Source organism: Miscanthus floridulus, chromosome 1, assembly GCF_019320115.1.
Source record: "Miscanthus floridulus cultivar M001 chromosome 1, ASM1932011v1, whole genome shotgun sequence".
In the NCBI taxonomy this organism is placed as follows: Eukaryota; Viridiplantae; Streptophyta; class Magnoliopsida; order Poales; family Poaceae; genus Miscanthus; species Miscanthus floridulus.
In genome coordinates this window covers 28,641,655-28,707,550 of record NC_089580.1, presented here as the reverse complement: position 1 = coordinate 28,707,550, position 65,896 = coordinate 28,641,655, and the positions used below count along the sequence as shown (strand labels likewise).

The following is a 65,896-nucleotide window of genomic DNA, read 5'->3' as shown; positions in this document are numbered from 1 at the left end:
GCATCTTTTGCCAACATCTTTAACCTGTTTAAAAAATTTTAGAAACTTATTTATTATATGTGATGGATTGCCCTGTAGTATAATAAATTTTACAGATTTTAGAACAAATTAAGAGAACACAAAATACGCAGGTATCCTCACTTTATTTTCAAATCAAAGACTATCATCAACATGATTAGTGGTGATTGGTTGATAAATACTCCTAGAATCCCTATATACTCCTAGAATCCCTAAAATACCTACGGACATTGTTAGTTGCTACATGATTAGTAGCAACTAACAATATAATACCTACCAAATATATCCAACTATTTAATGCTAATTATTTTGTCCCATAGAATCCCTTATATTTGAATTACATGATGGGGGTGGGGGGGGGGATTACGTTACTACTCAAGTACTCTTGCAATCCTGCTAAACTTGAGGATTTGCTGAGGTGAGAACAGTTGAACTAGAGCATGGTTGTTGGCAAGCACGTCACTGACATCGCACGATAACTAGGATAAAAAAAAAGCAGCACGTTTGACGTGCCCCAACGGTCCAACCAATGCGTTTCTACTTGACCAAAATTTGTCATACCCTGTTCAAATTTAAGCACGGCTAGTCTCCTTTCGTAATGTATATACACCTATGGCATGCTTCGCGGCATCGCAAGTCAAAACAACACGATCTTTCATGTCACGGAACACGGGGTTTAAACTTTTGGATTAACGTGAGAAGTGGCCGTTGATTCTCGCGTCCAAGTTTGTAACTCGCTCCCTCCAATTGCCCTTTGTTTCCAGCCAAAGGTAACTTCAGATGGTACTGGTGACAAAATGGTGCCAGCTTGAGTGTTTGCCTTTAGAATAATAGTTCGAACCGAACTTGAAACCTTTTTCATGTCTTTGAACTTTGATCGTTTTCACAGCCAATGACCGTGAGAACGGAATCATTCAGCACACTGATGACCGCCATTGTTCTTTGGATTTGAACTTTCAAAGTTGAAACCCTATGGTTCCCGTCCAACTCGGCTAGCGACTTGGCCTTCGGTTGCCACCATTATTAATTCGCCTTTCCCTTTCGCTTTTCAAAAAGTCAGATCAATTAATTAGGTGCAAAATCAGCTTTTCTTTTGTTAAAGGAGAAAAGAAATTAAAAGCCTGGGGTATAGGTCTGGTGGAAGATTGCTGAAGCATTCTGCCTTTATCTTAGGCCTAAAACCGATTGGAAACAAAAAAAAAGATGGAATATGAAGACAAAAAAAAATTGTTGAGTTGCTTTCTGACATCCCCGTCTCGGTTCCCGCGCGCACAGGAATAGAAAGAGCAGGACTCCAAAACCGACACCGTTCGTGAGTTCATCTGCTTGGGTGAAGATCGGCAATCAGGTTTTTGAGGAGCGTCTTCTATGCGACTGCTCGCTCAATCCACAACTTCCTCTACTTTCCGGCGGCTGTGATTTGTGCGGTGATCGGCACTGCAACTCATGTGCATAACATCAAGCGGGACGACTACATCGACAACCGTTATGTCAACTAGCGTTGGCTCTGGTGCTGCGGGATATGCTGTTGCAACTCGTCCTCTGTTTTTTGTGATTAAAATCATGATTATTAGTATCATATACATATTGTCTGGGCTTAGCTCACCCATGCACATGTCTGATGTTATAAACATGTTATTAATAATATTTTGGATTAAATTGGTACTGAATTTGCCTAAATTTATAACACCGACTACTGAGCACGGCGCCGGTGCGGGCCCGTGCAGGGGGGGGGGGGGCATCATTTCGCGGCGCGCCCGTGCTCCCGCTCTCGATCACTGCCTGCGCTAGCCGGTGCCGTTGCCGCTCCCCCTCGCTCGGGATCTGTGATCGCAGAGCCCGGCACGTAACAAAAGCTAGGCCAGACAGGCACACCGCACACCTTGCCTTTATTGTTTGCGTGCTGCCGACTGCCATGCCGCCCATGCCCATGCGCCGTCTTGTGTTCTTGCGCACTTGGCAGCTTCCGGCTGGTACTGGTTGTGTGTTTTTGTGAACGGTGATGGGCGGGCGTGGATATGGATACGTCCATTTGGAGAGTGTGGCACGCAGCCGATCTAAACTAATCATCCTTGAATCCCGAATCGGGGTGTACTCTATCCACCCTAAAGAATGCGATTCTCGTTTTCTTAGAAATCATATGACTTGAACTTTGACTGAAATTATTTTTAAAAATACCAACATTTATAATACAAAGTAAGTATTATTAAATTAATTATAAAACATGTTTGTATAATAAATTTATTAAAATCCTAGAAAGAATATAATTCTCGCTTTTTAAGGAATCAAATGATTTGAACTTTAACCACAATTATATAAAAGTACTAACATTTATAATACAAAATAAGTATCATTACATTAAGTACATAATATATTTTTTATAATAAATTATAAGATATATTTTGATTTTCGTAGCTACTGCTATGCACATATACACTATGTCTAGATACATAATAAAACTATAAAAGTAATGTATCTCGAAAAAAGCCAAAACGTCTTATAATTTAGAATGAATGAATATAAATTTAGTTAAGTTTGAGCTAGTTTGACTGGCACGAATTCTATAATTACATTATTTTTTAGATGGAGGGAGTAGTTTTTTTCCTGGCGTGCACAGGTAATCAACAGGCATGATTGGGCTAGAGAATGGGAGACAGCAGCGCTGTATTATCTTAGTTAAAACACTAACACAGTTACATTGTCTTCTAGTCCGGTTAGGATAATTGGCTTTCACCCTGGCGACCCGGGTTCAAACCACGGCAATGGAATCCTTTTTACTGCATCTTTTGTTCCCGTTGTCCTTGGTCTGACAGAGGGCCTCGTTCGGCTTACCCTATATTCGGTTTGTTCGGCTTATTTTTTTAGTCGGAACAGTATTTTTCTCTTCCAACAATTCAGCCAGAACAGTATTTTCAGCCAATTTCAGTCAAGATTCAGCGAGCCGAACAGAGCCACAGTGTTCTTTTGTTCACGGCCTTCCGGGCCTAAAGAGCCCACGGCCCAAACTTGTTGTCCTTTTGTCTGATACAGTGTTGTTTTGTTCAGTCTGACTAAAGGACGATTTTTGTGTAGCTTCCATCTCCTTGCTCCTTTTCGCAACGCAAGAAACAGGTGTAGCCACTGGCCACTGGCCTCATAAATGAAGCGAAGGCACTTGTGCCTATTATTTTTTTAGATGTTTCCTACTCCATTCATTCTAAATTATAAGTTTGAACCAATTGCTAGTTTAGAGAATTATCTAGACATAGGTTAAATTTGGAGAGAGAGTTTTGTATTTTTTTTAGATGTATACCTTTTACTATTTATAGAGTATAGACATAGCCCTATATCTAAGTACACAACAAAAGTTATATACATGAAAAACTTAAAACGACTTACGATTTAGAACGGAAGGAGTATTAACAATTGCCCCCAAACTTGTACTAGCGTAGCTTGTGAGCTTACTTCTATTGGTTGTAAGTGCCCCCACATACCGTGCCTTTGTGGGATGGTACGGCCCAGCGTGTAAAGGACCTAGTCACCGATGAGGCGATGACACTATTGGATGCTTCGGTTAATAGAACTCAGTATTCCATTAAAAAAAACACGTGTGGCGCTGCTAACATGCATGGCGATGCGTTTGTGTGCTTAACTATTCTAAATTTTAAATATTTCTACCACAAAAAAGAGAATTACTCATTCCATTCCAAATTTATAAGATATTTTGGCTTTTCTTAGATACTTAGCTTTTGCTATGCACTTAGATATATACTATGTCAAATATATAATAAAAATAATGTATGCAAAAAAAATAAAACATCTTATAATTTGGACGGGAGAAGTATAATGTAATTGAATGTTGTTCTTGTATTGTTAGTCTTTTTCTTGTGGGCAGCGTTGTGGCCTATGGACGCATCTCCGTGACACCGTAGTGTCGTTGGAGGATTGGGATCGCTAGATCTTTACTTGCATTGGCGGAGCTTAGTTAAGGCCATCCTGGGCCATGCCCCCTGAATATTGCAAACTTATATATGGAAGATTAGATATTATGCTAAACTAGACCAAAGAATTGTCATTCTTTCTTATGTAATTGTTGCACAATTAAAGGTTGCCCCTGCTGCAAATTTAGTGAAGCTCCGCCACCGCTTACTTGCTTGCTTAAAAACAGAATCCCCACCAATCATTCAAAGATATTGTCAATGAAATATAAAAATGTTTTGCAGCATTCATGATCTTGGAATTATCTACCAAATATATCCTTAGCCCATTGTTTGCACTCGAGCTAATAAATAGTGGATTAGTGTTTGCATATTGGATTGTAAAAAACCGGATGCTACTAGAGGGGGTAAACGGCTAAGTTTCAACCAGAAAATTGGAAGTCCTAAAATCTAAATCAAGAGATCTCTCGGGTTATGATTAAATCGAGATCTCCTAGTTTTGAAAAATATTTATATTATCAAAATGAATCTAATTCAAAAAAAAGAGAGGGAAAAGAACATAGTTTTTTTAGCAAAGCGTCGCCCTTCTTTATTTATCAGGATAACTAGTACAAACTCCATCAGGAGGATAAACAAATCAAACATATCTTTGTACCAAAAAATTTACAGTGATCAGGTCTTTTAGGAGGGTTTCATGGGCGAGTTACCTGGTGCTGCGGGATTAAAGGAGGTTTTCACATGGTCGCGGTGGTGCTGATGGGAAGTGTCGGCGTCAACTCCTAAACGATCCGCATTGATGGTTGTCGATGGCACTGGCACTGCAGGAGCCAAGTTAGAGACAGTGGTGCAGGGCACAGAGGCTCTAGGCTAGAGTCAAATGTGGCGTTGTGAATCGGACAAGAACTTAAGAGAGGGGATATTGAGGGGAGGAAGGAGATAATGCTGAAGTAGGGCCCACTCGAGGGGTGTTTGCATGCAGCTCTCGTGTTAGTGCCAAATAGAGAATACTCACTATTTAGTTGCTCTTTAAATTAAAAATATATAATTATCAATTATGGAGCATGTAATCAAGTTCCCCTAAAAATATAAGTTTTAGTTCGTCATTATTAAGTGGAGATAGATAAGATATAAAGAAGGCTCGCATAACAAATTAACATTAAATTCTTATTAATATTATTCATCATTCTATTATTGTACATGATCGCCTAAATCACCACTCTAGCTCAATATTTCTATTGCCATTTTTCTAGCAAATAGTGATCATTCTATGGTAGTTTGTGCATTGTTTATGTCCTAAAGCCGCAGGGGTCGCTTTATTACCAACCGTTGTTACTAGAGCTAATGATGTTTTTTTTTTTTTTACAATGGGCTAAGGTTCTTTTTGAAATACGAGATTTTTTTATATTCCCAATGCTTTATAAAAATGAATAGACTATTATGAAGTCCCTATGCGATTACTAAGAATTGAGGTTCATCACGAAGGTTTGGGGAATGTTTGATACTGCTCCTCCCGTGGTGCTTCTTCAGAAGAGCCGGAGCGCTTGAGGGGAGCCACTTTTACAGCTAATCTCGACCCTTGGCTTCTGGTCCAACGGCGGAGACCCGCCGTGTGCTGCCGCCACCTGCAGAGCGGAGCGTTAGCTTATCCCCTTCGACGCGACGCTCCCTATCCACAGCGCCCGCTCGCCCATCAGCGCACGCCGAAGCATGGCGCTCTCCGTCTCCTCCCTCGCCGCCGCCCTCTCCCAACTCTCCCTCCCATCGACCTCCACCTCCAAGCCCCACCCGGCCCCGCTCCTGCGCCTGCGCTCCACCTCCCGCCGCGCCGCCAGCCTCGCGCTCCGCGCCTCCGCGGCCGAGGCCGCCGAGCCGTCCGAGGTGGACCTCCCCGCGGAGGAGGTGGTGGCCGTCGAGGAGGAGGCGGAGGAGGATGCGCTGTCGGGAATCGCGCTGAGGAAGTATGTGAAGCAGCGGCTGCCGGGCGGGTTCGCGGCGCAGCGGATCACCGCCACGGGCCGCCGCAAGACGGCCATCGCCCGCGTCGTGCTCCAGGAGGGCACCGGCAAGGTCTTCATCAACTTCCGCGACGCTAAGGTGCCGGTCAATCCGAGAAATGCACGCACTGATTGCACCAATGTCGCTCCATTGTGTTGTTTGGGCCGCATTGCAATCTGTAGTACTATCCCTGCAAATCTGCAATTGGTTAACACCTTAGAATTTCAGGAGACGAACTAAACCGTCGCGGTCAAAATCGTGCAGCACAAATTATTGTTACTGATATCTGCCAACGTGCTTATTACGTAGTACTTATAGTAATAACAACAAAGACACTGAAGCTTTGCTGCCTGGCGGTAGGACTTCTGAAATAAATGTGGAAGAACTATGAAAACGAAAATGGCGATAACATTAAATGGAAAGCTTTCAGTTAAAAAAAAAGAGAAGTAACTGGCAAGCTGAAGTGAACTTTTTAAAACAAAACTTTTGGTGAGAATCACAAAGTGGTTAGTGTATTTGAAGTTTTACTTCAAATTTTGGATCATTTTACATGGTTAGTGTATTTACCTAGCAAAGTTTAGATAAAAATCTATGTTGGTAGCATCTCTGCGGCTCTTTGCATTATCTTTGTTGGTTTTGTCAACTTCCAAGGGCAGGAAGCACCGAGGCAGCTGTCATTTGGACTGCTGGTCTTTGTGGTTGCTATTTCTAGTTTGCCTGCGAGGTGCAGGCATTGGCCTTTGTTGAAAGTATTTGAATTCAATTTTTCAGTTGCTTGAGTAGGAAAATATTCGAGTCCGTCATGGTCTGAACTGTGGACACGAATTTTGTGCAAATTCAGTGCTGTCTATCTGATCTCTGATCCTTTCCACAAAGGACCGGAGGGATTGGGAGCACCCAGAACAGATCTTTTTCTGTTTCAGAAAGCAGTTGCATTGCAGTCATGATATTATCTGCAATTTGGGTATATAATGCAAACTGTGGTGTCAGTTTATAAACTTCGTAAATGCCTGAAGGATTACATACGACTGACGTAGAGGTTCATTTCCAGCAACTTCCTCATCAGGCTGGTTTGCACAAGTATACAACACAACACACCTATGAATGTGAACTGAAAGTGCAACTTCAATCAAGTCAGCTGATCTAGTTGAAGATGTTTATTTGATCAACTGTGCTTACAGAATTTGTTCGAAACATGCAGGAGTATCTCCAGGGAAATCCAATGTGGATGGAGTACTGCAAGGTACCCTTGATGACTCTAGGGTTTGAGAACAACTATGATGTCTTTGTCAAAGTACATGGGGGTGGTCTCTCAGGCCAGGCCCAGGCAATTTGCCTTGGCGTTGCCCGTGCGTTGGTGAAGATCAGCAATGCCAACAGAGTTCCTCTGAAGTCAGAAGGTTTGCTGACTAGGGACACCCGTATTGTTGAAAGGAAGAAGGCTGGTCTCAAGAAGGCACGCAAGCGGCCCCAGTTCTCAAAGCGTTGAGGATGTTCACTTGTTGCAGTTGTTGCATTGCCACTTCCACAGAGGTCTTTTTTTTTTGTCAACTGCTGTGCAAAATCTGTAATGGACGCGATATCAGCCTGTTCGGCTGGGACTGAAACGATCGTGGATTATTACTGCTGGCTGGTTTGGTGTGAGAGAAAAATATTGTTTCGGCTGGAAATTTATGATCGTTTACGACCAAGTGAACAGACTGTAGTATTCTAGTCTTTTCCTGAAGCAAATTTCTTGAGGCTGCTCACCAACTCTGTTGGTCAAGTATATTCTGCATTGAGCGAACTTGTAATCAGCAGACTAGTAAGAGTAAAGTGTTCTTTAAAGAACGGGTATTAGCTCGATTTGCACAAAACGGCAGGTTAACATTCTCCCATGAAAATGGCATATATTTTCTCAATAGCTGTATAAACTTTCTCCCATGAAAATGGCATATATTTTTTAGATGAAGAATGGAAGCCGGAGCCGGTGAATCATGATCTGCTCGTTTTTAGCACTCCTGGTTTTATACTAAATAAAACACAGGGGAAAAAAACTGCTCATGATGGGCATAGAAGTGCCAACACAGGAAAAACACACAGAAAAACACTTCGTGGGCCAAAGCATATACCATCCGGAACGGCGCAGCCCAACCCAACTCAACCCAAAAGCATACCATCCGGAATGCCGCAGCCCAACCCAAAGCACCTTGGACACCAGTGAAGGCAACCGGCCCTCCCACTCCGTGCCCACTCCCCGCAGCTCCGGGCTCCGGCCATGCCGTCGTCGTCGTCGCTGATCCAAGGCATCTCCATCTCCGTCTCCGACGACGACGAGGCCACCGGTAAGGTGCGCGTCCGCGTCCGCCGAAAGCGCTCCCGCGGCCCCGTCTCCGCTTCGGCGCGCCGCCGCCGCATCCTCTTCCGCGCCGCGCGGCTGGGCGTGCCGCTCCTCCTCGCCGCCCTCGCCGTATCCCTCCTCCTCTACGAGTCCTACCGCCTCACGCCTTCCAGCTCCTCCACACTGCCTCCGCCGTCCTTCGCGGACATCAGTCGCCTCTCCCGCAACGCCCGCGCCGCTGATGGCGCCAGGAAGTGTAAGCCCACACTCGATCCTTAAACCCTTATAATTCCTGTCGATAGGACAATTATTGGTTTGGTACTTTTAATTCGGGAACGCGTAGTGTGACTGTATTTTTTTTTAGAAGGAATAGTGCGACTGTATTATAATGCTGTGCTCAGTTCGTTCAGTTGTCTGTTTACAATAAAGTGTTTTTTTTATTAGGATACAAATGTAGACCTGCTTAGTTCCATTGTTAGTTTTATATATGTTGAGGTATTCTCTTTATTCTTGGTGGTGTGCTTGATACTATCTGATTTATTGTTACTTCTAGTCGTTATCGCGTAATATGCACCTGCGATCTGTAAATGTAATATTGCTACATTGAAGGGTTGGGCACAAACAATCTCAGATTTGTTTCCTCTTCGGGTTATGTATAAAACCTAGAACAGCTGTTAATAATGCCGATTGGCTAAAGTAGTCTGGAGAGGGATTTACAATACTGTACTATTTCGACCTAGACTAGCAAAAACTGAAGCTAAACTGTTCTACTTGTTTAGTGCTTTTAAGCTCACATATTTACTGATCGTTCTGGTTTCTTATGGTTATAGCAAAGTTTCCTTTACTTTTCTCTTGTTTTCCTTCTTTGCACTTATAGAATCTCACGATACAACAACTAAGACATGTATTGTACTCCGCTTATAATTAAAGCATTGTTGCATTTACAGCATGCCTGAAGTTTCTTGATCCTGAGAAGCTTCAAAATCTGGAGCTTCCAGAAATTCCTGAAACAAATTTGTCAATCAAGGAAGTTGTGTACAGATCAAGTCTGCCTCGTATCGACAATGATACACCATCGCATACAGAGAATTCACGGTTTAACTCGTTCACAGGATACCAGACACTCACTGAACGACAAGAAAGCTTCAAGGTTAACTTTTTTAGCATTTAAATTTCAGTGAGTTTTTGGATATCGCCTCAGATGTTCTAGTTACTCAGAAACTTCAAGCTGTTTTAGTTGCAATGAAACCCTGATATGTAATTGGTTCCATTTTACAACCTTTAGATATCAGGTGGTACATCTTCCTCCGTCCCAAATTTATAAGACGTTTTGGCATTTCTAGATTCATAGCTTCTACTATGTATCTAGATACGTAGCAAAAGCTATGAATCTAGAAATGCCAAAACGTCTTATAATTTGGAAAGGATGGAGTATCTCCCTATTCCCATTTGGCAACTACCCACCAAGTAGATATCGCATTGTCTACCACTCACACCAAGTAGATATCGCATTGTCTACAATGGGTTCTGGTGTTCTACTGGGGCTTCAAAGCTCCAGGAGCTCATGCCCAGGTTGCTGGCCATTGGTTTTTAGGCCTGTAGTTGCTGTCGTTTTTTTCTAGTAGCCTGTGGCGCGCCTGTAGCTTATTTTCTGGGGTGTTGGTGTGAGTGGTGTTCTTGTACTCGAGTTTGGGTCCTTCTGGACTCGTGTACATATTTTTCTACCTTAATGAAATGACGCGCAGCTCTCCTGCGTGGTTCGAGAAAAAAAATCTTAATTATAATGGTTTAATACATGCCACTCCTATGGTATTGTGACTGAATGTTACAGATGAAGAAAAGTGTGACAGTGCACTGTGGCTTCTATAATGAAAATGGAGGGTTCAGAGTTTCTGATGTTGACAAAGAATACATGAGATCCTGTGAAGTAGTTGTTGCAACTTGTGCATTTGGTGGAGGTGACGACCTTCACCAGCCTATAGGGATGACCGAAAACTCCATCAGAAAGGTCTCTTGTGAATCTTGTGTTGGAGGTTATTATCTTCAGCTTTTTTCCTGTTTGTTGACAGATGCTTGTGATTTTTTTCTAGGTTTGCTATGTAGCTTTCTGGGATGAAGTCACTCGTGCAGCTCAAGAGGAGGAAGGACACAAGATCGGTGAAGACCTCATGATTGGCCTATGGCGGATCATTCTTGTTAGCGATCTTCCTTTCTCAGATCAACGATTGAATGGGAAAATTCCCAAGGTATTGAAATTTTCATTGGCTTTTGGTGTAGAGAAAAGTAGTGCAGTGTACTAATGTTCTGTTTTTGGTCTTTGCCCTCTGGTATTCCTGAACAAGAGAATATCAGCACACATATTAGTATCATTGTTTCTATACTGCTGCATACTATCGCAGTGTAGATTATCATTTTTTGATAACTGACTCTGTTTTTGGTGAATGTCCCTCTTCAGCTGATAAGCCATCGTCTTTTCCCCATGGCGCGGTACTCAATTTGGGTGGATTCAAAATCTCAGTTCCGGAGAGACCCATTGGGAGTCCTTGAAGCCCTTCTGTGGCGTTCAAACTCTTCTTTAGCGTTATCTGAACATGGAGCTCGGAGTAGTCTGTACGACGAGGCAAAAGCAATTGTTAAGAAACACAAAGCAACTCCAGAAGAAGTTGAAGTGCAGTTGGATCAGTACCGACAAGATGGCATCCCTGATGAGAAAAGATTCAATGGAAAGAAAGGTTCATTTCTAATCTCAATATGCATACAGTTGTTTGCATCTGAAACTTTTTTATGTCTCCTTTTAGTTCGCGCTCTCGCATATTTTGGTATGTGTTATGTCTCTTGATTTGTTTGGCTCGTGGTTTACATGTCGACATTACTTCTTGTCTGTTTTTTGTGAAGCATTACTCAGAACCTGATTTCATCAATTTTTCGATTTATATAAGTAGTCCCTGTAAGAACCATGGTAGCATTAACAGTTTACACCTGTGGGCAGGAACTTGGGATGCTGAATCTCAAAAGCACTTTAGTAATAAATAGAATAACGTCCAATACTGTGGGCGACCATGCTTGGTGTTCATGAAACAAACGTGTAGGACAACTGCTTAGCTGTAGTTGTGCAAAAGGCACAAGTAATAAAGTTGGGCCAGTTGCATGCGTTTAGCATAAAAGCAAAGGTCCTTTTCTGCCCCTGAACCAGTGATACAGAGCAAAGGGCCTCACACGCATTCCAGCCCCATCGCCCATTCGCCCGCCCTAGCCCCACTTGTGGGCTTGGTAGAACGGGAACCACTGCAAAAGTGAAACCAACATAATGCTTGGCTTCAGAATTGAGGATTTCAGATCATGCATATCCTTTTTCCAGTAGTGGCCCTCGACGACTTGTGTTAATAGCAATGAGTGGGGCATTTACATATTTACCATTATTACGGATGACATCTTACACTGTGTCACTGACACATGAGTCACTGACATGGTACTTTTTATACCACTCACATCATAATGATGGTAAATATGTAAATAATCCTAATCCAATTTCTTTTTGCCTTTTATTACAGCTCTGGCAGAAGCTTCAGTGATCGTGAGGGATCACGCCCCGCTGACCAACCTCTTCATGTGCACCTGGTTCAACGAGGTGGTCAGGTTCACGTCCCGGGATCAGCTGAGCTTTCCCTACGTGCTGAGGCGCCTGAGGCCGCCCGGCGTGCACCTGTTCCCGGTCTGCGCGCGCAAGGACCTGGTGAACAGCTTGGGGCACAGGCGCAAGGTGAAGCCGCTCGTCAAGGAGACGACGTGAGCCCATTCTGGAATTTGGGCCCTTTTGGGTCTCGCCTGGGCTTGAGATCAGCCTGCCTGACTTGCAGTAGCGTTCTTCCTTTCTTCCAGTTCATCAGAACCAAACCGTCGTGTAGGAGGATCCTGACGTAGTGAAATTACAGCCAGAGAGTAGTCACCGAAGGAGTGCAACGTACTAGAGGGTAGGGTTAGCCTGGTAGGGAAGGATGTACTAGCTGACAACAAGGTGTTGTCGACGTTGCTGCAGGCGAAGATGGCCTGTGCAGCTGTGGTTACCGTTCGTCCTCGTGAAAATGGAAGAATTCTTCTCCCAGGTTAAGGCCGTTAATCCTGATGCTTGCAGAGGATGAGAGCATAGCATGTTCTTCGCTCAGATAAGATAATTGAGCCGTACTGTAATCATAAAGAACAGATAACTGAGCTGCGGGGAGATTGATCGATTCTCTCGTTCTCAGGGCTCACTTGAATGTGCATTTGGAGTCGGAGCAATAATTTGGCGCGTACAAACACGTACCTACTCGGAGTGCAGAAGGCCTGTCTTGCCCGACACAAGTAAAAGCGAAAAAAAGGGGACTGTACGTGCATGCCATGCCACTGCGCTCGTAGGCTCGTGGCCGTCAGCCCGTGAAACCGAGGGCTGCCTCGCCTCGGCGTGCGCGACGCGGCCGCAGAGCGGAGATGCATGGGCGTGCATTCACTCCGACTCCCACAGGCATTAACCCGCGCTCGGCCTGGAGAGAGGCGCCGAGGACGACGGTAGGTAGCCATGAATGCCCTGTGTGGGAAGGCTGAAACAGTGAAACCAGCTGCCGGCGCGCAGAGAGTGCCGGTAAATGCTGCTCGTCGTCATGCACAGGGAGGAGGAAACTCGGGGAAAGGATGGGGACGTGAGGTGTCGTTAGGGGGGGATCGCTATTGTCGCGAGCTCGGGGGACCAGGACGCACGTGAATGAATATTACTCCATCACAGAACTGATTGCACGACAGCACGAGGACGACTCCGTTCATTGACTTCGCTAGTATCAAGTCTGATTGCGAGCTGCAACAGTGGTTAGTGGGTTTGACATCGTGTGGATCTACTTTCTACTAGTAGCATGACACTAGTATCGCTAGGCAGACGGCTCTAGGGAGGAGCCGCGCAGGCACACGCTCGTAGCCGCCCGTAGTCGTGGACTCGTGGTTGTACCCGTAACCGCAGCCGCCGAATCCAATGCCACTTTTTTTTTTTTGACAACAAATCCAATGCCACTTTGGAAAGTTCTCTCGAACCGTGCCGAATGCCCGAGTGCGGCTACGCTGCGAATCCGAGGCTGCTTCTTCACGATCCGAAGTCCACGCGCACGAGCGAGCGAACACGTAGGAGCACCCAGCGCAAACGTATAGGAATCGCTCTAGATTTTCTCCACGGAACGCCCCGTCTCTCCGGCGCAAAGTCGGCTGGAACCCGGGGGCCGGGGCCGTCGTATCCCCCCTTTCGCTTTGCCCTCACCCATCTGCTAGCTTTAGGCCCCGCCCAAAATCTAAAATTTTTTAACATTCTTCGTCACATTAAATCTTGCGACACATACATAGAGCATTAAATATAGGTAAAAAGAATAACTAATTGTACGGTTTGCCTGTAATTAACGAGACGAATCTTTTAAGCCTAAATAATTCATAATTGAACATTTTTTGCCAAATACAAACGAAAGTGCTACAGTAACCAAAAGCTAAAAATTTTCGCATCTAAACGGGGCCTTAGACGCACTGCAGCAGTACGTGGAGTATATCTCAGTATCAGCAGTAGAATCTTGACGGGGAGGCCTTTCGTTTTATGCTTCCTTTTTGGCCTTTTCTCACCTGGACTTTTTCTTTCTCGCCGCGTTTGTTTGGGCTCGTTTGACTGATAAATCATGACTAAAAGTACTGTTGACTGATTTGATGTGAGAAAAAAATAATATTTATTAAATGATAAACCATATCTTATAAATCAAACACTACCCAGCAAACAGACTGTCTGCCTTCCATCTCTTCCCTCAACGCTTCTCCTACTTTCATGGCTGACACCACCCCCGCGCTAAAGAACACCTAGCCGCACGTAGGTCCGGTTGGTTTCCATGGAACAGGGGCCCGACACTAAATTTTAGTCCCATTTACTATCTTTTAATTAAACAGGAACGGCTAAAATAGTGACTAGAGACTAAAGTACAAAAATCTCTTGGGGGTGAGGCTTATTGAGATTTATAGGGTCAAATTGACACCCCGTACCCCTCTCCTGTCCCCACCCCTTAGTGTGCGGGTATTTTAGTCTTTGTTCAGTAGTTTTAATATCCTTTAGTCTCTTTTAATCCATTCAAACAAACAAAGACTACTATTTAGTTCATGTTTTAGTCTCTACTCCGAATTAGGGGGTGTTTGGATCTAGGGACTAAAATTTAGGAGGTGTGTCGAGATAATGTTGTATGGGGTGTTCGGATACTAATAAAAAAATAAATTATATAATCTGTTAGTACTCCACGAGACGAATTTTTAAGCCTTATTAATCCACCATTAGCATTTGTTTACTGTAGCAAAACATTGTTAAATCATGGACTACTTAGGCTCAAAAGATTCGTCTCGTAAATTAGTCGTAAACTATATAATTAATTTTGTAATTAGTCTATATTTAATACTACATACATGTATCAAACACCCCTTAGATAATCAAACAGGCCCGTAGCAGTAGCACTCGACGGTTACCGGGAGGCGTGACACGTGAACGTGATTCCCGGCCGGTGCGGGAGAGATGCAGCCTGTTCGGGAGGCCGTATCGTATTGTGGATTATTTACTGCTGGCTGGTTTGGTGTGAGAGAAAAACACTGTTCCTGGCTGGAAATTTAAGATCGTTTACGAGCAAGCGAACAGGCTCTGAATTCTCAACAAGAGAACGAGGACTGGCGATTTAGGTGTGTTTGGTTGTTTAGTCGCTCCTAAAATTTATGTCATATCGAATATTTAGATACTAATAAGGAGCATTGAATATAGATTAATTACAAAATCAATTACATAGATGGGGGCTAATTTGCGAGACGATTTTTTAAGTCTAATTAATATATTATTAGCACATATTTACTGTAGCACCACGTTGTCAAATCATGGACTAATTAGGCTTAAAAATTCATCTCGAAAATTAGTCATAAGTTGTGTAATTAGTTTTATGATTAGTCTATATTTAATACTCCATCCATATATCAAACCTTTGATGTGACAAAAATTTAGGAGACACTCATGACCTTAGAAACGAGAAACACTAACCCTGTTCGCTTGTTGGTTTCAGCCAGTCCTAACTAGTTAGCCAACAGTATTTTTCTCTCACAACAAACCAGCACCAATCAGCTTAAAGCAGCCTAGAAACTATCCCGCGAACAGACACAGACTATAAAAATATAGAGAAGTCTAGAGGATAGATTCGCAGGTTGTCACAGCTGAGAGAGGGAACTTTTTGGACTCCGTGCGAGCTAGGCGACTGTGCGAGCCCTAGCGAGTTCGTCTCTCTCCTCAATGATCAATATCCAATAGCATTTCACCGGAGCTGGCGTTTCGAACGCCGTTGGGGACGCCCTTAGACCACCCCGGCCTCATTTAGATTACGAAAAAATTTCAAACCGATGAATAGTAATATTTTCGTCTTATTTGATAAATATTGTCTAATCGTGGACCAACTAGACTTAAAAGATTCATCTCGTGATTTCGAACTAAACTGTGTAATTAGTTATTTTTTTTACCTACATTTAATACTCCATGCAAACGGCTAAAAATTGATGTGATAGAGAGAGAGTGAAAAAACTTGAAATTTGGATGAAATCTAAACAAGGCCCCAGACTGTATCAAATATGGATGCTGAAACAAGTAGAGAGAATATTGAAATGAAAAGAGAGAAGAATTCAGCATCGATGCAACACATTGCAGGGGGCGATGCTAGAGCCAGAAAACTCAGGCATCGAAGCCTGTAAAAGCATCAGTGCTGAAACGAATAAAAAACTATTTCCCGAGCTGTTTCAGTATCGCTCACGTTGTGGACAGTCGGTAGTAGTATTGGTACTATATCGTTGATATGTACAATTAGTTTTATAATTAGTCAATTTTTAATGCTTTATACAACCCCTTACTGAAGAAGTGAAAGCTTTTGGTCGCTTTAAGATTGTTAAAGCAAGCGGTGCTTGTGTTGTGTTGGTAATTGTGACGGGATTGGAGCTTTCCTGTCAACGCTGTGGTTTTCTGCGTCGGATGGATATTCAGCCTATTCGTTTGGCTGTGGTTCATCGTAAACGATCGTAAATTTTCAGTCGGAACAATATTTTTCTCTTACATAAACCAGCCAGCAGTATTTCTTCACGAACCAGCAACAATACGAACCAGCTAACCGAAGAGGCTGATTCTTCTCCTGCCTGGTGGCTGCCATGTCGTTTCTGTAGTTTTACCAGCTTCTCGTAATGTACTACTGGTAGCAGAGTAGGAGTGTAAAGATTGTTAGCTTAGCGTTGAATGTTGAGCACCAAATCCGGCGAACTCCGTGATAGTATGATGGTTTCGTTGACCTGAATCGATCCCTTGTAGCACCTGCAAGGCTGCATGCATCTCAAGTCTGAGTGTCTGACAAGGCAATCATCAAAGAATTCAAGAATATTACAGTGGTAAGCAGGTGGATAATCCAGTAGTCAATACACTACTCCACTGCGCTCACGCTACACTGATGGGTGTGGTGAATGGTGATCAATCATCATCGCTCGTGGACCTGTGGGCTGTGGATGCTTTGCTAGTTTGCTTGCTATGCTACGCAAGCACATCGGATTCGCTTTTCTTTTGACCTCGCAATAAAAAGAACGCGAGCGCGGCAGGGGGCTCGCAGGCCCAGACGACGGGCAGCAAAGCAAAGCCAGAGCGGCCGGGACCTTGGGGTTGGCGACTTGGCGAGACCGGCAACAACATTGACGGATGGATAGATTTGATGCGAAGGATCGGACGGGACGCTGCCTGTCTCGGCGATCTCTGTACCGCACGGCACATGCGTCTTTCCGGGTCTCGAGGGGCGTGTTTGGTAACTGCACCGTGGCTGGCTTGGCCCGCAGGCCTGTCCCAGGCGGCCAAGCCAGCCAGAGGCTGTCCCAAGTGGTACCTCTCGTCTGGAAGGAGGTAATAGATAGATATGGTCACCTCTCGTCTGGAATTGGGTGACGTTACCTCCCCCCTGTCTCTCTTGTTGCCATTTCATCGAGCAGTCGGTACGCGCCACTCGTTCACTCCCCACCCGTCGCGCTGCCTCCGCGCCTCAATCTTCCACGCGCCGCCGTCGCCCTTCCTCTTCTTCCACTGCCCATCTCCGCGCCGGCGACGGCGCCCGCGCTGTCGCAGCCTCCACCTGACCTCGCGCCGCCGAGGCCGCCCACGCCCCACACAGCCCCGCGCCGTTGCTGCTCGCCGGGGCCAGCCTCTGCGCCGCGACCCGAGGCAGCAGTTGCCGTCGACGCTGGCAACAGCAGCGGCCCCCGCGTACACACGGCCGAGGACGACGAGAGCGCGGCTTCGGTGGCTGGCTCTTGCGGCGGCCGGCAATAAGAAACGGAGGCACCGCACGGAGAAGGAGCGGTGGGTGAGAGATTGAGGAATCGGGAGGTAATTCCGTCACGCGCACGGGAGGGGGTTTCGTTTTTCTCGGGCCTGGCCCAGGGTGCTTTAGATCTCGTGCGGGACAGACTGGGCCAGGTACACCAAACACGCGAGTTGCACCTGGCGGGCGCAACCGGGCCGTCGGGCCGGCGTACCAAACGCGCCCGAGAAGATCCATGCAGCGGTAGCGTTGCAGCCAGCGATGCCATGCAAAGGCAGCGTACGTACGCACCGTATAGTCTTCTCCATGTGACGTTTGACATCGGGAATCAAGATTCCTGCCTCTATCACAGACTACCGAGGAGCTACTAGCGCCATAGCAGCATGTCTGTCTCCCAATCTGATTTTTTAGTTCTGTCATAGTTTAATAAAGGGCGATTTATAAAAAGACGTGATTTTTAGTTTTGTCCTAAATTTATAAAAGAAGAGTTCCAATATTTAGGACATAAAATAAGTAGTACACTATAAAAATACATTACATTACACGGTAAATCTTATGGCACCTATGTGCTAGTGTCACAAATATTGACACTCCGTACTTTTTTTAATCTAAATTTGGTCATTTTTAAAAATAGTCTGACTGGTCGTTATGTTAAAATTGGAACGAAGCAAGTAGCATCTTGCATTCTTGCTGTGCAAAACGTCATTTCCTTTTCCTGCCTCATCCTACGCTAATACAACGTCATTATGTTAAAATATGGCTGTAGATGCTTTGCTAATTTGAAAGTACTCCCACTCGTATAGGGGCATCCTCACAAGTCACCGACATGTGGCCCTTGGAGCAGCAGGAACGTGACTAGTTTGGCTGAACTCTGATGGTCAGCTGCCGGAGATGTACATGTACTAGTAGAACAGTAACATGAATGCGCACTCGGACAGAATCGGTGGCGGCAGATTCACTGTCCGGTAGCGCAACATAGTATTTCGTTTTTATTTGGTAATAATTGTCTAATCGTTGACTAATTAGGCTCAAAACGTTCGTCTCGTAAAGTACAACCAAACTGTGTAATTAGTTTTTTATTTCGTCAACATTTAGTACTCCAGACATGTACCACAAATTTGATGTGATGATTTTTTTTTTTTATATAGTGTCAAAGTTTGAATTTCGGTGGAACTGAACACCCGCAGAGTTTTGGTGCGGTGCGACGTGCGCGATCAATCATGTGCAGCGCGGGCCGCCGGGGGTGATCAATCAATGATGGATTGACGTGGGGGAGCCCTGTGGTGGCCTGTGAAAAGATGGGGGGCACAAACCTAGGCCATGTTTAGTTGTTCCAAATTTTAGAATTTGGCATTATGCAAAAAGAAGATTTTCCGTCACATTAAATTTACGGTATATGCATGGAGTACTAAATGTTGACGAAATCAAAAACTAATTGCACAATTTGGTTGTACTTTACGAGACAAACGTTTTGAGCCTAATTAGCCAACGATTGGATAATTATTACTAAATAAAAACAAAATGCTACAGTATAACTACCGTGTAGCAAATTCGGCCGGCGCCGAATCCGGTGGCCAACTAAACGCGGCCCTACTGTCCGCCGTCCGGAGAGGGCACACCGGACACCGCATATTGTCGGCTTTGTTTGGTTCCTCCCAAAGTTCACGACACCCCATCCCATCGAGCCCGTTAACACATGCATAGAATATTAAATATAAATTTAAAAAATAATTAATTATAGAGATTAAGATTACTTTACTAGTTGAATCTTTTAAACATAATTAGTTTATAATATAACAATAAAATGCTAAAGTAACACATGCGTTAATAACGGTTCATTAGACTTAATAAATTCATCTCTTGGTTTATTGATAGATTCTGTAATTTAATTTTTTATTAGTATTTAAACACCGTATGCAACGTCTATATAACATCCGATATAACGATCTAAAATTTTACATCCTCGAACTGCCCGAGCAGGCTGCTGACGTCCGATAAGCAGAAACAGAAGCCATGGAGCCATGGAGGCCAGCAGGCAGCACCGCAGCAGGCCTCCCAACGCCAGTAGCAGTGATAAAAGGGGGAGACAGGCAGTCGGCACTCGGCAGACTGCTGAAATTTATCACGATGTACATTAAGTTTGCTTTGTCTTTATTAGCTGGGAGTAGTACCAGGTTCTTAGTGCAGATACAAAGCGAGCCTGCGCATCCACAAGTATATCGTGACATGTACTCCCTCCGTCCCAGATTAATTGAACCTCTGTGATTTAAAATTTGTCCAATAATACATAGACTGTGTTTAATTGAGTGAAATTTAGGATTTTGGCTACTATAGTATTTTCGTTTTTATTTGATAATTAGTATTCAATCATGGACTAATTAGGCTCAAAACGTTCGTCTTGCGATTTCCAATCAAACTGTGCAATTAGTTTTTTTTCGTCTACATTTAATGCTCCATGCACGTATCGCAAGATTCGATGTGATAGCTACTGTAGCACTTTTTAGGAAAACTTTTTGGAACTAAACAAGGCCATACACGTGTAAGAGCATCTTCAAGAGTTTGTCAAATTTTACTTGGCAAATCTTGTGATTGGCCAACTCCTAAAATTATATGCCAAGTAAAAAAACAATCCATCTCCAAGAGTTTGGTATTTTTGACTGGGTAAAATAAAAAAACCCGTTAACAAAACGAAGAGGCCCGCTAAGCGAACGAAGAGCCCCGCTAAGAGAACGAAGAGCCCCGGATGCCAAGCCGCCCGCGTATATTTGCGCGCGCGGAGGGAAGATTTGCCAAGTTGCTATTGATGCCAAGTTGTTTTGCCAAACTGTTGGAGGGTTTTTTTTTGTTTTACCAAAATTATATGGATGCCAAGTTAAGATAACAAACTTTTGAAGATGCTTTAAGAGTGCCAAGCTTACAGCACTAGGCCTGCCAGCTAACAGCATTAGGCCTGCCAACGGCCAGCAGTAGAGTGTCAGCCACACAACTTCGTCCCTTCACTGTCCGCTGCACAAGCGTCAGACCATTTTTATAGGGTAAAATCATAATTTCTCACCTACACTAATGCCGTAGCAGAGGACCTAGGTGTGCGGTTATTGTTGGACAGAGGGAGTACTTTGAATGAATCAATAAAATAAATTAGTTATAACAAAAATGAACACATGAACTTATTTCCAAGGCTTGCGAAAGGACCTCTAGCCTAATGATTTGATCAGTTCCATACAGTAATTTCTACAGTAAAGGACACTGCACCGGGAAACCATCATTCTCAGTGGAAGATTTTCTTCTAATGTCCAGATAAAAAAAAATAACCAATCATTCACCGTCGGCCTGTTCGCTTGATACGTGCGTTATAAGTCGGTTGATGCTGTTTTGTTATGAAAAAAAATACTATATTATAATTGATAAGCATGACTTATAAGATCTAAGCGAACAGGTGCACGTTGCTGGATCACCTTTGCGCACAAACCTTGCAGCGGTGCCAGCAGAATAGCTCCGCGACGCTCTAGCTTTGCTGGAACACACGTACGAACAGTGGTCTACAGCATGGAGTGCACATCAAGAAGCCGCCGGCTCTCGCGTGCTGCCTCCTCCTGGTGTGCGCAGTCCTACTAGTGCCGGCGGCGGCCACGCCTCACCGGATACTGCAGACGTGCCCGCTCAAGTACACGAACGAGATCTCCGCCGGCGCCCTGCAGTGGGTGCTGCAGTTCAAGGGCAACTGCACGGCTGCCGCGCCCGCCGCCGGCATTAACGTCTTCCCTCGGCGGTGCGGACGCCACCTGGCTACCCAGCGACGTGGTCGCCGCGTGGACCGAGAAGAAGCACTACGGCTATGCCTCCAACTCCTGCTCCACCGGCAAGGCATGCGGGCGCTAGGGAAGGCCAGCAGACGAGCGCGGCGGCGCCGCCTGCCAGCAGAAGAGCTCTGCGAGATAGAGAGCGTGGACGCGGAGGAGGAGGACGTCCCGGCGGAGGCGGCCGGCATTTGTGAGGCCGAGGCGTGGCCTGGAGACGGGGCGAGACGGGATGGAGACGACGACGCGGCCACGCTAGGAGGCGGGTCGCGAGCAGTCGCGTGCGAGGCGGGCGTCGAGCCGCCGCGCGGGGAGGTGGGCGTCGAGCGGCAGCGTGCGGAGGACCGGAACAGCGACGCTGGTGCGGCGAGGCTGACCGGCGAGTCCGCGTCGAGCCTGCGCGGCCGCGCGCTAGCTGGCGCGAACGGAGAGAACAGAGCGCGCGCGGACGGAACCAGAGCGAAGCAGTCACGCGCGCGGGAACGGAGAGAACCAGGTATAAGAGACGACTCGGTTTCGTTCGGAGGAAAGGGTTTATCTGTTTTTTCTTCTCTCTCCGTAATAAAGCTACTCCCACATCAGCAAATTGCTGAGTTGTTAAGGTAATTAAGATAGATAAAAACTACCATCAATGCGCCATTAGAACTGCCCTTAGAGCGCCTCAGTAACATCCAGCAGACCTAGATTCAATTTTCGATGGGAGCGAATTAGAAAGGTCTGGATTAAATTTTTTTAAAAAAATAGGTTAGGGTTTCATGGCTGACTTCGGTAAAAAAAACCTTAGTCCCTAGATTTGATGTGAGTATGGCGCTAGACAGAATCATGATCTAAGAACACATTAGTACAAGTAGTATGCATTGGTGGCGAGTTGGAGTGCCGGGGAAGAGGAGATTTCTTTTTCTTAACGGAGAAACTCTACAGTGAAGACAACACCAATATGCCAATGCGATAGGAACGGTGGGCAACGATGGTGAACTTAAGTAGCTTACGACGTTTGTCCTGGTTAGTGGGAGCTTTGGTGGCGAGCCTAACACCATGACTTGGGGAGGCTTGGTGACCGAGAGCATATCTTAGTTACAGTAGCGAATCTATAAATGTACAAAACAGGGGACTCAAATTAACTTCAAACTCTACAACGTGGATTAGGGGTTATGTTTTGATAATTGGCGCTACATGATAAACGGTCTCGTCTCCGGGGGTTGTCGTCTCCAACTCTTGCTCTTTACTTACAACATTTGTTCTCTTGCTCTTTACTTACAACATTTGTTGCTTCGGTTTATGTTTTGCTTGTGTAACTTTTACCTTACTAGATTAGGTTAGCCTAGCTGATATGATTGGCTCTAGTCTGCTGAACACTCCGTGATAAAAAATGGTAATGCAAAAACTTTAGGTGCACATAACGCTAGAACTAGTTTATAATGTTTTTAGTATTAGGTTCTTTTGATTCTTAGGTTTCAAGTTTTTAATTAGACACCCAGTTCACTCTCTTTTAAGTGCTAATTGGGACCTACACCATTGCCTTTACATTGAGGAGTCGAGCGGATATAGGCCCGAGGCTGGCAGGGTTGTCTACTCTTGGTTATGAACAGGGGGTGTCGAGCTGGCTCGGCACGGCTCGGTAGGATAACGAGTTAACTCGGCTCGGCTCATTATACCTAACGAGCTAAAAAGTTAGCTCGGCTTGGCTCAGGAAAAAGCTCAAGCTAGCTCGTTTGGCTCATGAGCCAGGGACAAAAAAATATATTAATGTATGGCCGAATCATTGCTATTGCATTAAAAAAATTAAGTATGACATTCTTAGTTTTTGAGGATAAATTCATTATCTGGATAGCAATAATTGAATAATCTGGATAGCAATAATTAAATAATCTAGATAGCAATGATTCATGTAATGGCATAACCTTCATACCAATCAATGAATCAAGCAAATTCAACATTCAAGTCTGTACTGTACAAACTAACTAGTATTTGAAAATTAGATAACATACCACCACGTCCATGGACAGAGTGGGATTTGCTGAAGACCAAGTGCTTAGTTCCTCGTCCACGAAGCTTACTCCTCGACTCCAAACTTGGAGGCGCAGCTCGTTGAGCTCGCGAGCAGCTTACGAGCTACCTCGGCTCAGCTCGTTATCCTAACGAGCCGAGCCGAGCGAGCTAACGAGCTTCGAGTTTTCCGTACAGTCTTAGTTATGAAATTGCTGATGTCAGTCAAGCACAAGATTTTTTTTTTCTTGTTACTTCTTAGGGACCGCTTGAACAACAGAAACTTACTCAAACACAAGAATATGAATCTTCAGACGTATAACTTGTGCTTTTGTCCTGCTAATCAAGAGGAATTTCTGGAGCATCTTTTTTTATTATGTCTGTTTGCTATGGTGTGTCGGGGTTTAGTGCATCTTCATGTAACCATGAATCCTTCTTTTTAAGTGCTTGAGGACTTTAAGAATGAATTGCAACCCCCTTCTTCATGGAAATTATAATTCTGTTTCGCTGGAGTATCTGGATAGTTACGGAATGATCAAATTTTTTATTCATGGCTGCAAGCATTTCTGTAATTTTGTTTATTTTTTATTACCGTCTTTGTTGCTCAACTCTTGCTCGGATTTGCTTTGTATCTCTCTTTTAAGATTCAATAAATACAGTAGGGGACACCTTCCTGTTTGCAAAAAAAAAAGGCATCTTGGTGGATTGACATCGTTATTAATCCTGTTTTAGTCTTTTACATTAACAAAAAAAAACACCTTTTGCTTCTCAGAGCATCTCAAGAGACTTTCTAAAACTCACTCTCTAAATCATCGTTTGGAGAGTCACTTGCATAAAAATCGTTTTCTATATCTTTTCACTCTCCAAAGAGAGTCATTCTCGTCTTCTATTTTTGGCTAGCGAGAAATCCGGAATAGAAGATGACTATATTTGGATAACTACTTAGAGAAGCTGTCGCAGGATAGTTTTTTTTTTTTTACCAAAATCTCTATTTCTAATATTTAGGAATAATTTAGAGTCTCTTAAAGTTGCTCTCAGAAGCCAAATCTTAAATTAGCTGTTTGTTTTAGTTTTTATCTTCTAACCAAAAAACGAAAAGCAGAGTCTTTCAACTTACCCATAATATTTCAAAAGTTACTTACCACCGAATGAAGATCGCTGGTTACATGATGAACACCTCTGTCATCGGTCGATCGCTAACGATAACAGCGTTGTCTCAGTATTGTCTTTAGCGTATTGTCTCAGTATTTTGCTCCAGAGCAACATTGTTGCGTTGCATAACGCCGACAGTCCACAGCCGTTCGCAGACACGCGATCACCAAAAAGCCCCAGCCTTTTTGCCCTTTCCGCTGGCCACTTTTCCCCGGCGCTGCACTCTGCACGGCTCCGCAAAACACCTGCCTGACCTACCCTGGCCACGCCACGCCTCCCCAAGTCCCCAAGTCCGCGGCCGCCGGAGCACCGAGCCGAACCGAACCCAGACGCACGCCTCGTGCAACAACGGCTCGGCGCCACGGAGAAGGAGAAATTCCCCGTGACAAGCGCGCGCCTCCTCCGCCCGTCGCCTCGCGCTGCCCTGCTTTTGATGAGTGGGGACTGGGGAGGCGGAGGAGGGCGAGGACGCGCGGGCGCGGACGAGAGAACGGGACAGGAGCAGCCAGCCTTGCACGGCCGGCCGGCCCGCCTTTACCCTCCGTCCCGCTTTCGACGCTTTTGAGGCCGAGCCCCATCTTTTCTTCCATTCTTTTGGGCCCCTGCTTCGCTGCTTGTGTGTGTGTGACCCTAAACAAAGCCTAAACGCACACAAACGGAGCCTTGTCTTTAACGACTGTTTGTCTCTGGGTAGGGTCCTAGTAACATTTTTCTGTGTTTCGTGCAAGTGATCCATTTGGTAGTAGATAGAAGTGGTACTGTGGCAAGAGAGTAGTTCTAGATGGGGTCACTGCTCACTTTTGCAGCCAAATGGCATGTTTGCCCTGGTTTTCCTCTCTAGCGGGGCCAAATGTGTGCATTGCAATACAGTAGTAGTACTACTATATACAGTACTTCTCTGCCGTTGTTTAGAACGCAGGCGTTCCACTGAATTCCTGCATTAGGAAACTGCACTTTCTTTACTGAAATATTAAAAGGTCAGGTTGTCTCATGCACATCCACAGTTGAGACAACTGATAATCCTAAAAATTCCAGTTTGTACTACTCAGCACTATCCATCTTTCAAGAATGCAGTTTTGAATTTTGTGATGCCTCATTAAGGTTCGCTGAAAAAAAAAGTTGAAATACTGTTCCGGCTAATTTGTTGTGAGAGAAAAACACTGCTTGGCTGGTTATAAGACAAACGAACATGGCCTAAGTGTCCTGTATGCTCAGGAAACCAAACTATTATCAAACCAAACTAACAAATGACATTCTGCTTGTCTTCATAAAGCAAGCTCATCTGCGTGGGCCGTGGGGGAAGACAGTGCAGTACAGAGATTTGGAGCGCTCGTGTCATGTAGATCTAGAAACCTGCCTGTACCATTAACAACTCCAAAGTACACTGTCCACTGCCACCAGCATCAACCACCAAGATTAAGCAACCTCGCACAGTGTCTCAAAACGGAATAATATCCTAATCCTTTTGTCATCGTTTGATGTGCACATCAGCCACCACTCACACACCAACTGCTACTTGTATGCTGAAAATCTCTTGCACAAGTTTGGTAGGGAACGTGCTAGTTTTAATAAGCTTTTTTTGATGTTTTGTCAGTTTGGTGACACAAGGTTTGGCGCTATTAGGAGTTGGAGGCATTAGGCTTGTACTAATTAATATACTCCCAAAATCTCACTCCAACCACATGTCTGATGTCTCAATGTCTCATGGCCCCAAAACTGTTACTGTATCAGGGTTGGGGTAGAAAAGCATGATTAGGGCACAAATTACCAGGTTGGTTGAAAAGGTTTCCCTTTCCCTACCCTAGTTTCTCTGCCTGCAAAAACATAGAAAACCCGGAGGAGCAAGGTTTTCAGACCTGGGCATGCGGAAAAGGTGCAGTGGTTAACCTATTCATCCATCACAGCAAGGAACCCCAGGAGAGGGAAAAAGTTGTGTGTGGCGTTTCCACGAGGAGATGTCACAGTCAACGGGCTTTTTGCAGGCTCGCCACTAGCGTGTCACTGGTGCTGCTTGTGCTGTATATCAAGTATATATACACATACACACGCAGTGGGAGGTTGATGCGGAGCAGTTGGATCGGAGAGAGGAGAGGAGAAAGAGAGGGGCTTTGCTTTCCGTTTTCCTCTCCAAATGGCTCATTAGTTCTTGACCGGAAGAGTGAAGGGTGGTGGTGCGGTGCCGGTAGATGGATGGCACTCGTTGGTGTGGACAGTGCTGGGTTCCTTGGAGCTTAGCGTGACTTCAGAAGGCGCCATTTCCTTGGTCTTGGATCGTCCGGAGCTTCACTCGTGCTCGGCTTGTTCCTCCCTGCTAGGCTGCTACTGAGTTCCGGGCGCTCGCCACTTGGCAACAGCAACTAATCTCTGTAAGCTCCGTTCTGCTCCTGTTTCTGTTCTTCGTCTTCGTCTTCGTCTCCGTTGCTGTTTGCTTGGTCTCTTGCTGGGTTTGTACTTAGACTGGTTTGCATTTTTTTTATTTCAGTTCTTGAATGGTTCCTAAGCTCTGCCACAGGATGGAGGTGGAGGCTCTGGAGAAGAAGGGGCACACAGCTTTTGCCAAGGCGATGAAATCTTTCAGTTCTTCAGAACGGTATAGGCGATCCAAGAGGTTGGTGTCTGCAGGCTTCTGCATAGTTCTTTTGTTTTTTGGTTCAGATGGAACAATGCTCAAAATGTGATTAAGGTTTTTGAATGGCAGCTATTTTGAGGATACTTTGCGTTCTTCAGACAAAACAATTGTTCTACCTTTGCCGGTAAATACCCCCTCCTGCGTACTCATCAATATTGTACTGTTCAATAAATGCAAGGTTCTCACTTGTCACAACATAGTTCCTGTAGTTTTGATTAATTTGTGCTTAATCTTTTCTCCCCAGCAAGTTGTAAAAGATAAGGTGAAAAGTGATAACAGTAAGGAAGCTCAACCTGGGAGGGGAGCACAAAGCACCTTGAGAAAGGAGGTTGGTGTAGTCTGATTTCTTTCAGATAGTTTTTACTGCTGATAAGAACTTGCATTTCCATCTGTGTGGGCTGCTGAAATGGAACAATTGTTGTGGCCCTTTTTGGCTGCACTGCCAACAGCTACAAAACAATCTATTTTGGACAAAAAGCAGGAGCACTGCTCAATCATAGAAGAGAAGCAAGATAATTTTTTTTAATCCAAACGATTTTGATGGCATTTGTACTTCATTTAAATGCCACAGCATATTGTTCACCGACTATTCTGACAAAAAAAAAAAAATCTTAACCTGCTGCTGCTTCTCGTTTTTCTACTGATTTTTCCATACTGTGGACTCATGAAATCACCTGATGCAGATTCTGCAGCTTGAGAAGCACCTCAAGGATCAACAGGTTGTGCGCGGTGCACTGGAAAAAGCTTTAGGGCCTAACGCTGCTCAAGTCAACTTGTCACCAGAGAATCCAATGCCAAAGGTAACTATTTTTCGCCCAGGAACTATTGTTAGTCTGCTCTTGTCCCAACTTTTCATCACTCGTCAGGTTAACCACATTGATTTTTTCAGGCAGCTAATGAATTGATACGGGAGATTGCCACATTGGAGCTCGAGGTGAAGAATATGGAGCAGTATCTCCTGACACTGTACCGAAAAGCATTTGAGCAGCAAGCGCCTGGATTTTCTCCCCCTGATGCAGCTCCTGCATTTCCCCCCCCTGATCGACGGGAAGCTCCGAAGCTGTCAGTGAGCTCACGTTCCGGGCAGCTCCAGGAAACGCCCATGGCATTGAAGTCTTGTAAGAGTAGAGGGGATGCAACACTCCGGTCCAGTTACCCGCCAGCGCATAAGAAATGGAATGATCCATTGGCAGATTGCTGCACATCCGCTTGCTCTGATAGAGTGGTTGATTCGGATGTCCTCCGCTGCCAGTCTGCGTTGTCATACCGTGGAGTTTGTTCGTCCAGGATATTGCCTTCAGAGGATGATTGTCTTGCAAGGGCTCTTCGCTCGTGCCACTCACAGCCTTTCTCATTCGTAGAGGTAATGAATTGCTCCATGATGAAACAACATTATGGCATTTTTAAAAAAAACTAGTTTATCATCTCCACATGCATGATATAGATTTTTCAATAACAAAATAGTCACCTAAATTTGAGTTGTAGAGAACTTGAACTGAGTGGCCACACCTCCCACCCAACCAATTGTGATATGCTTACTTTAATTTATGAGAAACTTGATTTAATGTGCTTATACAAGATTATGAGAAAATTGACTGAAAACCATGGCTCAAGCTGCTGTATAGGATTTTAAGTTCATTGTTATGTTTTGAGCAGGAAGGAGAGACCAGGGCATCAGGAATGATAAGCTTAGCAGAGTATCTAGGAACTAATGTAGCTGACCACATCCCTGAAACTCCGAACAACCTGTCAGAGGAGATGGTGAGATGCATGGCGGGGATATACTGCAGACTTGCAGATCCTCCCTTGGTTCACCATGGCTCATCGTCTTCGCCATCGTCGTCGTTCTCCTCGACTAGTGCAATTTCTCCACAGTATGTGGGGGACATGTGGAGTCCCCATTACAAGAGAGAAACGACTCTGGACTCCCGTTTGATAAACCCATTCCATGTCGAGGGTTTGAAGGAGTTCAGTGGACCTTACAACACAATGGTTGAAGTTCCTATGATTAGCCGTGACAGTCGGAGGCTGAAAGAAGCCGAGGACCTGCTCCAGACTTACAAGTGAGTTATATTTCTGCTCTTTGGTCGATGGAAATGTTCAATTTGTCAGTTAAATTTTTTTTTTGAAACTTCCAACGGGGGGATTGCTCCCCACCTGATTTCATTGATTTATAGCTTTGATATCATAAGTACGCGTGAGGAAGGGACTACTTTGAAATTTTATATTACATTTTGGATGGAGTTCACCGACTGTCAGTTAAATTTTGATACACCATTCTCAACTGATTTCGATATTTCAGGTTGATTTTGTACCGGTTGGAAGCTGTTGATCTGAGGAGAATGACAGATGAAGAAAAGATAGCATTCTGGGTCAACATACACAATGCTTTGTTGATGCATGTAATACTCTATCGATGCAGTTCGCCAAAATTTCTTAGCACTTTACGTGCTTTGTTCTTGATGGGGTCTCAATGTAATACTTTCACAGGCTTATCTGAAGAATGGCGTCCCACAGAACAATCTAAAGAAAACATCCCTACTTGTTAAGGTAAAGTGAAAATGCTTCCTCTGAAGCATCAATGGGAGGGTCCTGCAACCCAAAGCACAAACCAAATTTCTTTCTCCTTTCGCTGACACATGTTTCAACCACAGGCTGCCTGCAAAATTGCTGGACGCAACATCAACGCAGCCGTTATCCAGAGCATTGTTCTTGGATGTAACACACATTGCCCCGGGCAGGTATAGCAAGAATGCATGATTAGGTCCAAACCCGGCTAAAAGCACGATGTTCCTACTGTACTGATTATATGCCTCCACACACAGGCATGCTAATTTCAGTTTTGGTCCTTTTAATGCAGTGGCTACGGACGCTGCTTTACCCCAGGATCAAAAGCAAAGTGAGCAAAGCGGGGCATGAGTGGCGAGCCTTTGCCGTTGCACAATCAGAGCCTCTTTTAGGCTTTGCGCTTTGTTCCGGCAGCCATTCTGATCCCGCGGTAAGCAACAAGTTCCGCAAACTTGGTGTCCCTGTACCTGAATACCTTCTTAAACAAACTTAGAAATCGATGCTTACTTTTTCACAAGTCAATATGGACTCTGTGTGAGTACGTACGTGTTTCATTTCTTGGCAAGCCTTTTAAGCACAAATCTGGCATGAAAAGCTGCACATTTCCTATCCTATCAATCTATCATGTCAGTGTCACATTAGCGAAACAGGCTTACCAATGAATCATGAGCCGCCAGCTTTTGGGTGATTGGGAACGTTGTTAGGAATCTTTCATCTGCCATCATGTTAGGAATCTCGCGCTGATGCCTCAAAGCACACTGCTAGTACTACCATTATTACTGGATGTGCCTCAAAGCACACTGCGCAGCATCATCATCTCACTTTGCTTTGCTTTGCTTCGCTTTGGTTGCATTGCATGCAGGTGAGGGTGTACACTCCGAAGCGGCTGTTCCACCAGCTGGAGGCGGCCAAGGAGGAGTTCATCCGGGCGACGGCCGGCGTGTGGAAGGAGCAGAAGCTGCTGCTCCCCAAGCTCGTGGAGGTGTACGCCAAGGACGTGAAGCTCTCGTCGCAGGGCCTCGTGGACATGGTCCAGCGCTTCCTCCCTGAGAGCATGAGGATGGCCGTGCAGCGGTGCCAGCAGGGCGGTAGGTCGTCGGGCAAGGTCGTGGAGTGGGTGCCCTACAACCCGGCCTTCCGCTACCTGCTCGCCAGGGACCTCGCGTTCCCTCACCTCTGCTGACCCTGACGGTTGGTCGCGCTGAGCATCCATGGGCATGGGCTCCAGTAGGTGTTACTAGTATATGCGTGTGTCATAGGGTTAGAAGTAGAGATTAGAGAAGGGATCATGTGCAGCTTTTGTGTGGTGATTATCAATGGCGTGGCGTGTAAAGAGGCTTTTGTAGATGATGAACAGGAAACAGGGGAAGAAATGAGAGAAAGCACGTTTGACAATTGACTCTATTTGTGATACGTCCCGTCGCCTTCGTTATCTTGTTCATGTCATCGCCACGGTCACCTAGCCTTCCTCTCCTCTCCATTTTTTTTGATAAGGCTCCTCTCCAGAATTAGATTTGTCAGATGATGAGCCTTATGGTACGCTACACTGAAGGACGATACCCCATATTTTTTTTTTTGAGAGGAAGATAGGGTATTAATTCACTTTAGAAGCGTTTACAACAACAAATATAGGAGGGGGACTCAAGTCATATATATCTTCCAGATCCAAAAGTACATGCAGATTTTGAAGCATATGAGCCTCCCTATTAAAATTCATACCTTCATGTGCAAACCGTACTTTGATCTTTGATGGATGTCGGAGAATCATCATATAATAAGGACACCCAGTTTTATCAGACAGGGCCGAACTTTAAATCAGCCGTTGGAAACGAGAGTCCGGGGAGCTGCCGCTGGAAAGGAGAGTCCGAGGGCCTATAACGGACCGGAATGAGGCCCAACTTTGACACAGAGTTTGGGCACCAGTAGGCTCATGAAGTCGGGACTCGGGAGAAACACCTAGCGGCCTGGTAGACTTGAACGTACCAGCTCCAATTCCCGAGTCCTCGCTTTTCTTTGCAAAAAAGAAAAAAAAAAGTTGGGACGCATTCACGGGATTCTTGAGAAATTGTTCCATTGAAAATTGGACGTTTATGCAGCTCACTAAAATCACAGGAAAAAACATCACAGACCAAATTAGATGGCTGCTGTTTAGCAATTTCTACGTATGGAATCTGTGATGGTTGGTGGCATGTATAGGCGTATAGCAAGTTAGTTGCCCTTATTCTAAAAATGTGAGCAGTTGCCACCAATCCGTATGATCACATGATGTGCTAGCCAAAGTATTTCCCCTCAAAATATAGCTTGAGCATTCTCACTTACGTATATTGTGTGTGTGTGTGTGGGTGGGTGGGTGGGGGGGGTGCTGGGTCTCAAGAAATTTGTTGGCAACAGCCTCATGTTCTAATGATGCCCTGATGCATATTATGCCATTTGATAGTGATAACATTCATCAGAAATACGTTATCCCCCCCCCCCCCCCCCCCCCGAAAGGTGAGTTAATGAAGTGATTCGGAGCATCTCCACACTTGATTTCTGCTGCTACCACATCTATGAGCAATTCTGTCCTTGAGAGATTCTTCTCCATCTTACAATGCTTACTCTAACAAAGTTTTTTCTAGACTAAGATTTCTGTAGCTATCACGTATTGAGTATAGTTACCCCAACAACATATCTCATTTAAGATTTGTCTGACTGCACTTCAATCCACCCCAATTCTCGTGGATTAGGAAAAATTGAAGGATTATTTGGATGCATCCACATGTGTTGAGGTGGATCGAAGTGTAAGTTAGTTTAATTTCTACCTTAATCCAGCCCAACATATGTGAATTGAGGTGGATCCGTGTATATAGCCAAACAAGCCCTGGGTTGAAAAATTATACATGCAAATTAAGGTGGATTACAATGAAACCAAACAATCCCTTAAATTTTTAGCCGGGGTTATGAGTAGATCTCATTGCCTATTTGCTAACCCTAGAAGTGAAGGACATGCGACGGCAGCGATCGGGGGTGAATGCAACATCAGGCTCCCCTGATTGCAACATGAGGCCAAGAGGGGGGGGGGGGGGGCGCTTGAGCCCTCCTACCTCCGTCTGAACAATGGATCATGTTAGATTTGCACTACTGGATCATCTTAGATCCGTCATTGATGGTGAAAGATGGCCAGCTAGCAAGGTTTTGGCAAGGTCGTAGGAGCGATGGTTGGTGCGGTAACGTTTGTTGTTACGAGTGTTAGTTTATTTTCCCCTCAATCCCTTTCAATTCCCATGAAAAATGGGTCTATCAATGGAGCCCTAGCTAAAGGCGGGATGGGAGCGATGGTGAGGTGGCATGCATGGATTAGCTCGGGGGATTGAGAAAGGAGAGAGCTAATTGTAGAAGAAGCTGAAAAATAGGGTACCAGAGGCCTTGAATCACGTCATACGTTAAGTTCGTTATTTTCCCATCAAGAGATGAAAAGGAGTTCTCAGTTTCTTTTACCGGCACAAGTCACAACCAAAGATTTCGGCCCGTTTGTTTCGTTGAAATTTGACTATTACGGATGCTGATTTACTGTGACAGATATTTTTCTTTGATAAAAAGTATTACTGAAGTAGGCCTGAAAAGCTAAGGCGTTCATTTTCACAAACAACGAGAGATTTATTCCATGACGCACGACACAGAGCCTGAACACGAGCACTAAGCCCTTTTTAGTTGCCGGGCCAAATTCTAAAAAAAAAGTGCTACAGTATCTACCTACTTGAATCTTGTGATATGTGCATGGAGCATTAAATGTAGACGAAAAAAAAATTAATTACACAGTTTGGTTGGAAATCGCGAGACGAACGTTTTGAGCCTAATTAGACCATAATTGAAGACTAATTACCAAATAAAAACGAAAGTACTACGATATCCCAAAATCCAAAATTCGTCCAACTAAACACTCTCTGATAAAAGCTGAGTTCCAAACTGTGACTGGGCACACCGTACGGAGATTCCGTGTATTTACACTTGCATCTAAACCTACACGTAGCGTACACTCTCATCCTGTTGTCGCCTAAACCAACGGCGCCAAAAACACTACGCACATTTCTCATTCCTGAGCTCTGCGTCTACAACACTTCCTGCTCCATCGATCTCCGGCGCGGCCACACCGTCCGACCAAGCGCCGGCGAGCGACTCGACACCACCAGAGGCACATATGCCGAGTGGAGGCTCGATCTACTCGCTCTCCGGGATAGCGGTCAGGTCGGGGGAGAACCTGAACGCCCTGCCGCCCCGGTACGCCACCCTTCGCTTCTGCGCTGCGCCGCGTACGGGCGAGCAGACCGCGTCGGCCGCCGCGTACTCCTCCTCGGGGACCGGGAACACGAGCGGCGCCACCGCGCCGCGGCGGCGGCGGCGGCGGCGGCGGCATGGCGAGGACGGCTGGGCGGCCGCGGCCTTGACGAGCGCCGAGCTGGCCCTGACCGCGAGCGCGGCGACGTCGTCGCGGGTGAGGCGGCGGCGCTGCATCTCGGCGGGGAGCACGAAGTAGATCTGCCCCGCCTGGAGCTCCTCCCCGGGGGTGACCGCGGCCACGGCGACGGGTCCCCCCTCGAACGCGATCCCGTCGGCGTCGCAGAGGAACCACAACGCCCCCTCGCCGTCGGCCGCTTGCAGCGCCGTCGCGGCGGTGGTCGGTGGGACGTACTCCCGGAGCTCGCCGCTGGGCAGCACCACCCTCGCCGTTGCGGCGCCCTCGTCCGCCGCGTCGCACGACACGCAGATGCCCATTGTGCAGTGCAGCTGCAGCAGTAGGAAGTGTGTGATCTTTGTGTAGTATGCTGCTGCTTCGGTCCGGTCTGGCTTGCGGGCTGCGCTATCCTTGATTTCGTGTGTCGCTGCTTCTCTTCTCTGCTGGAGATGGCGATGGCCGGTGAGGGAGGAAGACTCGAAGAGGGCGGCTATATATAGCGAGAGGATGATGCAGACAGAGCGCAGGGCCAAATATCATGCCGGCTACGATGCTGCTTCACTGTCCAAATCAAATATTTATTTCTTTTAATTGAGCCGTGAAGAACTAAGCACGACAGTGTGAAGAACTAAGGTTCCGTTTGTATACCAATGGATTCCAAGAATCCAGATAAAAAAATTGTTAGAATCTCAAAATCTCTTCCAAACATCGTAGGATTCTAGAGAATTCTTACACGTAATCCAATAAAATCTCATATATAACTTTTATTCAGAATCCAGATTTTATAATCTCATCCAAACATGCCCTATGCACGACAGGGCATGGTATCGTTTCAAAAGTTTATTTATTTGCTAAGCGTAAAACATGCAAAAAAAAAAAAAAATCAAGCTTTTTGGCGCCACTTTGAAGTTCCGACATGGTTAGAGCGTGTTAGAGCAAAATTTCAGATCGAAAATGTGTGAAGCATAGCTTGTTGGCAACTTAGTATCCTTGCGATGTTTCAGGCTGAAAATTAAAAAAAAAAATTGTCAGTTGTCAAGTGGAGAGTCGGGCATTTCTGGTAGGGAATGAACTTTATCCATTAAAAGTTGAAAGTTAAATTTTGTAACTCACGTTTTGAATCACAAGCAAAATCTTCACATTTAAATGTTAAGTGTGAAATTTGAACATTGAGCACGATTGAAACTGCTTTTTGGGTCTGTGTTGCAGCTGCTGGTGTTGTCCACCCCTCCCACATAAATGGCTAAACAAGCTGCACCAACCAGCCAACAGCAATACTTCAGCAACAACACTTGAGTGTCTGCCTGCTACGACAGCCCCTCAGGAGGTTGAAGCACCAGTGGCGGACATCTGTTCCCAGCGACGGTTGCTCAGTGGACAACGGACTTGTCTCTGATGTCGCCAGTGCAGGGGCCGCCACAACTCACGCCACCATGAGTGGGAGCACTCGGCGTTGCAGATGGTTGCACCACAACCAGCGACGCGATGCCCACACCACGCGAAGCTGCCCGACGTCTCGCACAGTTCACTGAGGAGGTGCAGCTCGAGCAAATGTCGCCATTAATCGCCAGCCCACCCAGGCAGAAAGTGGCAACCATAAGGCAACCCCTGCCAAAACGGAGCAGTCGGATTGCCGCTCAGCCGCTGGCGCACATTTCGACCTCCAAGCGGGGCGAGGTGCTCCTCATGCAGAGGATGGGCTTTGCACCGCCGGCAGCCCCAATCTCATCCGCGTCCAAGCGAGCTTACGATGACTTTTTCACAAGAAACTGGACGTCGAGCGAAGTGGAAGCGCTAGACGTGTTGTTCCCGGCGACCAATACTAGGACTAGTAGAAGACTCTTCTCGAATGACGGAGCGGGATCGCGCGGCCAGTAGCGGAGACGCCCACCTCCGTCGGTTATTGCGCTGCTCGTAGTTCGGTTGTTTACTTTTATATAATATCGAAGTTTGAAACAGTGTGCTAGGAAGGTCCCGTCACAACTGTAAGACCTCCTAGGGCACTCATTAGAAGTGTGTCGTGTGTATGGTTAAACTCTTCTTTTTAATTACAATGATACACAGATCTTTTGCGTATTCGAGAAGAAAAAAACAACAGATACAAAAGCAAGCGGTAGAAAATCAATATTGGCAGTGTTGTTCAGCCAGCCAAAACAGATGCAGAAAAATTAGAAGCGAGTAGACCCAGAGTGCTTATGATGCAAAACCACTCTACCCAACCCCCCCCCCCCCCCCCCCCCCCCACCCCCCCAACTAATTAATCTAAGCTCATTTCCTTTCGACACATTTCCAACTGCAAATTATTAAGGGTAACAATGTTTTAGCATTGTTCTTGTAAGTTCACTCGTGGAGGAACCGTAAACTATTATGAACTAAAGGGAGGCATTGAATTGAAAAATTATCCACCAATTGAAAGGTTTATGTGTAAACTAAGGTGCAATCAAATATTGTAGATATCTATTCAATACAACCGGTATAACAGGCAATACAAACAAGTAACTATGTGAGGTTACCTACAGAAAAAGGCTAATAAGAACTAAAAACCTAGTGGTCTCATGGCTAAAGATACTGCTGGCTGATTTATTATAAAAGAAAAGTACTATTTGTTGACTGAAAAAGTTCGACTTATAAGCCAAACGAATATGGCATAACAACATACACCTCCCCACTTGTCCACTACTACAAACTCCACATTTATGTACTCCATCGATGGCCACAACAACACACTACTCTAAAAATTATCGATCACATAGGACTAGTCAGTACCAGTAGTCACTACCACATAGGACTAGCCGCCGCAAATTCTAGTTACCATCTTTAATTAATTATTTTTGACAGGCAAGCAGAAGATTTACCAAATTACTTCGTCCCTTATAAATTATAAGTCGCTTTGACTTTTTTTTGATACATCTATTTTACTATGTATTGAGATATAATAAGATGTCTAGATACAAAGTAAAATTGATGAACAAAAAAAAATCAAAACGACTTATAATTTGGAACGGAGAGAGTATTATATTAGCAGAATTAAAGAAAAAAAAGCATTACAGGCAAACCCTTTTGGCCGACTCTATGACCTTACAACGCAAGTTGTGTGCAAAAACATCGGCTAAAGGAAGACCACCACACATAGAGTGACCTGGCCATCTTTAATTAATATAACGGTGAAAAATAGTGTCGCTATGGTATTCGTACCAGTCAAACATTTTTATTTGACTAGAATTGTAGAAAATGTTAGCAACATTTGTATCTCCAAATAAATTTATTATAAAAATAGATTTAACGATCTATCTAACAATACTAATTAGATACTATGAATATTAATATTTTATTGCATATATATTTGGTCAAACTTAAAAACGTTTAACTCCTTGAGAAATGAGAACAACACTTATTTTGAGACGGAAGAAGTACATGACAATGCTGGGGCTTTATTTCACTTAGAAACAAATTGAAGCTGGGGAAACCTTTTCTTAAAAGTAGTTAATATATATAACTAAGGTTTTGTTGGGGTTTCATGGTCTAATTTTAATCATCATGTTTATACAACTATAGACTAGAGAATCAGAACAAGCCCTAAGTACATGCATATATCCCTTCTCCTAAAGCATCATCCATTGCTTGGAGCCTTGGAAGGAGTAATTCCGGTGACAATAGAATTTCACCGTAGGTCCTGCAAAAAAGGCAAAAGATCTATCACACCATGATAGCTTAAAAAGTACCTGTCCCGTGGACCTGTTCAAAATTATCTATCCTCTCGATCCGTCCAGTTTCTCTCTTGCAACAAAACGGAGTTCACGTCAAAGAGAGCGCGTGTTGCAGACGATTTCTTCCCCGCGCTGTGATATTTTCCAGCGTCACCGTGCGCTTTTCCGTTGCAGGTAGGCCAAAAGGCTATGGCATGCACACAGGTGCTAGGTCACCCGCGTAGGCGCACGTAGAGGTAGCGTGCAAGGCCGAGCGACGCGACGGGGGCGGGAGCGCCGGGGTGGCGCCATGGCAGCTCCTCCTTCACGAACCGCGGGACGCGTGGTGCTTCCGGCGACGGGAGCTGGCCGGAGTTCACGTGGTGTCACGTACGATCGTTTGCGCCTTTTGCTGCCCGTCCGCTCAAAATTAAAACTCGACCTAGCGTGGCCGTAGGCCGTGTAGCCCATATCGCCAATCAATCGCCACACCTTGGTGGGTACGTACTACGTAGGTGCGTGCGGCTTCGCGTTAAACTTTTTTTTCTCAACGCAAAAGATTTATGTATTATTATAATTAAGAAAAAAAATTTAGCCATACACACAACACATTTTTAATGAGCGCATACAGTTGTGACTGAACCTTACTAGCAGACTGCTTCAAACTTCGATATTACACAAAAGTATATAACCAAACTAAGAGCAGCGCAGCAACCTACGAAGCTGTAGGGCCCTGCTGCTGGAGGGGCGACCCTGTCCCGTCATCCTTATAGCAAGTCCTAGAGTTAAGGAAAAAAGACTTCTTGGGAGTTTGGGAGTGTGACTATAACCAGTACTCAGGTATAATATCCTCTTTCTAGTTAAAATGAGTATTACCTGCCTGCACCCGTGATCTCGTCGTCATCGTGTGTCCCACATGAAACGAACTGCAGCAGAATAGACCAAGCTCGATCGCGTCGACGGGTCACAACTCGCACGGCCAAATAAAAGAGCCATGCATGCCGTCACGCACGGCGAGGAGGCCGGCCGGCGATCGATCCGATCCGGCAGAGAGATAACGTAACGTTGCCCACTAGGGTGAAATTTTCGTATTTTGGTCTCTTTTGAAAACAATTTTTAGAAAAATACCAACGCCAAAACAATTTCTAAAAATAGACCATTTTTAGGCATCTTAGCACATGACGCCGAGATATGAGGCTCGGCGTCGTGTCACTCCACGCCGAGGTACTGCCACGTCACGGGAGACCGGGGTCGTCATCGACACGTTGGCGCGTGGGTCCGAGACGTCGGCGTCGTGTCAGCCGACGCCAAGTACCCAACATCGGCGCGGTCGGACTCAGCGCCGAGCTCTGGCCCCATCCGGAGCGCGGCGCAGGCGGCCCAACAAAGAACGGTGGCCCAGAAGCTCGGCGTTGGGTCACTTAACGCCGAGCCTCCAGACCTCGGCGCGGCCCGACTCAACGCCGAGGTCTGGACCCTTTAGGCCACGCCGAGGCCCCTTCTTCTTCTTCCCTCCCCTCCTCCATTCCCCCACGGCTCCCAAATCCCCCACGGCCCCCACGAAACTCTAACCTCCAAAATCGACCCCCGGTGCCCGGATCTCGTCTCCCGAAGCTTCCTCGAGGTAATGGTCCCTCCCCTCCTCCATTCTATCCGCGTAGATGTGCTTACATTGTCCCTAATCATTTGGAATCATGGTTGTTTGGTGATTTGGTATATTTGTGTTTGCATTTGCAAAATGTATGGCTTAGGATGATTGAGTGCATTGTTGTTTAACTATTATATGTGATGAACATGTTAGGTTAGTTTGGTTTCTAGTTATTTTGGTCATTAGGGTTATTTGTTTATTGTAGGTGTCATTAGGGTTAGTTATTTGTTGGTCATTAGGGTTACTATGTATTTTATTAATTTGTTGGTCATTACATTTCAATTTGTTATGACCAAGGCGTTTTCTTCGTAACGTTAGGATGCCAAGGCGTGGTAAAGCTCGTATTCCAAGGTAATCCCAATGTTTATTCATTATCTGTGCAACAAATAGAAAACCCTAGGTTATATGACTAAATTCTTTCAATTGTAGCTATGGTCGCCAGAGGGCAAATCCCTACGACCTAAAGCCTCTCCCTGAAGGTGTTCCTCGACTAATGTGCTTTTGTGGTGATCCTTGCAAGGTAGACATCTCTGAAGATGAGGAAACATATAGGCAGAGGTACTGGATGTGTCCCAATTATGCATGGGAACCTACAAAGCAACAACGCCGTGCATCGTTTGTGAGGAATTTTTATTTTGTTAATTAATTTTCTTGTGATATTAAGTATTGCTTATTTATTTGTTTTGTAACAATTTGTTTTTCTTGCAGACCGTTCCACCACTGTGTGACTTTGAGCAGTGGATTGACACTGAGATCAAGGAGTCGAACAAGCAGCGTCTAGAAGGCCTGAAGGAGTGGGATGCGGAGGTTAAGGAGAGGTTTGAGCAGAGACGCAGACTGTAGGCTATAGAAAAGGAGCATAAGGAAGAGGAGGAAAGGAGGCGTGTTGCTGCATACCGGGCGGAGAGGGAGAAGAAGATTGAGCGTGTGCGTCGAGCGAAGGCAGCGATGGAGGAGAATCCCGATGCCGAGAGGAAGGGAAAGTGGCCTCGTTGCACTCAGTAGGTATTTGGTTCATTCACGAGCGATGTCGTGTAGCCCTGGACTTTTTTACTATGTTGTAATGCACTCTGCTTTTATTTCAGATGAACTTATTCCCTGGAATTTTTTTATTATGTTGTAATGCACTATGATTTTATTTCAGATGGTCTTATGCCATGTACTTCGTTAACTATCCGAAGACTGTAGTGGTACTGTTTGTATCACTGAAAAGACTACTTGTGTTGTTGCAGTCACTGAAAGGGCTACAAGTACTGTTGCAGTCACTGAAAAGGGTACTAGTCTATTTGAAAACTCACTGAAAAGCCTAGATTCGTTTACTGTTGTATCTGTAGACGCAATGAATTAATATCAGAGTGATGTACTGCATTTAGATGAAGTGACAAAACACAGGTGTAGCCTTTTCAGATGAAATGACCAGTCATGGTCGTAGGCTTTTCAGATGAAGCATCTAGCCTTTTCAGATTCAATAAATGAGTAGGCACACATGTTTTTTGTCACGTAGCATTCATGGTGAACCTGCCTTCATATCTATATAGTGCTCCATGTCTTGCTCCACATCCACACAACTTGTTTTCTGGTTTAGTTTTAGCAAATGTCGAGCGGAGGTTCCTCGAGTGGAAAGGGTTTAGGTGGAGGGAGAGGAAAGGGGGTGAGGAAGGGACCTCCGATTGTGTGGGAGGGTTCTCTGGGTCCTGATTCTTTTGAAGAAGCAATAGAGGAATTTCCTTTGGGGAGGAAGAGTGACTTCACCCGTGAGAGACCTCTTAGATCATACGATAAGCGCATTGAAGATTGGCTAAAATGCCGCCACGGTTTGGATTGCGTTGTGCAGATGTACAACGACTGTGACGGTGGAGGCCGTCGTTTCTTTAGATGCCCGCGAGGATTTGTATTGCCTTTGAACTCTCTCCTTTTTTAGATTTGCATGTAGTTTCTAGTAGTACTTATTGGTAGATGGGTTTTCAGGATTCAAGCTGTCCAGATAAATGTGGCTTCATTAGATGGGTCGACCCTCCTCCTATCTATCCCCATCAACAGTACATCATATATCTACAGGGACGCATCTTTGACCTAGAGTATGGCCCTGGAAGTGGTAACAGGGACAAGTCGGACGACGACAACAGCAATGATGTAGAGGAGGCACTATGCAATAATCCGTACTGCGAGTGCACGAACCATAAGAAGGACGGACCTCCTTCTCCACCGCCACCGCCACCGCCACCACCACCGCCTCCGTCAACTGGAGGATACTATGGGGAAGGCGCAACTCAGTTTAATATGTGGGAGCATTATTAGGACCAACATTTGTTAGTCAATCCGAATGTGGAATGCTTGTATGAGTTGTTCTTTTCAATCTCGTAAGGCATGCTAGGTTTAGTTTGCAACATGCCATTGTTAGTTTTTATTTGAGTGTGTTCCCTTTGTAATGTCTGTATCACTTGTTTCTTTCAATCCCCTAAGGCATGCTAGGTTTAGTTTGCGACATGCCATTGTTACTTTTGATGTGAGTGTAATCGTTGTGCCTCCGCTATTTCATAAATTGCAGTTTACCTACCTCTAAGTTTCATGTACTATGGTTGATTCCCAAATTAAAAAAAAAAGATTTGAGTCTCCCTAAAAATAGGGGATTGAAATCGAACCAACAATCGGTTTTTCCTGCAGAAACAAATATACAAACATAAATATAACTTGTCTACTCTTATTAGTATAACTCGTGTTAGTCGAAGAGGAATCGTTGAGAAAGATTTTTCATTTGAATCATACAAATAGGATCGCAACATATACCAAATGGTTTGGGTTGGCGTTTACGTGTTGAGCTGAGGCTCCCCTAGGGTTTGGGGTGTGTGAGGTGGGCTGAGGCTCGGCGTTGAGTCGGCCCACGCCGACCCTAGGGTTTGGCGGCCGTGTGTGAGGTGGGCTGAGGCTCGGCGTTGAGTCGGCCCACGCTGACCCTAGGGCACGCCGACCCTAGGGTTTGGCGGCCGTGTGGTGGGCTGAGGCTCGGTGTTGAGTCGTCCCACGCCGACCCTAGGGTTTGGCTCGGCCTTCTGCGAGTTGGGCTGAGGCTCGGCGTCGAGGCGGCCCACGCCAACCCTAGGGTTTGGAAACAGCCGTGGCACGGTTTGGGCCGAACCTCGGCGCTTAGTCATAACACGCCGAGCTTGGGCACCTCGGCGCTTTGATGCAAGGGTTTCCAGTAAGCACCAGGGGTCGGCGTGAAATGACTAAACGCTGAGCTTGGGCACCTCGGTGCTTCGATGAATTGCTTTCCAGTACGTACCAGGGGTCGGCGTCAAATGACTAAACGCCGAGCCCCTGGGTTCACCAATATATCATCTCTTCTTTGCGTGCTTCGTCCCCTTTGCGTCCCCTTCGCTAGCTCCCCGACTCTCCTAACATGTCACCGTGGATCTTCTTTGCGTGCTTCGTCCCCTTTGCGTCCCCTTCGCTAGCTCCCCGACTCTCCTAACATGTCACCGTGGATCCAACAGAGGTTGATCGTAACATGAAGGATGGGGATGATGACACCCCTTCTTCCTTGTGAGTTGCGACGGAGGCCCTTAATAGCTGGAAACATGAAACATGGCGACGTTCCACACATTCACATAACACATGACCACACCGACAGACACATTCATTCAACATCCATACATACAAAAGGTCCAACACATTAAGCATCCAACATAGTCCAACACATTCAACATCCAACATAGTCCATACATATGCTTCATCAATCAACAAACATAGTCCAAACATAGTACAAGGTCCAATGCATACATAGTCCATGCACAAAATAAAGCATATAAAGTCTTTGGATCTTTTATCGCTCCTTGTACCTTAACGTGGACGGCGAGCGTAACGCTTTCCCCTCCCAAACGGATAGGTACCTGGAGTGTACCTATCCACTGGTCTGAGCGTCCTATGTGGACGTCCAGAACCGGAGGGGCCTTGAGTTCCTTGGGGTGCATCTCCAAGCTGGGACATGCCAATCTCATCGTACTCATGATCATACTCTCCCTGTCCTTCATCAACTTCATCATCATAATGACCATGTCCTTGACCACCCTCTGTAGTAGTTGCTGCACCATGTGAAGAAGAAGTCATGCCACCATGTGCACCATGTGAAGATGAAGTCCCTCCAACATGTGCAGTAGAAGGTCCAGCACCAAGCTGTTGTGGGACTGCCACATCCGGGGAACGTCTACATCCAAGGCGTGCAGCTACCTTTCGTAGGCAATGCATGGCACGCTGCATTTTGAAAGCACTATTAGTAAGTGGGGTTGGTCGCAAAACTATATAAAGATGTAACATCAACTGAATGAGAGAAGACTACCTGAATGTGTTGTCGTAACATGGAGGCCTCATCAGGATCACCCACAGGAATCATCAATGCCCTTCCTTGGTCGGCCACTGTCCTCATTATCTCCATGCTCTATGCAACAAAAACAATAATTTAAGTCTCTATCACAGTAAAGACCTCAGAGATTGAAATAGTTGTATCACTTACAGCTCTGGCTAACGCAGGGGCAATCTCAACTTGCCTGCCTTCTCGGGTAGCTTGGTCATATGGGTTGTTGCCCTCATCCTCGCTCGCAATGTCAGCAATGTCTTGCTCCGTCCAAGCGGGCCTCAATTGAAGCCTTGTTCGTTGACCAAACCAAACAAGGTAATCATGGAATGCCTTGTCACGATGGATGGCGTGGATGCCCATGTTGTTCTGCTCCATCAACATCCACTCATCAATGTAGCGATGGTGCTCCAGCTGCCAGTTGGTGATCTTCTTATTTTTTTGTCTGTTGAACCTACAAATTTTACACCAAATCGGCAATATGAAGGCCTACTCAATGATTCTTTCATGTGAAACGAACAAAATATTGTATGTTACGTACTTGTGGAGCTGCCAACCGGTGGAGAAATCATCGGGCGGAGAGGCTGCAGCCTACCAAACTACCGTGCTACACGATGAGGGAGATGGTACTCAACTGCATAGAAACAAATAAGGGGGGTCCTCATCGTCCAGACGTCCTCGTCTGCCATGCACAAGGCGCTCAAGTTGAGATCCGTTACTTGCCTCCGCCGATATGGGCTCCATTGAACCTGTACATAATGTCGTCATCAACTAGTCGACGCTCAATTTGTGCACATATCCTCGATTAGGGCAAAAGGGTGGGAAACTTACATGCTGTGGCAAAAGGGTGTCCAGCTCGTTGGTGAAGCTGATGTACGTGTGGCGTGACACGTGGTATGTTCCATGGGCTCGCTCGTAGAGGTGTGCCACGGTAGGGGCGACAACTGCGTCTCCTTGAGGAAACCAAGGTTGTGGGGGATCAAGCTGATGCGGTCTCCCAACTAGAAGTCTCTCCCACATCCAAATCTGCAAAAAAGAGTGGAAACATGAATGTTAATCACTTTTGTTAAGAAAATACATTGAATTGTAGTGGTAACTTGTACAACTTTGCTTTATTACCTGCAACAGTGTGATGCAGCCTGACATCGTAGCGTGCGAGCCTCCAGGACGGCGGCAAGCCTCGCAAAGCTGATAGTACAGGAAGGCAAGTATAGCCGAGCCCCAACTCCTATTGCCGGCATCCTCCTAGTTCAAAAGGCACAGGATGTACATCCAGGACGCCGTGTCTCCAGTGCCATCAGGGAAGAGAACCGTACCTAACATGTGGAGGACGTAGGCCCGATAGTAGTATGTCACGGTCTCAGCGTCTATGTTGGGTGGGCACTCCCGAAACTACTGACGAAGCCACCTCAGGGACACCCCACTGCTGCGCCGTTTCTTGCCAGCCTCAACTGCCGCTAGGGGCCGTCCCAAGAAGTGCTCAACCCGCTGCTGCCATCCTTCAGACTCCATGTCTCCTGTCACTGGGAATCCTCGGATTTTGACTCCAAGGATCATGGCAACGTCCTCAAGAGTGACCGTCATCTCCCCGCATGGTAGGTGAAAGTTGTGTGTCTCCGGATGCCACCGATCTATCAACGCCGTCAGCGCCGCTGGGTTGAAAGGTGGCGTGCCTCGACGACAAACACGAGCAACGGTAGCAAGGTTCGCCACCTTCAGGAGGGGCGTGTACCTCTCGTCGTAGACCATGGTCGTAGAGGCCTCATGTGTCATTGGCCTCAGCACATTCAAAACCTGTAAAAAAACAAGCATGAAAAAGTATTAGTTCATGTCACTTTATAAAGAGCATGGACTATAGAGCAAAACATGAACAATGCAGTGTTTTCATACGAATTGTTGAATATACCTCTCCGTTCTCGATCCTCCGAGCCCGGTGGTGCTCATCGAACCTTGGATCAAGAAGGGGGAACCGATCCATCCTGCAACATAAGCAATGACAAACCATTAGTGTAAGTTAAAGCATGTGTATGTGGTACGAAGTAACATAAAAATAAAAAAAACAAAAGTAAACCAATGTACCATTACACAAAGCAATTCTAGTAGCTAGCTTGATGGATACCTGTTGTCTAAGTAGTTCAGGACATTTTCTCTTATTGTGGCCCAGCTTATGGCAACCAGAGCAATGGCTCTTTTGGGTGTCCTCTACAAAATGTCTCCCAACCTTACTCATGGTTGATCTACCTTTCGTGGCTCGGTCCATGTCCATCCTGAACCGCTTCCGCCGCCTAGGTCCTCTACTCTTCCAGAGTAAATCAAGATCAGCCACATACTTGAGGCCATCATAAGTAGGCCATTGACTCTCGTCAAGATATGGCTCGAACTGAGGATTCCAGGTGCTCATTAGGTTCCTCAAAGAAAACTCCGCGGCCATACGGGGAGGGACCTCAGGGTCAACATGTCTAAGGTGATAGGCTGTAATCATGTGGGAGCAAGGCCTATGGTATATGATTGGTTTTCCACACGTACACTTGTTCTCATTGATCACTACTTTATGTTTTCGAGCACCACGGTCTTCACCACCAATGTTAGTTCCGCCACCCTCTAGAATCTCATATCCATGGTTGATCGGATCGAAACATGAACCCTTCTGTCATTTAGACTTTTTCTTTGAGAAAGCTAGTTCCTGAGATGCTAAAAGTGGCCAAGCTTTGCCTGCTGTCCATAGAGACCTCACATGCTTCTTCCTCGAAACGAGTCAAGAATTCAACTTGTAGAAGGTGAATGAGGCAATAGCAGTCACAGGCAGACCACGACAACCTCTTAGAAGGCTATTGAACATCTCTGCCATGTTACTAGTCATGAAGCCCCATCTCCAACCACCCGTGTCATATGCAAGTGACCACTTATCCTTCGACGCCATCAACTCGCTCAAGAATTGCCTGCCATCAACATTTGTGGCTAACTTCAGGGCATCTAACTTGTCTTTGAATAATTGAACCTCTTGCTGCCTGCAAATCTCCTCAAATAATTTGAAGTTGTCCTTTGTGTGATCACGCCTTATAAGATTCTGAGCAAGGTGTCTGGTGCACCACCGGTGATGTATTTGGCCGTAACCAGGAATCTCTTGTTCTACGGCATTCAGAATACCAGCTTGCCTATCGGATATCACACAAACATCACGTCCCAGACCAAGTACCACTTGTCTTACTAGCCTGAGAAACCAACACCAACTATCCGTGTCCTCCTTCTGAATAATCGCAAAGGCCAATGGCACAAGCTGGTCCTCTGTATCTGTCCCAATACAAATAAGCATTGTGCCTTCAAATTTCTCTGTAAGAAAGGTCCCGTCAATTGAGACGATGGGCCTGCAATGCTTGAATGCTTCGATGCTCTGCCCGAACGCCCAAAACGCCCTTCCAAATACCTGGCTACCATTCCTTGTTTCACCCTCCTTAGGTAAATACTCGAAGTGCATCCCAGGATTTACGGCCCTCATTGCGTTCAACATTACAGGGAGGCGCTCATAAGCTTCTTCCCAATTTCCAAATATTATTTCCAGTGCACGCTGCTTTGCCCTCCATGCTTTCCCATACTTGACATAGTAATTATACCGTTGGAAGATGATCTCAACCAATGCAGACACCATAATGGTTGGCATATGCTTCACCACGGGGCATAATTGCCTTGCAATGAACCTAGAATTGAGCTACAGATGGTTCTCTTCTGCCTCAGCAGTGGCACAAACATGTGGTTGCTTCACTGAGGTAATCTTCCATTTGCCTGCCTTCGTCTTCCTAGCACATACTCTCCAACCACACTATTGTTCTTCACAAGCAACAATGTTCCTCTTCTCCTTGAATGAATTGATGACCCTAAAAGGTCGGTTGTGTACAATGGAGTACTCTTGCAACCATGATTTCAACTCATCCATGGTAGCAAACAATATGCCCTTCCGTATGATGAGGCAACCGCTAACATCAGGCACAGTTGTATCACTTTGCCCACCATCAGCTACTGCCCTATGACCATGGCTAAGGTCCTCAAAATCACCAACTAGTGGATCTCTCCAAGGCAAGACCCTAGACAATATCTCTATTTCCCTTAAATTCAGACGACCAATAGGGCGATCGTCATCAGAGTCTTCGGCTATCTCCTCTACGAAGGACTCATCATCTCCAGCTATCTCCATGTCAAAACGGTTCGTAGCCCTAGCATCACCAAAGTCTTCTTCACTACTAAGATCATCTTCGTCGCTAAGCTCATCCTCAATAGAAAAGTCTCCGCTAGCGTCGTCCAAACCTTCTTCTGCATCAACAATTACATAATCATCATCATCTTCATCACTATCATGATTGCCCTCACCATCGGCAACCGGATTCTCTTCCTCATCTCCACCGTAGCCTAGTTGTGTGACAAGTATTTCTTCTTCAGGCAAAGGACCATAACCTATGTGAGCGGGGGAAGATGGCCATGCTTCGAAGTTATCATTTCCTAAGCCGGACTCCTTACTTACTACTAAATCCAAAGATCGCACTTCTGAGGCCAATACAACTGCCTTGTAATCATTCCATTCAGACTCGTTTGTAATTTTGAGCAACCGCTTGATCCGAGGACCCTTCGACGACCCAACATCTATGACACCTTCAAACTGAACATGCACGTCTCCTTCATTCCAGCCTAACTTAACATTCACTCGCTCCACTAACTGGGTCAAAGATGGTGTTTCAGAAAAAATCAACAACTCCTCACACATGTCCAGAAATTCCAAACTATCATCTTTTGTCCTAACAATACGACCTCCATGATGCAACCTCACTAATTTATCCATCTACAGCCATCATACAACAAGTAGTGTAACATATGAATATATTTCAATCCAATAAGTAGAAACTAAAATATATCATTTCATCGTTTTTCAACCCCAACAACATAATCATTTCTAGTCATAACAAATTGAAATGTAATGACCAACAAATTAATAAAATACATAGTAACCCTAATGACCAAAAAATAACTAACCCTAATGACACCTACAATAAACAAATAACCCTAATGACCAAAATAACTAGAAACTAAACTAACCTAACATGTTCATCACATATAACAGTTAAACAACAATGCACTCAATCATCCTAAGCCATACATTTTGCAAATGCAAACACAAATATACCAAATCACCAAACAACCATGATTCCAAATGATTAGGGACAATGTAAGCATATCTACGCGGATAGAATGGAGGAGGGGAGTGACCATTACCTCGAGGAACCTTCGGGAACCGAGATCGTGGCATCGGGGGTCGATTTTGGGGGTTAGGGTTTGGTGGCGGCGCGGGGGAGAAGAGAAAGAGAGGGAGGCCGGTGGTTTCAGAATGAAGGGAGGAAGAAGAAGGGGCCTCGGCGCGGCCTAAAGGGTCCAGACCTCGGCGTTGAGTCGGGCCGCGCCGAGGTCTGGAGGCTCGGCGTTAAGTGACCCAACGCCGAGCTTCTGGGCCACCGTTCTTTGTTAGGCCGCCTGGGCCGCGCTCCGGATGGGGCCAGAGCTCGGCGCTGAGTCCGACCGCGCCGATGTTGGGTACTTGGCGTCGGCTGACACGACGCCGACGTCTCGGACCCACGCGCCAACGTGTCGACGACGACCCCGGTCTCCCGTGACGTGGCAGTACCTCGGCATGGAGTGACACGACGCCGAGCCTCATATCTCAGCGTCATGTGCTAAGACACCTAAAAATGGTCTATTTTTAGAAATTGTTTTGGCGTTGGTATTTTTCTAAAAATTATTTTCAAAAGAGACCAAAATACGAAAATTTCACCCCACCAGGCAGAGGCAGGCAGCTAGCTCGCGGTGCTGCGTGTGCCCGCGTGGCGCCGTGCATGCGCGCGACGAGCTGTTCCGCTCAACGACAGCTAGCTAGCCCCCTAGCTGGCTGGATCGCGGCCGGGCGTTCGCACGCACGCACGTTGGATCACGGGGCGCGGAGGCAGGCACCGGGCAGCGACCCCCGCGCTGCACGCAGCATCACATGGCCGGGTGTGCGCGCTGCCCGGGCAGTGGGGAGCCACCCCCGCTGCACGACGGGGCACTTGGTCTGGTCGTGCCGGGCCAAATGATTCCCCCACCCGCACCCGGCACCCCAGGCTGCTTCGCTACCCAACCCGATCGACCAACCGGATCGATCGGCCACCCCCGTCCGTCGCGATGCGCGCCCCTGAATTGCATTGCATGCCGTTGCGCTTGGCTTTGCCTTCGCGGAACGTTCGTTTCGGCGGAGGCCGTACATCCTGCACGCCCGAGCGTCGACCGGGCGGCGGCAGGCGGAATCTCCTGCGTGCGACTGCGATCCCCGGACGGCCCGGCCGCAGATCCCGACGTGGCCTGCAGACCAGCAGATGTGCTCCAGCGGGCAGCGGCTATTGCGCCCGTGCGCGATCGACCTGCAGAGGGCAGAGGCGTTCGGTTGCAGTCCAGTCCTGCAGCGGTATGCCACTGGCCGACGGTACGGATGCTGCTGAGCTGCTCTGCAGATCAAGCACACGGCAGTCGGCAGGAAATGGAATGTGTGCGCCAGAATTAAATACGCCCGTTTAACCCTTCGGCGAACGTCCCGGGAAGCTTCAGTTCAGCAGTTCGGGGCGATTTGGATAATGGGCATTGCAGATCTTTTTTCTAGATTAATGGCGTTGCAGATCTAGAAGCTGAGGCAGATTATTAGACGAATAAACGACGACGATGTGTCGGAGAAATCTGCAGGGAGCGCGATGAGGAGGACGGAGGAGGTCGCGTGCATGATGAGAGAAGCCAACAAGCAACAAGGAAAGGAATCGCATGGTTACTGTTTCGGCGCTTGCCAACATTGCAAAATGCTGTTGTGCTTTTCGACAACTGCGAATCGTTTCTGCCGATCCATCCAAGCCCGACGACATGTTTGTTGCAGCTAAACAATCAGCTAATTAATCCAACTAAAGATGTAATATTAACTTCTAGGGGAGTGAATGAGTGATCATTCTTGATGCCGTTTCTTTAATGGGGTTTCCGAATTCTTGATGCAACAAACTGTGATGCATGCACCGCCGCCTACCAGCAGTACCAGTGACACGATGGTTTTTCGGCGCACGTATTGATGCCGTCTGCTCTCTGTTGCAATTGCAATGATGCCTGCGAGACCGGCCGGCCTGTATTTGAGACGACGCATCCAAAAGTGGTTGCCGTCATGAATGCTAGCCCGGTTCGGTGTACGGAGTACGTGGTTTGCCATTGTTCAAAATCATTCTGGTGGCGTACCACGGGCCCACGACCCATGCTTCCAGTTACAAACATGTTACACGCTAGCCTGAAGTGCCACGCACGCATGATTGCGCGCATGGACCATTGCAACTTTGCAACGGGCAACGCCCATGAGCCCATCCATGCATGGTTGGTATAACGTTGCTTACAAACTGTGACGCTGGCTGTTGCCACTTGCCATTAGCACGCATCGAGTGGGTTACAACTTAACACAGTTATGGGCCGGTGACACGAAAAAAACCAATCCAACACCTAGATTAGGATGCATCGATCCGTCCAAGATCGGGAGAGTTGGCAACGGTGCAACACAACACCAGCAGCGCCACGGTGCGACGCACGCAAGCGCCGCGACATGCACGCACCCACCACCCTTGTTTTGCTTTGGTGGTGCAACCGAAGGAATAATAAACAAGTCAGGGTCAGGCCGAGGACGGACACCGGGGACACCATCAGGCCATCACAGGCTGGAAAGCTTGGCGGAGTCGCTAGGTGGCCATCACAGGGGGGCGGCGGGAAGGGAATCCAGCGCGACCAAGCTGACCGCCAAGAAAGGAGCACCACGTATTGCATTCCGTGTGCCCTCGTCCGCTCGTCGCGTCGGCGTCGCCATCCGCGACAACTTTCTTGCATGCGTCGCGCGCTGCTGTTGCGAACCTGCGATGGCTCGAGTCGTTCAGGAATTTCGTGGGGTGTCCCGGGCTTCCGGCATGGCCAAGGCCAACGATATGAACTAATCGGTGGTTTATTGGGTTTGTTCGGCTTACCCATATTCGATTTATTCGGATTTTTTTTTAGTCAGACCAACGAAGGGGTTATTGTTTTTCTTTTTCATTTAGGGAAACGATATCGCCCCTGTTCGCTTGGCTTATAAGCCATACTTTTTCAGCTAACAAACCGTATTTTTCTCTCACAACAAATCAGCCAACAGTACTTTCAGTCATGGCTTATCAGCCAAGCGAACGGGACAATAAACATGTACGGAGGGGTAGTGAAGAGCAATGCTGGGATTTCGTCGTGAATCATATCCTGCTGGATTTTTTTTTTATTTTTAACACTTTTTGTAAACTAATTTTAAATTTAACTCTGTTTGTTTTTTTCCCAAAACTAACACTTTTGGCCGCGTCTATTGCCATGGTGCGGCGAAACACCTATGTCGCGCCATGCATGACGGCGCGGCGGGAGGATGACGTGGCGTCGTCGTGGCAGGGTCTGCCGCGCCACCCATCTTGGCGCGGCGCGAGGCCCAATTAAAGCCTGCGACGCCCCCACTACGCCCGCCCTCGCCCTCGAACGCCGCCGCCGCTGCCTGCGCCCCTGCCCGCCCAGCGCCGCCGCGTCGCCTGCACCAAGCGCCGCCGCCGTCGACCGGCAGCGCCGCCACCGCCTGACACCGCCGCCTCCTCACCTGCGCCAGCCGCCACCGCCTCGCCTGCCAACGCCGCCTCCTCTCCTTCGGCTCATATCAAGGTAGCTCCCTCTCTCGATTTCTTGTTATTATGAATGTTATTTTAGTTAGAGTTAGTGATTTAGGATAGTTAGGTTAGTGAATTTGTTTATTTAGGTAGGTAGTTTTTAGGGTTTAGGTTGTGTGTTGTAGTATAGTTAAGGTTTGGTTAGGTGGATAGGGTTTAGGTTATTGTTAGTTAGGCCTTTGGGTTTAGGGACTGATTAGGTATTTATTATTTTGTTAGTTTATAGTAGTAAATGTTGTCAGTATAGATACTAGTTTTCAAGTGTCGGTACTTAGTAGTGCGTGATACGGCGATTTGGAATGGTTTGTGTCGATGTTTCATACAAGCACCGGTAAGTAAATTTATAGTAATACGCGTTAGGCTCGGATGGTGCGCTAAAGGACACAAGATTTATACTGGTTCGGGCCGAATGTCCCTACGTCAAGTTTGTTGCTGCTCGTGTTATTAGCACCGAAAACGGTTCGTAATAGGGGGTACAAACGATCGAGAGAGGGACTGGTCCCAAGTCTCTGATAGAAGGGTTGAAAGGAGGCTAAGAGCTTGGTAGCAGCTTGACTGTGTGTGTGTCTTATGCTGTTCGGTCCCCAGTCAATCCCTTTGATGGAGGAAGCGCGTCCCCTTTTATAGATGAAGGGGCTAGCTTTACAAGGATGAGGGATTTAGGATGCGTACTCTACCTAGTCTTGTGGCTCGCGTCTACCCGGCCTGGTCCTTCATTCTGATGAGTGCGAAGGAAGATAAGCGCCTACAATACTGTCGATGCCTCTGTAGAATATCAGGTTGGTTACAGAATGCTGCCCTGCGTAGGGTATGGGCTGCAGTACAGTGGTTTGACTTATGAGCCTCCCCAGCCTTGCTCCGCACGCCTTCTGGTTCCTATGAGTCTTCGTCGGAGGGACGCGGGGTCGGGGTCTGGAGTAGCGCCGTGGGCAAGGTCTTCTAACTTGGTGGACCTGAGGGGTCGGGAAGTGGGCACCGCTCCCTTGGGTCCATAGCGTGGTGACAGAATATCCGTCGTTTGTGGAGATATCAAATCCTTTTCTGGAGCATAGCGGTTGTCGTATATCTTCGTCGGGTTCCGTGTCCTAGAGCTAAAGGCGGCGCCTACAACTCTACAGGGCGAGGAGCACGCACCTGTAATACCTTTCGAGCTCTGCGGCGCCCAGAAGGGTCTAAAGCACCTGTCCCGTCGTTCCCTAGCAGTACTTTTCCTACCAGGGCGTAGGGTATGGTCCTTGGAGCCATGGTTGACCCAAACGTCATGTCTTGCCCTGTACCCATCATCATGAGGGAACAGGGAGGAGTTGTCAGGTAAGATGAAACCAGTCTTTAGATATCGAGCAGGGCGAGGCTCGTTCCTGGCCGTCGGGTGAAGCAGAGACCAGTCCTTATCTCTTGGGCAAGACCGAGCCCGCCTCTCTGGGGTCGGGCGAGGCGGAGTCTATCCCTTAGCCCTCGGGCGAGACCAAGCCCGCCCCAAAGGCGTCGGGCGAGGCAGAGTCTATCCCTCAGCCCTCGGGCGAGACCGAGCCCGCCCCAAAGGCGTCGGGCGAGACAGAGACTAGCCCTGAGCCCTCGGGCGAGGCAAAGCTATCTCAAAGGCGTCGGGCGAGGCGGAACCCAACTCCTGTCATTCGAGCAAGGGACGTTACGGCACCCTTATCCGTCCAGAACTTTTTAACGTTCAACGGTTATTGGTTCCACCTTCTGGGGTACCCCGATATTAGGTCCTCGACAGTAGCCCCCGAGCCCCCGGGTGATTTGAGTAGGGTCGCCCGGGGGGTTGTATCGGACCCTTCGCGGATAAGGCTGAAGGACCTAGTTTTTCGTCAACTGGATATTTTTTCGAGGGGGTCGTGGTATCCTATTTGCGGGGATCTCATTCAGGGCTGAACTAACTGGGGCTTGACCGTGGACCGGGATCCCGGTAATACTTGTGCCCTTGATTTCGGATCGTTCGCGGACTCGTCCTCAGTTGGGCCGGCCGCTGAGCTTCTAGGCCCTAGGTGGGCCAAAGAGAAAAAAGTCTTCGTGGCCTACGTTCCCCAGGTGGGTAGAGCGTCTAGATTCGCCTGGGAAAGGCGTACCATCCACCATGATTTTTGGTGGGAGAGGATAGGAACCACGGGCGCGTGTCCCGCGACGTGACGCGGCGGTGCGCGTGGTAGGCCCAGAGATCGAGGTGGACGGTTGCCCTTCTCGCGTCCGTCGCCTCTATAAAACCACGGGGTTCGCCCCCAAGGTTCCGTATTTCACCCCCTTGCCTTTGCGTCTGAGACATCCACCGCCAATCGCCCTAGCCTCCTACGCCCGCACCGCCACCATCGACCGGCTTGCGACCGTGTTGCAGCCGCCGTCAAGCTTGTGCCTTCCTTGTAGCCGCCATCGAGCTCGTGCCCACCTTTCTCCCTAATTGCTTTAATGGAGTTGTGGGGCAGATCTAGCATCACCCCACGGCGTTTGGAGGGCCTCGTACGATGTGGCCTTCTCCGCTCGCTGTCCGCCGTCTAGGAGTGGCTGCTACCTGGTGACGAGGGTGAGCCGGTGCCGTCCGAAGGGTATGTCGTTTCTTTCACCGTCTTCCATAAGCGGGGATTTGTGGTACCCGCGCATAGATTCCTTCGGGGGCTGCTGGATTATTATGAGGTGGAGCTGCAGCATCTAACTCCCAATGGGGTTCAACATATGGTGGTGTTTGTCGCCCTATGCGAGGGTTTCCTAGGGATCGATCCTCATTTTGATCTGTGGCGGTATTTCTTTACCGTTAGTTTGTCGAAGAGGAAGATTGGGGGGAAGGATATGAACGTGCCGATGGGATGTGCCAGCGTTCATCTACGCCATACCCGGTCGAAGGGTTACCCGTTCATACGTCTGGTGACTTCCAACAAGGGATGGCACTCGCAGTGGTTTTACGTCAGGGATGATGTGAGTGCCACCCTACCGAGGTACACCGGGCGCCTTATTGAAGACGCCCCGGAGTCGTGGGCTTGGGGCATCCAGTTCAAAGACAAGAAACACCTTTCCGACCATCTTTCCGCCCTCCAAGCCCTGAAGGATCAGGGCGTAAAGGGGGCGGGGATTATCGGCGCCTACCATGCGAGGAGGGTGGCGCCGCTGATGGCGCACGTGCTTCCCCTGCATCGGAGGATGCCCGGGATGTCGTTGAGGGGACAGTGCTTGTTGACGAGGCACTTCCTTTCTCGAAAGTGGCGCAGCGCATTATGGAGGCGACGGAGCCGATGAAGGATTCCATAGGCGGCGTGCTCAACATTGTGTATCTGGTGCTCGGACATCCCCCAATGCGGCCAGAACCTGGGTTCTTTGAATTCGTAAGCCTTCTTCTCTCGTGCTCTTTCTTTTTCCTGAATCTCCATTTTTTATACTTGCTTTTGCGACGTTGGGACCAGCCGAGGGGGCTAGTCTTCAAAGATAGTCCGGTTCCGCTGCCAAAGGACAAGGCCTTGGCGGCGGTGAATCGACTCGTGGCCGAGCAGGACAAGAAAGCAAGGGAGCAGATGGAGAAGAAGAAACGACTGAAGCAGGAAGGATAGGATCGGGGAGAGGACGTGAGCAGCGATGATGACAACAATGATGATGACGATGATGATGAGGTAGCCGTCGACGTGGATTGTGATGTCCTGGAGGACGAGGACACGCTGACAAGTGCCCACCCGTCCATGCAGGGACCCTTCCCGTTCCACATGGAGGGAAGCGAGTCGGTGAGGTTGGTGGAGGCCGGAGAGTCCACCGCTTCACACGGCGTGCCGGCCGAGGATCGGTGGATGGGGGAAGGTGGGCCTGTTGCCGCCAACCCTGAGGTGATGGTGGAGGGGAGTGGCTCTGGTGCCACGCCCCATGAGATGGTGGAGGGGAGCGGCTCTAGTGCCGCGCCCCATGAAGTAAGGGAGATGAGTCCCCCTGCCATAGAGCAGTGGGCAGGCTCGAAATGGTCCCGCCTAGATGAGTCAGGGCAGGGATCTGGGGATCCACCCCCAAAATGCTCCCACTGACCGAAGGCGTCAGCGTAAGCCACTGGTTCCCCTGTTTTCATCTTTTTTCCCCTTTCTATTTTGATCTAATGGCTTTTACCTTTGTGTAGGTTCTTGCGGACGGGTCACTCCCTGGGGCTGGCACCCAAGAAGAGCCTCGCCATTCAGGTGGGATGGATGGCGCTGCCCGACATCGCCCCTATTTCAGGCAGGAGCGACACCGATGTTGGAGCCATATTGGCCGATCCGACAGCGCCTGTGGTGGCGCCCGCACCCTCGGTGGTTGCTTTGCAGGCGGCATCTTCTGTGGCGGGCATGGTACAGCCGGTCGGGGGTCTGGTATCACCGACAGAGGTGGTGCCTGAGGGTGCAGCGCAGTCCGTGCCGCTGAAGACCCAGGTGGAAGTGGCCGTGACCGTACCAAGCTCGGCGGCCTAGGTCGTGGTGGACGAGGCGGGTCGGATGGAGGCGGACATGGTTGGAGGGTCGTCAGTTGTGGCGGTGGTGCAGCATAGGATCAAGAGGGAGTCACCCCGGCCCCTTTGTCGGGAGGCAGCCGCTCCCCCGTGCGGGGGGGAGCCGCCGCTCCGGTGGATGGCCGCCTAGGATCCGATGTCGGCTCTTTTCTCGCTCGACGATCATGCCGAGAGCATGGAGTGGGAGGGTCTTAACATCGGGATCTTGACCATGCTGGATGCCCTAGACCAGGCCAGAGGAGCCCTACGTGAGATCATTATCCCTACTACCCAGGTATTCGCTTGGTTTTCTTCTTTCTTCGCATGTTTTTGTGTGTACGTATTTCTGATACCGGCCTTCTTCTTCTTTAGATTCTCGTTGCTCGCAGTTGGAATAAATCCAGATTCCTCCGTGAGCAGAAGACAGAGTGGGATCGCCTTTCTGAGGAGGCCCGGCTATGAGCAGATATGGCAGCGCAGCTTGCTGCCGCCCAGGAGCGGGAGGCCGAGACGCGTCAGGACACGGAGGAGATCCATGGGATGTTCATGGACCTATCGGCGAGGGTGAAGCTAGAAGAGGAAGAGGCCACCAAGATTCTAAAGGAGCGGGATGAGCTGCTTGAGAAGGATGTCCAGGCCAGTAAGCGAGCTATCGAGGTCCTAAAGGAGCTGGAGATGGAGCGGGATCTCAGGCGGAAGGCCGAGAGTCGGGCCACGGCCCTTCAGCAGAAGGTGGATGAAGACGTTGAGGTGGTCCGCTCCCTCCGGGCGGATCTTGGTGACGCGGTGAGCAGAAGGTTGAGCACCGAGAACGTCTCTGTCAAGCTGGAAAAGGAACTTGCCCATGTGCGAAGGACCCTTCAGGCTGAGAGCAACGCGCACGATCTTCTGCAAGCTGCGGTCGGGGTGGTCCTTGATGCCCAGAAGGTGGTGGAGCCGGTGGAGACCAGCCCGCTCCCGGCTCGTGCCGCAGGCATCACGGCGCGGGTGGGTCAACTTGAGGAAGATGCCTTTCGTGCTGGGATCACCCAAGCCTTTGCTGTCACCCATTCTCATTATGATCGGGAGATCAATCTGAAGGTGATGACTCAAGGCTTTGTGCCTGTTTATGAAGATCCTAAGCTGGACGAGATGGAGAAGGCGGTGAGACCTCTTGCGCGGGACCTGGCGAATAGATTAAAAGAAGTGGTTCTCCCTTCACGAAAGTAGTTAGTCGAATGAACAAAATTTATATGTAATATGTGAACAAGTGTCAGTACTTTTGAGTCTGGAAGCAATTTCGTGATTTTGCTTCGTAATTTTGTTTTTGTTAGATTTCACCTTCTTCCCTGTAGCCATTTGGTCATTTGGTTTTTTGTGGTTTTACCAATATGTTCCCCTAAATCTTGCTGCTGGTCTTGATGCGAGGAGGGAATCTAATGTAATAATTGTTTCAAAAAAGGAAGGGAGGTAGCCTAGCCATACCTTTACCAGCCCCCGAGTAAGGTCCGACCCCTTGCATTTGCTGGGGTTGGGTGTTACTAGAGACCGGAACATTCAGATGGAATCCCATTCCGTGTTTTTGTGATAGGGTTGGCAAAGTCCTTAGATGGTGTTGTACTATTCCCGCTCTGCCTTCCAACAGAATTCCCCAAATGGGGACTCTATGGGCTCGGCAAGGGGGGGGGCCTTAGAACCTGTGTCCCTATATCGAGCGGCTCGAGCCCCTGGGCCTTGTTAGGGTCTGATAGGGGGCGGCCGTATTTCGCGTGTTACCCCGTCCTCGATTTTCGTAATCGAAGGGGCTGAGTGAACAACACTTGCCTCGGTGACTTGAGTATTGTGCTCAATGAGCTCACTAACGGGTACGTTCATGTGGAATCCATGTCCATCATTTACTGATGGGGTCGGTAGAGCCCTCTGGTGGCATTCCACAACTTCTTAACCCACCTCCCGGTAGATGCCTGAGCTGTTCGATAGGCTTAGGTGGCCCGATGGCCTCTCCTCGATGGAGGTTCTGTGGGTTTGGCTTGGGGTTAGAATCGAACGAGAAAAGGTTGAGGCGTCCCTGTCCGCTTCTGAGCAGGGTCAGGTAGGGCCGCTGGGGCTCGTCTCAGTTATTTCTCCCTAACTCTGTTTGGCACGAGGCGGCCTCGAGCCCTTTGTGGGCTGGCCTTCGAACCTCGGCCTGCTGCCACCCATATCGAATGAGGCGACAACCGTTTCGTGACGTGACATGAAGCGTTGGGATGCAACGTTTTGCATATGCAATATTTGAATGTATAATTTAATCAAAATAAATGTATAATTTAATCAAAATAAAGGCAGGGTCGGTAACGTTACCTTGGTAGCACAAGTGATGGGAAGCTCCTACTAGATGTGTTTGAGATAGGTTTCGGGTCCGATGCTTCCAACGAGGCCGGCATAAACTGCATAAGTATTGCTACTTCTGTTTTTGCGATTGATTTTTAGGCGACCTGCCAGCTTCCCCCCTAAAGGGGGAGGGGGGCTCTGCGGGTGGACCCGTCCAAAGTCCTTTCGAGAAGGTGGGAGCTAAGGCTAGAAGTGTAAGGAACTGTAAACGCGTTTATGTCGGTGAACCAAAAAAGAATCTGTAGACGTCGGGGCGTAGGGCGCGGTGGTTCGTCCAGTTGTATTCGTCGTTATATTCCCACACGCCGTGCCTTTGGTTTCCCAAATGTAAGGAGGGATCGGGCTAGGAGGGTGTTTAAACAAACATGCGCCCTCGGCAGCCCCCAAGCGATGTCCGTGTCCCTGCCGTTGCTGGGGTCGAAAGTTCGGTAAAGAACTCAAAATTTGAAGTAAATAAACAAGGGTGCTTATCTTTTGGTCGGTCATTCGCTTGTTTTGTGTGGGCCGACCGATCGACCTAAGAGGCCCATTGGGCCTCCTAAGCAGAAGGCCCTGGTCCTGCCTAGGGTAGCGGAGAGTCGCCTGTAGGTGAATGTGCCCCGGCTCCTACGTCCGAGGTGCGTTAGTGGTGGGCCATGCCCGGGTGACGCTCTGGCTTACCAGGCGGCGTCTCGTCGATTAGAGCGTGTCCCATCGTTTTCGGCGCGTCACCTCAGATTCCTGTCAGCATTTATTTCGCATTTGTATTGAATAGGGGAAGGCAGAGATCTTTTCGGCCGAACCTTTCGCCTTTCCTCGGCTGCTGAGCCCCTTCTTTAAATGGGGGGGGGGGAAGGAGTCTTCGTCCCTCCGCCTAGCCAACCTTTGAGCCACCATCCCTTTTCCTCATTCCTTTCCACCGAATGCCTCTGTTCCTTAGTAAGAGAGGGTGATGCTAGGGGGAGAGAAAACTCACAGATCCACTCGCGAATCTAGAGCGTGATGTCGAGCCGAAGGTCATCCAACATAGATGAGATGGTGCGTGCCACCCTGGCTGAGGGGTCGCTGCTGCCGAAGGAGAAGGTGCGCTGGCGGGCGCCATACGTCGTCGACTTTGCCATCATTTGCTATGTTCCTCCTTTGGCGGGAGGCGTTTCCTACCCTGACGCTGTTGTCAGGGTTGTGGCTGACGACGATGGCGTAGTCCCTGGATGCCCTGGCAGAGGCGTCGCTGTCGGGGTTGCAGCTGACGATGATAGCGTAGTCCCTAGTGGAGGGGCGCTATCATCAGCGGTGTGGTGCTCGGCGTTGCAGATGACGGCGCCTTTGAGGACCCCGCAGAGCGGCGGGACATCACCGATAGAGAGCGTGGCACGGTGGCTGCAGTAGACGAACTAGCCCGTGCACATGCCCCGGGCATTGCCGATGGAGAGCGTGGCGCGGCGACCGCAGCAGTACTCCTAGTAAAGTTTAGTCAGAGACTTGGTTGAATAATTTTGTGGGGAAGTCTCCAAGTAAATAGTCCTCTGAATTTACAAGTATATTAGTCCATTTTTGTAATGAAATCACTTTGTAAGTGGCGAATTTTGTGCAAAAATGAACAATTTTTCATCTTTTGCTAATGGCAAGCAGTTTTTAGCTTTCTCTTCTTGTAGAAGCGGTTTTAGTGCCCTCCGACCCTTCTCATAGTCTAAGTTATAAGAAACTAGGAATGTGGGCGAACTAATTCTGATTGCACTGGTGAGCAAAGAGGTTGTAGCCATTGGGGCGTGGGTCTCTCGCAGTCCTACCAGTTGTATTCAGAATTTGTTCCCGAAATCTTAGCCCTTAGGACTTTGTTTATGAGAAGAACGGAAAACTTAGAGAATGTTTGCAAATATAACACAAGAAGTTTTTTGCAAGCGTACTTGTATCATTCATGTTAGCCCCCGAGTGAGGTATGACTCCTCATGATTTGCAGGGGTCGGAAGACACAAAGACCGAGGTTTTGTAATGACAAAAACTGATAAGGAAGAGTATGCGCTTATTTAAGGGTAAAAACGACATAGCTGCATAATGTTCCAGGCATTGGTGAAGACCTCACCGTTGATGGTTTTCAACCTGTAGGCGCCTGGGTGAAGTACTTCCACGACGACGTAGGGCCCCTCTTAGGGCGGTGAGAGTTTGTGGCGGTCCTTGTTGCTCTGCACAAGGCAGAGGACGAGGTCACCGATGTTGAAGGCTCGACCTCGCACTCGTCGGCTATGGTACCATCGTAATGCTTGCTGGTACTTAGCCGAACGGAGGAGGGCGATGTCGCGGGCTTCATCCAGCTGGTCCATGGTGTCTTGGTGAGATGCCTTGGCCCCTGTTCATCGTATGCTCTAATTCTTGGCGCTCCATAGTCAAGGTTCGTTGGGAGAATGGCCTCGGAACCATAGACCATGAAGAAGGGTGTGTAACCGGTGGCTCGGCTAGGAGTTGTCCTCAGGCTCCAGAGTATGGCCGGAAGCTCAGCGAGCCAGCACGCGCTGAACTTGTTCAACCGGTTGAAAATTCTTGGCTTAAGGCCTTGCAGGAGCATGCTATTTGCGTGCTCGACCTGCCCGTTCGTCCGGGGGTGCGCGATGGCTACCCAATCGATCTGGATGTGTTGTTCATCGTAGAATCGAATGAATTTCCTGCCAGTGAACTGCGTGCCGTTGTCTGTGATGATGGAGTTCGGTACTCCAAAGCGATGGATGATGTCGAGGAAGAATAGCATGGCTTGCTCGGATTTGATCGTGGATATTGGTCGAGCTTCAATCCATTTTGTAAACTTGTCTATCGTGACAAGTAGGTGGGTGAAGCCCCCGGGCGCCTTTTTGAGTGGCCCAACTAGGTCGAGCCCCCAGACCGCGAAGGGCCATGTGATGGGGATCATCTGGAGTGCTTGGGCCGGGAGGTGAGTTTGCCAAGCGTAGTACTGACACCCTTCGCAGGTGCGTACAATTTGCTCAGCATCGGCTACAGTGGTGGGCCAGTAGAAGCCTTGTCGGAATGCATTCCCAACCAAGGTCCTTGGTGCGGCATGATGACCGCAGACTCCACCGTGGATATCGCTTAGCAGAAGTTTTCCCTGTTCGCTAGGGACACAGAGTTGCAGGATCCCAATATGACTTCATTTGTAGAGTTCGCCCTCTATAAGAACGAAGGACTTGGCATAGCGCGCGAGCCGTCGGGCTTCCATCTTGTCTGCTGGTAGTATGTCGCGGAGGAGGTAGTCGAGGTAAAGCGTTCTCCAATCGTCGGGAGGGTCGGACTCCACTGCTGGGTCCTCTTCAAGCTCCATAACCTCAGGGTCAGGCGAAGCAGTTGGCGGATCGATAGCTGGGGTCGAACTAGATGGGCCATCGTCGGCTTGTTCTGACCCCACGTAGCGTATCGAGGGTTTGTGTTGATCGCTGGAAAAGACACCTGCCAGGACCGGCTCTCGGCCAGACGCTGCTTTCGCGAGTGTGTTGGCTGCTTCGTTGAGGCGCCTTGGGATGTGATTGAGTTTGAGGCCGTCGAATCTATCCTCCAGCCGTCGAACTTCTTGATAGTATGCCTCCATCTTGGCGTCGTGGCAGCTTGACTCCTTCATGACCTAGTTGACGACTAGCTAGGAGTCGCCCCTAACGTCGAGGCGTCGGATGCCCAGTTTGATGGCGATTCGTAGGCCGTTGATGAGCGCTTCGTATTCTGTAGTATTGTTTGATGAGGGGAAATTGAGCCGAACCATGTATCTCATGCGGACCCCGAGGGGAGATACGAAGACTAGTCCTGCTCCGGCGCCCTTCTTCATCAGTGATCCATTGAAGTACATCGTCCAGTACTCTTGATCGATGACTGTTGGTGGCATCTGGACCTTGGTCCACTCCGCGATGAAGTCAGCCAGTACCTGGGATTTGATCGCTGTTCGGGAGGCATAAGAAATGCCATGATCCATCAACTTGAGCGCCCACTTCACGGTTCTTCCTGTAGCGTCCTAGCTACGGACGACCTCGCTGAGGGGGAACGACGTCACGACTGTCATAGGGTGTAACTCGAAGTAGTGGCGTAGCTTCTTCTTGGTGATGAGGACGGTGTAGAGGAGTTTCTAGATGTGGGAGTAGCAGGTTTTGGAGTCGGGTAACACCTTGCTGATGAAATATATAGGGCGCTGCACCCTGAAGGCGTGCCCCTCTTCCTCCCGCTCTACTACTAAGGCGGCACTAACCACTTTGCGTGGTGGCTGCGATATATAGGAGGAGGGATTCTCTATTGCTTGGAGGGACCAGAACCGGGGGTTTAGTTAGAAATTGCTTAACCATGTCAAGCGCTTCCTGAGCCTCGGCTGCCCACTCAAAGCGGTCAAATTTCTTCAAGAGTCGATAAAGGGGGAGTCCTCATTCGCCGAGGCGTGAAATGAATCGGCTGAGGGCGGCAAGGCACCCTGTGATCCGCTGAACCCCCTTTATGTTTTAGATCGGGCCCATCTTTGTGATGGCTGATATTTTCTCTGGGTTAGCTTCGATGCCACGCTCGGAGACAATAAAGCCGAGCAGCATGCCCCTCGGGACCCCAAAAACACACTTTTCGGGATTGAGTTTAATGCTATTTGCCTGGAGTTTCGCAAAGGTTTGTTCAAGGTCGGCGATAAGGTGGTCAGCTCGCTTGGACTTGACTACGATGTCATCGACATAGGCCTCAACGGTCCGCCCGATGAGGTCTCCAAAGCAATTGAGCATATAGTGCTGGTAAGTTGCCCCAGCGTTCTTCAAACCGAACGTCATTGAAATGTAGCAGAATGATCCGAAGAGGGTGATAAAAGATGTCGCGAGCTGGTTGGACTCTTTCATCACGATTTGGTGGTAGCCGAAGTATGCGTCAAGGAAGCAGAGGGTTTCGCACCCTAAGGTGGAAACAACTATTTGGTCTATTCGTGGCAAAGGAAATGGATCCTTTGGACACGCCTTGTTGAGGCCTGTGTAATCAACACACATTCTCCATTTCCCGCTCTTTTTTCGTACAAGAACAGGATTTGCTAACCACTCAGGGTGGTATACTTCCTTAATGAATCCTGCGGCCAACAGTTTGGCTATCTCCTCCCCGATGGCCCTGCATTTTCCTCGTCGAAGCGGCGTAGGCGTTGCTTCACCGGCTTGGAGCCTGGGTGAATTTTTAAGGCATGCTCGGCGACCTCCCTCGGGATGCCTGGCATATCTGAGGGTTTCCACGCAAAGATGTCTTTGTTATCGTAGAGGAAGTCGACGAGCGTGCTTTCCTATTCGGAGGAGAGCGTGGTCCCGATGTAGACTTTCTTGCCCTCGGAGCTGCTGGGGTCCAAGAGGACCTCCTTGGGCCCTTCTGTCGATTCGAACGACCCGGACGACCTCTTCATGTCGGGTGCTTCTTCAACGACCTCCTCCCTGAGGGTGGCGAGCTTTTCAGAGGCGACAACGACTGTGGCGTGGCTGCAGCATTTGACTTCGCACTCGTAAGCGTGACGGAAGGAGGTGCCGATGGTGATGACCCCATGGGGGCCCGACATCTTCAGCTTAAGGTACGTATAGTTGGGGATGGCCATGAACTTCACGTAGCATGGTCGTCCCAGGATGGCGTGGAAGGTTCCCGGGAACCCCACTACATCAAAGGTGAGGGTCTCAGTCCAGTAATTGTTCCGATCCCCGAAAGTGATGGGCAGATCGATCTGCCCCAGTGGCATGGCTTGCCTACCAGGCACGACGCCATGGAATGGCGCTCGGATGGGACGGAGGTTCTTTCGACCGACGCCCATCTCGTCGAGCGTCTTGGCGTACATGATGTTGAGGCCGCTGCCTCCGTCCATCAGTACTTTCATGAGCCGCTTTAGACTGACGATCGGGTCGACGACAAGCAGGTACCTTCCTGGGTGTGGGACAACATCCGGATGGTCGGTCCGGTCAAAGGTTATGGTGGATTCCGACCACCGGAGGAAGGCAGGCGTGGTCGGTCCGGCTTTATAGACCTTGCGGCGCACGACCTTCTAGCGGCGCTTAGAGTCATAGGCTGTTGATCCTCCAAAGATCATGAGGGCACCGGTTGGCGTTGGGAAGGTGTCGTCCTTCTCCTTTGTGTCGTCTATGTCGGGAATAGGCTCCTTCCCCTACTCCCCTTTGTTAAGGCCTCCGGACAAGTATTTGCGTATGAGGCCGCAATCCTTGTATAGATGCTTGGCTGGGAAGGTGTGGTTTGGGCATGGCCCCTCGAGCATTTTCTCGAAGTGGTTCGGAGTGCCCTCTGCGGGCTTCTGGCCACCTTTGCGGTCGGCAGCGGCCACGAGCGAGTTGTCGCACCATTGCTTCTTATTTTTCCTTTTGGCGGGACGGTTGGAGGCGCCTTCGCCGGCGTCCTCGTCCCGCCTCGTCTTTACGTCGGAGCGGTCGAAGATGGTTCCGACTGCCTCCTCTCTAGAGGCGTGACTGGTGGTGATGTCCAGGAGTTCCTTGGTAGTTCACAGACCCCTGCGTCCTAGCTTGTGGACCAGGG

At 47.9% G+C, this 65,896-nt stretch overlaps 4 protein-coding genes across 7 annotated transcripts; 3 read left to right on the top strand and 1 right to left on the bottom strand.

Moving 5' to 3' along the window:
* The first annotated feature begins 5,592 nt into the window (after positions 1-5,592).
* On the top strand, positions 5,593-7,663 carry LOC136477013 (small ribosomal subunit protein uS9c-like). Its single transcript, XM_066475021.1, has 2 exons — positions 5,593-6,029; positions 7,132-7,663. The coding sequence occupies exons 1-2, from the start codon at positions 5,643-5,645 to the stop codon at positions 7,417-7,419; spliced, it is 675 nt and encodes a 224-aa protein (XP_066331118.1). The 5' UTR covers positions 5,593-5,642; the 3' UTR covers positions 7,420-7,663.
* Positions 7,664-8,143: 480 nt separating this feature from the next.
* On the top strand, positions 8,144-12,523 carry LOC136477004 (probable hexosyltransferase MUCI70). The gene is made up of 6 exons (XM_066475010.1): positions 8,144-8,506; positions 9,198-9,400; positions 10,082-10,258; positions 10,341-10,496; positions 10,706-10,982; positions 11,802-12,523. Exons 1-6 carry the CDS (start codon positions 8,188-8,190, stop codon positions 12,038-12,040), a joined length of 1,371 nt encoding a protein of 456 aa, XP_066331107.1. The 5' UTR covers positions 8,144-8,187; the 3' UTR covers positions 12,041-12,523.
* A 13,900-nt stretch (positions 12,524-26,423) lies between these two features.
* On the top strand, positions 26,424-31,127 carry LOC136476991 (uncharacterized). Of its 4 annotated transcripts, none has more exons than XM_066474997.1 (12): positions 26,424-26,907; positions 27,054-27,149; positions 27,240-27,294; positions 27,415-27,498; positions 27,854-27,970; positions 28,060-28,533; positions 28,827-29,233; positions 29,473-29,572; positions 29,661-29,720; positions 29,825-29,911; positions 30,031-30,168; positions 30,601-31,127. In XM_066474997.1, the coding sequence occupies exons 2-12, from the start codon at positions 27,055-27,057 to the stop codon at positions 30,919-30,921; spliced, it is 1,938 nt and encodes a 645-aa protein (XP_066331094.1). In that variant the 5' UTR covers positions 26,424-26,907; position 27,054; the 3' UTR covers positions 30,922-31,127. The 4 variants fall into 4 exon arrangements, with proteins under 4 accessions (XP_066331094.1, XP_066331087.1, XP_066331086.1 ...); XM_066474990.1 differs by having other exon boundaries at positions 27,225-27,294; XM_066474989.1 differs by having other exon boundaries at positions 27,024-27,149.
* Positions 31,128-33,644: 2,517 nt separating this feature from the next.
* On the bottom strand, positions 33,645-34,619 carry LOC136476984 (uncharacterized). The gene has a single exon (XM_066474977.1). The coding sequence runs from the start codon at positions 34,488-34,490 to the stop codon at positions 33,936-33,938; it is 555 nt and encodes a 184-aa protein (XP_066331074.1). The 5' UTR covers positions 34,491-34,619; the 3' UTR covers positions 33,645-33,935.
* Positions 34,620-65,896: the final 31,277 nt, after the last annotated feature.

Excerpts from the sequence above, each read along its gene's own strand:
- LOC136477013 (XM_066475021.1), top strand. The coding sequence starts at position 5,643 with ATGGCGCTCTCCGTCTCCTCCCTCGCCGCCGCCCTCTCCCAACTCTCC. Across the intron at positions 6,030-7,131 it reads TCAACTTCCGCGACGCTAAG|GAGTATCTCCAGGGAAATCC; the intron begins GTGCCGGTCAAT and ends CGAAACATGCAG.
- LOC136477004 (XM_066475010.1), top strand. The coding sequence starts at position 8,188 with ATGCCGTCGTCGTCGTCGCTGATCCAAGGCATCTCCATCTCCGTCTCC. Across the intron at positions 10,259-10,340 it reads CCGAAAACTCCATCAGAAAG|GTTTGCTATGTAGCTTTCTG; the intron begins GTCTCTTGTGAA and ends ATTTTTTTCTAG. Across the intron at positions 10,983-11,801 it reads AAGATTCAATGGAAAGAAAG|CTCTGGCAGAAGCTTCAGTG; the intron begins GTTCATTTCTAA and ends CTTTTATTACAG.
- LOC136476991 (XM_066474984.1), top strand. The coding sequence starts at position 27,031 with ATGGTTCCTAAGCTCTGCCACAGGATGGAGGTGGAGGCTCTGGAGAAG. Across the intron at positions 27,499-27,853 it reads AAAGCACCTTGAGAAAGGAG|ATTCTGCAGCTTGAGAAGCA; the intron begins GTTGGTGTAGTC and ends CACCTGATGCAG. Across the intron at positions 27,971-28,059 it reads CAGAGAATCCAATGCCAAAG|GCAGCTAATGAATTGATACG; the intron begins GTAACTATTTTT and ends TGATTTTTTCAG.
- LOC136476984 (XM_066474977.1), bottom strand. The coding sequence starts at position 34,490 with ATGGGCATCTGCGTGTCGTGCGACGCGGCGGACGAGGGCGCCGCAACG.